Source organism: Tachysurus vachellii, chromosome 12 (assembly GCF_030014155.1).
Source record: "Tachysurus vachellii isolate PV-2020 chromosome 12, HZAU_Pvac_v1, whole genome shotgun sequence".
Lineage (NCBI taxonomy): Eukaryota > Metazoa > Chordata > Actinopteri > Siluriformes > Bagridae > Tachysurus > Tachysurus vachellii.
Genome location: NC_083471.1, coordinates 19,743,233 through 19,803,914, shown reverse-complemented (window position 1 = coordinate 19,803,914; position 60,682 = coordinate 19,743,233). Strand labels below are relative to the sequence as shown.

The window sequence follows — 60,682 nt, the reverse complement described above, 5'->3', positions numbered from 1 at the left end:
TTACATTAAAAAAAAAATTGAAACTCTTTAACACGTTAATAAGTACATGTACGTTACAAATATAATAAATATAAAACATGTTCATAGAATTTGATAAGGGTCTGGTAAGAATTCCCATGAAACCTTTATTTATAATGTATTATAAATGCATTTTGTAACATGTTATATACATTGGCCATAGATCAGAGTGCTTAAAGAGGGCATAAATATATAGAAACATAAATATATGGTTACATGAATAACACAACACATATAAAGCTTGAGTGTGACTTTTATAAGTCAGGATTCATAAAGCTTTATATCACAGGTACTGTGTTATGTGTAATATACTACAAGTAATATCAACTACTACGAGTAATGTCCAACATTAATGTCTATTTTTTTATAATCGTATTATAATGTGTTATGTATGACAGCATGTTTTAGATGTTGAGGTTCTCTTTAGGATTGATGAGGAGGGACAGGATTAGGAGAGATTAGTAGAAGGATGTTGGAAATAGAGTTGCCAGGTAACAGGTCAACAGAAAAGGTTGAGATACAGTATATGGATGTGTGTTTAAAGAGGACATGGAGTTAATTGGTACGAGAGTAGAGGATGCAGAGGATAGAGTTAGGTTGGAACTGAGAAGTAGTAGAAGTAGAAGAAGAATTTTCTCATAATTGTCCTCTTAAAAATATGGATAAGGCTGAGTTTAAAAAAAAAAATACAGACCATTTTCACCCTCAAACAGTCTTTATTTTCATTAGTAAAAGGATTAGAGTGAACATATAAATCACTTCAGCCTGAACCACATGATGACATCATGATTCACTGTTGATTTATTGTGCAGATCATCAGGAACTAAAGACAGAATAACTAATGAATAACAATCCTCTTGATTAACAAATTCAGGAGACTTCTGACTTAAAGAACACGTCATTTTTGTCCCTCAAAGAATCTGGTATTGTTTATATATTTTAGTTCATTTGTAAAGTAAAAGAAGTGGAATTGTTGTATCACTTTAGGATCTGACTGGATCTGAACTTCTTGAAAAAACCAAACAAACAAAAAATCCCCTCAATTTCAGAGATAGATTATTTATTTATTTGTTTGTTTGTTTGTTTGTTTGTTTGTTTATTTATTTATTTATTTATTTATTTATTTATTGTTTTATTTATTTAATTATTGAAATAACTGGACAACAGGAACATAAAAAATACAATTCTGCAAGGTTAGTAGTTTTAGCTTCTCAGTGAGTTCAAGCCTTTCATTCTGTAGCTCATAACTGAATGCAGTAAAGTTCTGTGGGTTTGAAATATCTTCGTAGACAACTCTGACAATGAATGCAACAACAACAACAACAAAATAATAATAATAATAATAATAATAATAATAATAATAATAATAATAATAATAAAATAATTTTATATTTTCTTCTTCTTCTTCTTCTTCTTCTTCTTCTTCTTCTTCTTCTTCTTCTTCTTCTTAATATTAATATTAATACCTATATTTATATAAAAGTGAGTTTTTCAATGATCATCTTTACTTTTCGAATTGATACGATGGCGCCATCTAGTGTTCAACCATCAATCATGCACAACTTCATATTTCACAGCACTAACATCTTGTCACATTACCCAGATCTATATGATCTCCAGGAGACGATGATGTTGTAGAAACAAATCTCATGCAATGAATATGTTTTATTATAAAGAAACTGCAGAAACTGTGAAAGATCAGTTTGCTAAAATTTAAATAATATGGAATTTCACTAACCCTTATGCTTCGTCATAATGCTCAAATATTACCTTAAAACATTTTTTCCTTTTTCTTTAATATATTTTCCTCAACATATTTCTTAAATAACATCCCTAAATCTTGGAGCAGAAAGTTAAAGTACACTGATGTAGTATTTAGTAAGTGATCCCTATCATTATTTTCACATTTGTTTCTTTGCCCTAAATATAATCCTTTAAATGTGAGATTAAAACATGTTAAAGATAAATGACAATTAAATCACCTACAACACTTGAAAAAAATAAAATAAAATAAAAATACAAACACCCCCTTAGAGAAAAGCAAGCAAAATTCCCATAATTAAAAAAATAAAATGCTCAGGTGCACTATTCTATTAAGCTTTATTTGTTTAGATCATAGGGATATTTATTATATAATTCATTATTTATAATTCTTCTCACATATTTACCTAAAAATCTGATATTTAGATAGATATTTTTCAATTATTACTAGCAGAGGCAAAACACTCAAATCTCTTAGTCTGTTTGTGTGTGTATGTGTGTGTGTGTGTGTGTGTGTGGTGGGGTAGAGATCTGAGCTCACATCATAAATCTTGTGGGGGGGATGAAAAAAAAAAGAAAAAAAAAGAGAATAATTAAAGGTTTTTTATTCATGATATGCATTTGATTATGCTCAGGGTCTGTCATGGTTCAAAACCCAGCAGTGAGTGTTCAAGCTGCAGTGACGTCCTCGTACTTAATGATCGCCTCAGTCTGTGAAAGGGAACAAGAAATGTAACATAATCAACAGGACGATGTGGTCTTAGCTATTACCTCTGATCATTTTGGTGGTCTTGACATTTCTATAATTGCTGCTGAAATTATGAGAAGCAGTAGGTGAGCTGATCTCTCATGCAGTGCATTTAATAGCCCTGCTTGGGGAAAATCCTTTAATAGCTATGCTTGGTCACTCTCTAATCTAGTTCCTGGTTTATGGATTAATGAAAGTATCACTTGTGTGTAGTGTAACATCCTCACTTAAATGATTCATGCTGAGTATGTTGCACTCTTTTGCAAAACATTAAAAACTTGATAAAGACAACTTATTTCTTAATCCTTCCTTTATCGGTCACTTGCTCTTTATTAATTATTTGGACAGGATTGTATTCCATCATATGCAGATTTTATTTCAATTCATTCATTCATTCATTCATTCATTCATTCATTCTTTCATTCATTTTCTACCGCTTATCCGAACTACCTCAGGTCATGGGGAGCCTGTGCCTATCTCAGGTGTCATCGGGCATCAAGGCAGGATACACCCTATTTTTTTGCCAACCCATTGCAGGGCACACACACACACTCATTCACTCACGCACTACGGACAATTTTCCAGAGATGCCAATCAACCTACAGTACCATGCATGTTTTTGGACCGGGGAGGAAACCGGAGTACCCAGAGGAAACCCCCGAGGCACGGGGAAAACATGCAAACTCCATACACACAAGGGGGAGGCAGGAATCGAACCCCCAACCCTGGAGGTGTGAGGCACACATGCTAATCACTAAGCCACCGTGCCCCCCTATTTCAATTCATTTCAATTTTATTGGTATAACACCTTTAACATTAGATGTTGTTGCAAAGGACATTTACAGGAATAGCGAAAGTTCTAAATAAAAATTTGTTTTCATTTCAATTTATATTTATCCTTAATGAGCAAGCCAGGGATAACAGTGGCACAGAAAATCTCTCTGAGACGGTCTGAGGAAGAAACCTTGAGAGAAACCAGACTCAAAAGAAAACCTGTACTCATCTGGGTGACACCAGATATAAATAATGCCCTTTCTACAACTGTATATAGTCAAATGCTGTTGTGTAACCAGGACCTTTGAAACAACATCCTAAATAAAATCCTTCCTGCCAAAGCCATCAAATGTTTCTGTCCAGATCAATTATATCTGTTTTTATCTACTTTTTTTATGACTGATTCTTTTTGAGTGATCAAAACCTAATATCATTTGCAAGCTGTTACGTTTTGCATCGAAGACAATTTTTGACTGCTTCTAGTTTCTGTATTTTGTCATCTAGCATCCATATCCACTTCCTGTCTTATGAAACAAAGACGAAGGCTTTAAAGGAGCCTCTGAATAGGGTGAGGGAACAATAACTGGGTCTCCACACTGTCTACACCAAGAGCTAATTAACAGGAGTAATAAAATAAGATCAGTCAAAGAGCACAATCCTATTTAAAGGGGCAGATTAAAGGGGATAATAAAATATCAGCTTCGCGTATCATGCTTCATTTTTTCTAGTAAATAAATATTTAGTGCAACACTTACAGTATACCTAACTTGAAATGCCACCAAATAAATAAAAAAGATCATAGGACAATCTGTGAAACTATAAACGGAGGAAATGTGCGAAAAGTTTTACGAATTTCACTCAGTGAAACAAATCCCATCCAAATTGGGTTATAGAGTATGTCTCTGTCTCATTATCCATGAGTGTTAGAGAACAACAAAGTGCTTACCAGTTTTTGGCACAGCTGTGCAGGAGAATGCTGGAAGCAGCAACTGGTGGTTAGATCTATCCACGCTTGGCTCTTAAGTTCATCTCCCTGGAATTCATGCTGAATCCTGAAACCAATCAAAGGTCACGTAAAACATGTGGATTTCGAGGTATCAAGAGCCATGCTAATCTAGTTGGCTTAAATTAGATTGCAATTACGTTGCTTTCATGCTATTGGAAGGGATTATTTAGAAGTAAAATGTAAAATAACATAAATGCAAGCAGGGACTTTCTATCTAATTCATTTCGCACCTGCAATTAGATTTACAGTCATAAGTCCTAAGCCTGAAATCTATTTTGGCAAGGATGATTGCATGAGCAAATTCATTTGTTCCAAGGACATGTATAACCATTGCAAGATGAAGATAAGACAAAAAATATTTACTAAGTCTTAGCATTAAGAAAGTTCAGATCAGATTATTCCTCTCAAAATGCACAGCCAAGCTGCTACTGTTGGGCCCTTGAGCAAGGCCCTGAACCCTCTCAGCTCCTGGGCCAATGTAGCATGTCTGACCTTGTGCTCTGACCCCAACCTCCAAAAGTTAGGAAATGCGAAGTAAGAATTTCACTGTGCTGTAATGATTATATGACAAAATAAAGACTTGTAAAATTATTTACATTTTTTAAAAATCATGGCACAGATTTTGTATGAGCTCTGCGGTGCACACCTACACTCAGCATTTACACGGAGCCAGTAAAAAGATTCACCTATTTACTTTATCTGTTACATTTTGAAACGTTTGTTTTGCCAGTATATGAGTTTCTCTACCTAAATATTTGACTTCACACCAATGTTTGTACTTATTATCCAGAATCTAAGTCAATTTGGGTCTATTCTGGCTAATACTGGCTTGTTAAAATCCTTACAGCCAGAAAGCGGCTAAAATAATCACGCTGTGACTTTGACGTCAATGGTTTCTCCCAGTTGGAAAGCGCCATTTAGAATTATTCTCATACAAATACTGTGCTATTATCAGCCACATAAGCATTTTTATAGTTGCATTAAAGCAGCCCCAGTCAGCTAACCCTGGTTAGTTAGATCATATGATAAAGTTTGTGCTTACTAACTAAAAACTTGTTTATCTTTAAAAACTTTTTATCCGTTGTAAATGGCTTCTTTTCTAGCACAGGACTTAAAGCCTAATGGTGGGCAGAAACCATATGTTGAATGAAAGTGATATTTGTTTAAAAGGCATTAGAGATTAAAAGTTATAATAGAGGAAATCTGTGGGTGGAAGCAGACTTGTCCATATGCACAGTACACAGAATAAGTTTTTTTAAGTCTCACTTTGTTTTGAATGCAGGCAACTCCAATTTAAAATACTGCAAGCAGAAGTCATCAATCAGGGACACAAGTGCTGCATCTTTCTCCAATTTGCTTTCCTGTGAAAACAAGAAAGTGAAAGAACCGATATTCTTGGGTCAATGTGACAAGCCTGGCTTCTGGTGTGGCAGAAAAACAAAATGCACTCTTCTAATCAGACCTCAGTTTTGAAGAGGTCACAGCTACTACCGTACACTCGGCCATGAATTCTTAAGCCTAAGTGTAGCTTTTTTCTGAAATTAAATAAATAATTAAATAATTGATTTGGGGGAAATGGAGAGAGAGAAAAAAAACAGCATGCTTGGTGAGGTAGGAGCCTAGACATGCTAATCATGCATGTTTACCCTCGGGTACTAAGATTCAGATTTAATTAAATGTGTGTGCTAATGACTCCCAGTGCTGTGCTGTCGCTCCATCTGGCATAAAAGTGCTCATGGACTTAACTGGAGAGATTTCAGGAAGAAAAATGAAGGTGTAATCACAATCAATGTGGTGACATTTCAGAGTCAGAGGTGCAGCCTCAGAGGCTACAGTGCTGCATAACCGAGCCTTAAGCATACTAAACAGACCTGACTGTACATTAGCTGCTAATTTACCGTAACCACTGTTTAAGAGCTTATCGGTGAGGTTGGGAAAGTAAATTAGTGTAAGTGTAAAGGTCGTCACAGAGAACAGCACCAATCAGTACGCAGAATATTAGCAATTAGTGCTGCAATGACTGAACAGGAGGCAATTATAAATGACTGTATGAATCATTGTTTAATAATGCAGTCCTGGTGAAATAGTCCCAATGCATTTATGCAGTCCCAATCATTTATCTTCAGTAACTGCTTGTCAGGATTAAGGTGGATCTGGAGTCTGTCCCAGGAATACTAAGTTTGAGGAAGGAATGCACCCGAGATGGGTATCAATTCATCACATGGTACTTTGCATACACATTGTCATCAAACTCCACACAGACAGGAAGCTGAGTTTAGCTTCGAATCAGGGCCAATACTATCTAAAAATGTACACCATTTTATCAAATTCATATAGTCTCATTAAGTTCTCTAACACTTGATTCACTGGATAATTTCTGCTGTAGATTTGTTCCTAAACATGCAGCTTTATGAACAAAGACAGTCTTGGTGTTACATGTGACTGGTCTGGATAGTACCACTTGGAGACCATGACGGTGACTTTGAACTGCACGCTCGGGTCTTGACTATATACAGTTGTAGAAAGGAAATTATTTATAATTCCACTCTCTGCTGTCACCCAGATGAGGATGGAGTCTCTTTTGAGTCTGGTTTCTCTCAAAGTTCCTTCCTCATATTGTCTCAGCGTCTTTTGCCATTATTGCCACTGGATTGCTCATTAGAGATAAACATAAATGAAAATTGTCAATTTTATCATTTTATTCAGATTTCTTAGATTCCTATAAAGTGCTTGGTGACAATGTACACGGTTAAAAGCAATACAAATAAAATGTAATTAAATTGAATCAAATTGTCCTGCCTTCATCCCATGACTCATTCATAGTCTGCTCATATTTAACTTCCTTTCAAAACACTTCTAGATTGACTTTATTCAATATGGACTAGAAGAGTAATCGTTTATATTCACGAAGAGGACGGGTTCCCGTTGAGTCGGGTTCTTCTCAAGTGCATCTTCAACTCAAGGAGTTATTTCCTTGCCACTGGCTTGTTCATTATATTTCTAAAAATGCTTCTGTATTTCTGTAAAGCTGTTGTTATAGAAAATGCAATGCAAATACCGTTTCCTAGAAATTAATGTGATCACATGAGTTGGGTAGAATGTGTAGAGTCTCCAGAGAAAAATCTTTATCACTATCTCCTGCATGTTAACAGACTTTTGACAATTTTACTTCCTCGGGTTTACCTATTTTATTCTCTAAATCCAAAAAAAAAAAAAAAAAAAAAAAGATCAAATTTAAATTCCAGCACTGTCTTAATGAATTCACTCTGGATTCTGGCTCTGACTCTCAACCAAATGTTTATTTTATTTTATTTTTTTAACATTTTTTTTTTTTATCTGCCTACAGTATTTTTATAAAAATAAAACTAAATGATAGGTTTTACAAAATCTAAAACTAAATGCTAGGTTGATTTAGCCTGCAGGCGTCATATGTAACATGGTTTTTTTCATGTTCCTTTTGATAAAATCCTGCAGAATCCTGATGAACAGCTCTAGTCTCACACAGATGCCAACATTCATATCTACAATCCTCCATCCCTCTAGATCCCCTTCAACAACTCCCCCTTTCATTGTCTTACTAATTTCGTTTTGGCCAGTTTCCACCCACCAGCTAGCACTTCTTGTCATGCGACTACTCCCTACCAGCAACATGTGAAGCCAGCCAACTGAATCATTCTGAACTGCTGCTCATGATGGTGTTGATGAAAACCACCAAATAAAAGCAGAACTCTTAAGTTCTCTAAGTGCCATTTCTGCTCCTGAGACCCATTTCTTAAAAATAGCGTATATAGAGTCACAGCCATGATTCCATAGTTTAATGCACTGAAAGCTTGTGCCACAGAATTCACTTTTTCTCCAGCTCCACCCTCATCCATTAGCCACAGCTCAGATATATATGTTGCATCCCATTTTGTCTTATCATCCTGTCAATCCTATTAGGATTGTAGCCAAATACATATACATTCTTCAAGCTCATTTATTCTAAAATGGACACTAATGCTGATATGAATGAGGCTCGGTATGATTGACATACACGGCCAACTTTGCTCTCATGGGCTCCTGCCTGCTTCTCATCGCAATCTCTATTAAGAAAAGGGTGACACTTTTCTGTTGTGCCACTTGGGAAACTAAATAGTGCACCTTAATACACTAGCTATTTCCTTTTTGGAAGCTATTTCTTGTTTTCATGCTTCCATATCCAGATATTTTTTGATATTTAGTTATTTAGTTTTTGATTGCTGCCTGTGTTGTGGTCTTAGTGCCCATGATAAATGTATACAATCACTGCTGTAGATTGTCTAGACCTATCCTTAAACACGCATCACCATGGTGATTGTCGAGGCCTACCTTTAAACATGCTGTGGTGTCATTAGTGCCTGAGCAGCAGGCTGACACTGTACTTCTCATATGATCCTGAATTGTTGTTAGCACTGGCAATGAAACTGACACATGTTTCACCCCAATCTGGAACAAATATCTGGAAACAGATAAAAAGACATACAGAATACCTCAAGCTTATATTACATATAAACAGTAGGTTTTAGCACCATATCAATGCTTATTGCAGTTTATATATAATCAATTTGAACACAAACTTTCATAGTCAGGTCAGCTATAGCCTTTATTATTCATTCAGACGTGTTTGCTAGTTACAAGCGTTATTATTGCTTATCATGTATCTTTGCCAGGGAGGCAAGGTATGAACAATTTTTTTTTTGCATCCTGTTATGACATTCTAATTCAAAGACTGTTTTATCATGGAAATATCATCTATAAAGAGATGAACACATAATCACAAAATGCATTTTTTTCCCATTTTCAGATCTGAAAGAGTTATATTATAGTTGGTGTTGTGGGAATGGAGTCAGGTGTCACTGTGGTGTAATTTGTTTTTTGACCACAGATTTTCCTACTTATAACATACCCTGCAAAAAATCAATAAATATATTTCCCCAGAATAACAAAGTAAAGCTTCTTTATATTTTATAATGCAATAAGATGTTGTATCAGGTGAACATTTAGCAGTCTCATGTGGTGGTAGAAAAATTTGGCCTGTCTAAAGGTGTCTGCTGTAGCAAAGTGTTTTTTCCCCATACATTCAGTGTAATATTTTTATCAAGTTGTTCTTTTGGTTGCTCCCCCTTCGGGGTCATCACAGTGGATAATCTTGTCCATGTATTTGATTTAGCACAGGTTTTACACTGAATACAATAACTGACACAACCCGGCCATTTTACCCTGGCTTGTGACCGGCACCAGCACTCAGTGGCTGGGTTATCATCCAGCCAAGAAATCAAATATGAGCCGAAGCAATGAGAGCATTGGACCCTGCCACTGGACCACCAGGGGACATCACATATTCATGAAGATTTGAAAAAAAATATTTGTATATGTTTGTGCTGTAGCAAAATGAACATACATTATCAGTTTTATGTTATGGGCTGTCAAAAATATCAGTGATCATCATCATCATCATCATCATCATCATCATAAAAGGGAGCTGATTGTGTGCTTACACACTCTGCACAGATGGCATTGATGTTCTAAAAAGTTTGACAGTCTTCATGAAAGAATAGGAAATTTAGCCAACAAAACAGAAAGCACTGAATTATTCAGTGAACATTTCAGCACCAATGTAGGAGCTGAAAGTGATCATTCATGTGAAAAGATGGTGATGAGGTTTGTATTTGAATGCCATAAATTTGTATAGTGAATAAGTTTGTGAATGTGTGTGTGTGTGTGTGTGTGTGTGTGTGTGCACGTGTGTGTGCATGTGTGTGTATAGTGTCCTGAGATGGAATAGTGTATTGTTGCTTCATACCCAGTGTTCCAAAGATCGCTTACTAAAGATGGTTGAATATAAGAAAGAAAGAGAGAGAGAAAGAAAAAAAGAAAGAAAGAAGCACAGTTAATTGTTGGTACCAAAGAGATAAGATCAAAATGATCTGATTCAATCTTCTCTATTCTCTAATTTGTGAGATTATGGAAATCCTTACAATTCTAACAACAACTTGTTAGATAAAGACAGTTACAATCACACTTCAGTCAATTGCGGTAATTATGAACACTTCCAGGATATAATATTCAAGTTTGTTTCGAAAACAATACAGGCATCTACTGTATATATGCCAAGACAAAATGAAGGGCTCAAGCCGGTCGTGCTTTTCCAGTATAGAAGGTAAGCCATGTAGAGAAGACCATTTAATTACAGTCTTGGATAAATTAATCATGGCCTCACTGGGAAGCTGACAGCCTCAGCATGGACTCTCCCTTTCTTGTCCACCCATGCGTACAAGTTTTTTTTATCAGCTGTGTGCAGCACGTCATAGCCTACTGTGCATAAGCCTACCATGCATTAATGTGTTTGTACTAAACATTATGTGCTAGGATAAGGTGCAAAACTGAGCAGAGAATTTCAAACACAGTCAACATTGAACTGGTCTCAATAAGTATATCCAATGCTGATAAATAACATGAAAGTTAATCCAAAACTTGCATTTTTTACATTTAGAGTCGTTTATGAAATATGAGTGATTTAGATGTGTGATTAAAAATAAACCAAAAAATTATTGGTCAAGAGCGGTGAAATTATCGGTTGAAATACTCTATATACAAAAGTGAAACAAATTCCATCTTGTCCAAATTTTAGATATATTAGGTTTCACCCGGTGTTTGTCATTCATGCATTAACTCAACACATTTTTGAAATCTTTCATAATTGAAGAAATTCATATGCTGCTAATACCATTATAAGGGATGTTAACACTTTACTGTACTTAGCTGACATCTAGATTTGCTGACATCTACGACAGGTCATTAATCTGGTGTCTGTTTTATGTTTGTTTGTAGTTTGTATAGTGAATACTGTTAGTTTTCCGTCTTAGAAAGCAGTTCTGTAGGATCTTTCTGCATGTCTCGCTCAACGTAGATGCTTATTCAGCTGTCAGGAAGAGTGCTGCTGTCAACTGGATGCCAAGGTGACATAACACTTGCACGAATGACAGATTTTTGTTGACATATTGATGTGTTTATTATACTTCCTTTTACAGCAACTTCCATCGATTCTCCTCTATGACGTCTCCTGAATACTAGCTCGGTTCATCATTCTCATTCAGGTCTTCTTTCTAGGGTATATATATCCATACAGAAGTCTCAGGACTTTCTTAAATTCCTGTCAGCCAAACTGTCCAGGAAAGTTAAGCACTGTTATCCGTGACTGACTTATTGACTCTTGGCTTGCTTGCCTTCTTGGCTTTTTTATGTTCTGCTAATGTTTGCTCCCAGCCACTGCCTACCTGTGTATCCTGCATTTTTGGAAAATTATTATAATCATCACACACACGGATACTAATTGTCCCTAAGAGTCAGATGCCTTGTACTTTAATTTAAGTGCCTTGATAACTCATTTTGTAACTGATTGTACAGCTGGTATTACAATATAAAACTATGCACTATAAAAATCCCCTCAGAAAACAGTCACTCATATGTACAATTTATAACCGAAAAATGTTCTTTTTTAAGGCAGGTAATACATTAAAAGAATAACAAAAATAACAGTGATGTGAAAATTATAAATTGGAAATGCTGGAGCTATTGATGATAAATAAGAAATAGAAGTAGCTGAAAATAGTCTATTAATAGTGCTGGGTATAGGGAGCTCATTAAACTTTGAGCAAGATTATTTAATTACGACCATTGAGCAATGTCTTTAACCCTCAAATGTATGAAATTGCAGAAAAATTTGTCGTCTGACATGTTGTGTAGGCTAATAAAAAATTCCGAAGTAGAAATCACAGCATTATCAGGATGCTCGGTGAATTCTGGCACTGAGAGTTCCTCAAGCTCAGCATCATCAGTCGAAATTCATAACTACATCTATGTAGACTCTCAGTGGTGCTATGACCATCTTCCAACCTTAATCCAGACAGCAGAATCCCTCCCCATTTTCAAAAAACAACCAAAGACCCCCACTTAAAAAAAACCTGTGCTCATGGTCCTCTAGCACATGATTAAAAATCTTGTAAAATTCCTTATATTGTCCTCTGTTTCATATATCACTTTTCTTGTATTTCCTTAGTGTGCATTTGTCTCAATGCAAAATTCAAGTCCAACCAGTTGGAAATTCTGAATATGTCCATATGAAGAGAATACTGTATGTTATATGCATATATGAGAGGATTTTTTCTTCTGTAGATGAAACATGCATTTATAATAAATAATAAATGTTAACGTGATCACCTGTCAGTGCGATCTGGATGGGTTTCTTCACAGAGTTGGGATGAGTGGACCTGAGGAACGTCTGAGGATGTGACAGGATATCTTTTTACAGTATCCATGCAGGTGATGGCATCTAGAGGGGCTTTGCTGCAGCATCTTTGCAGTTCCTTAGACTTGTTGCCTCCGTCCTTACAGAGGACCTTTTGAAAGCTGATAAACTACCAAAGATTAGGACAAAATATTACCCTGGTCATACTGTTCCAGGTCATGTGACGTATATACAGTAAATAAATAATGAACACTTCTTATTTGAGGGAATCGTTCATATTTTGTACTTAGCTATTCAATCTCCAAGATTAAAATTTCACCGAATCCCTAACAGGAAAATGGATTAATATTAAATATATAGGCAAAAAGGAGAATAGGAGGGTTAACGGAACTGGGAGTGAGACTGTACGCCTTCTTGTCTTACCTCTTCAATGACACATTGAGGCTGTGGTTGTAAACAGCATTTTGCAAGTGCAGACTGAAACTGCTTTGAAATAGCCAATGCTTCTTCGAATGGTACACTCAGGAAGCTTCCGAAATAGGCAGTCAGTCTAAAATGATAGGACAAGTGACATTTATTTCACAGTTCCAAGTCAATAGCTAATTCCTACCCATCAGAGAAGTCTATCCTTCCATCTGTGAGGACGAGAGCTAAGACGTGCTTCGTCCAAGACATGTGACAAATAAGCCACTGCATCAGAACTGATGAATCAGGAACTGATGCTCTTGTGACGTCATGGAACAGCTGAATACACTAACTGCCTGCTTCTGTGAGCATAAGCACAGAAACGCCCTCAAATTTCCTAGCAGCACTTTAATTGAAAGGAAGGCCATCCGGGACACCCATAGAGTGGGCCAGATGTCCTTTCTTACACTTCCGGTCACAGATGGTATCGCTGGCATTCAGATACGTCACCTCCTGACTAAAGGATGAACACTTATACAAGTGATATTAATGACATTTAGGTTTTTATATGCTACCACATTTGGATACGCATCATATTATTTTAATGTCATAAAGACATCCTCATAAAGAAATGTGGTAGCCTAGTGGTTAAGGGGCTGGATTACCAAATGGAAGGTTGTGAGTTTGATTCCCACATCTACCAAGCTGCTGCTGCTGTGCCTCTGAGCAAGACCCTTAATATTCAGTTGTATAAAATGTAAGTCACTCTGGATAAGGGTATCTGCTAAATGCTGTAAATGTAAAGATTTATGGCTTAGGAAAGTGTTTTTTCTTTTTTCTTTTCTTTTTTTTTTTTTTTTACAAATAAAATAGTCATATAAACCTCCTTATAAATAAATTAAAAACGAGTTTCATTGTGTCTCGTGCCATGTCCAAGATATTATGGCATCATTGTTTGTGCTGGTCAATTGCGTCAATCTATGAGGAATAAAACAAGTAGGCAAACGATGTTATTGAAAAAGAATCAGAAAACTTAACCCTTAACATTTTTTTATTGGACAAATTGAAAAATGTTTAATGTTCATATAAAGTAATATTAAGGTTATATTTGTAGATAAATTATCATTAATATCATAGCCATTATTGATCTTACAGATTAAATGAGCAGAGCAGCAAATGCTCCAGTGGTTCAGTGACTTTTTTGTTATTAAACTGAAAGATGCATTTACCCAGTTTTGTGAGATCTCAGATTCACTTCATTGTTACACATGTTGGAGAGAAACTTCAGAAAAATAGCCAAACTATTCTCTTGATACCTCTGTAAAGAGAAGATGTTTTTCAGTTATTTCTCATCACCAGCATCTTCATTTTAGAACAAAACTCATCATGATAATCATCATCATCATCGGCATGATCATCATCATCATCACTATGTCATGAATTAGCATCAAACGCCATATGCCACAATGCACCAACTACATGAACCCATGGCCTTCTTGGACTACAGTCACACATTGTGCTCAGTGTCACGTTCATGGTCAGCAGATTACTGATTGCACACCTGGACACTATCACTACTCATGTCGCCTACCATACCGATCCTTAAGTCTGATTGCGGTTCAGGGTTTTTATTCTGAATTATTAACCTTGTGATTTTTGTCTTGATCTGTGATTGTTCATCACCTGACATCATGCCTGCCTCTTGACCTTGAAAAGTTTTTAACCCATTTTGATAGTTTTTGCCAGTTTTATAATGAAAAGTTTTCATTACCATGTTCTGTCTGAAGCAGTGTCAATTATCTCATATCTGTAGTAAATAATAGAATCACTGGTTGTGCACTATGTATATTACCATGGCTGTTGTTGCATTGCCTTGTCTTGCTGTAATATTCTCTATGGTAATTTTTTTACTGTAAAGTCTAGAGGCAGGCAGATTATGGACTGTTCTGGTCTGTTTTCAGATTATGGACTGTTGTGGTGTGTTGACAGATTATGGACTGTTCTGGTCTGTTTTCAGATTGTGGACTGTTGTGGTGTGTTGACAGATTATGGACTATTCTGGTCTGTTTTCAGACAAATGTACAGTTGTGGCTGTAAAGGATTCTTATGTCCGTGGTACGACGAAATCAAGGCAGTGGTCTTCACATTCTGTAGAAGTCCCAGGAGAAAAGCGTCCATGCACTAGATTCACAAATGTCCTGCGATGATCACAATCTGCTATGATCATAATCTGTTTTCAGATTATAGACTGTTGTGGTGTGTTGACAGATTATGGACTATTCTGGTCTGTTTTCAGTTTATGGACCGTTGTTGCCTGTTGACAGATTATGGAATGTTCTGGTCTGTTTTAAGATTGGGGCAGTGGTGGCTCAACTGGTTAAGGCTCTGGGTTGTTGATCGGAGGATCTGGGTTCAAGGCCCAGCACAGCCAAGCTGCCACTTGAGCAAGGCCCTCAACCCTCCCTGCTCCAGGGGTGCTGTATCATAGCTGCCCCTGCACTCTGACCCCAACCTCCTTAGTTGGGGTATGTGAAGAAAAGAATTCCACTGTGCTGTAATGTATACTGTATGTGGTGATAATAAAGGCTTCTGTGCCCCGTTCTATTATGGACCATTGTGGTCTGTTGACAGATTATGGAATATTCTGGTCTGTTTTCAGATTATGGACCATTGTGGTCTGTTGACAGATTATGGACTGTCTGCTCACCATAAATATATTAAAAAATCATTTAAAACCAACACGAAGAGACTGACGTTCACATTTTAGTTAACAAGGGCTTCTCTTTGTGGCAAATTGTGGGCAATTATATTCTTTAGGTCTGTATTCCATAAAATTATTATTATTATTTTAATGTTTAACCTAATAGTGTGCCACTTGAGGAAAACCTAAATCATACAAATTATGGGAAACAGGAATAACAAAAAAAAGGGGTCTTCTGCCTTTAACATACATTGACAACTCTATTTCAATAAAACATAAAGAAATGGCACCAATCCGTCATACGGTTTTTGTTTACTTTGAAATCTTTCCTGTAAATAAAGAACTAATATAACAAACATGGCTATAAAAATATTTAGGTTATATACAGACGTATTGTGAATTGCTAACTCTAAGCTAAGTGTGCTTTCCTAATGCTGTCAACAGAAAATATCTAATTATATTAATCAGTGATTATTTCAGCACTGATGAAAGAACAATAATTGTTTGTTTAAAGAGTGTTGAGGAAGTGAAAGTTAACAAAATGCTGTGACTGAAATATCCCTCAGAATAAGAGACTGATGTGAATAATGTTTTATATCTTAATCGATCAATATAATCTTAGATTGTATTTATTATATGTTTAATTAAACACAAATTAATAGAAAAATACTAATTGCTTTTAAAGATTAGGGAAGTTATTTAGAAATATCCAGAGTTGCTAATCATAGATCTTGCTAAATTATGGCTAACATACAGTACACACAATATGGTAACATATTGTATTTCAGTTCAGGAAAATAACTACATAGTTCCCAGATCATATATAGTAGAAATGTCCAAATTTGATCACGTCCAAGGCTGTCAAACAAATATACACTTTTATAAGTAATCATTTAAGTGGAGGACGTGAAGAACAAGCCAACATTCAGATATGCCACTTTCTGTAAGGTGCTCTGGATAAAGGCATCTAGAATGTGTAAAAAAGTGCAAAGGAAAAAGAAATTAGATGGAAATTGAATGTGAATGGAAATGTAAAATTATTAGGATATCCTTGTTCAAACATAGCAGATAGTGATCCGAGACCACGCTGGTATTTTAAAAAACAAATGGGAATGGTAATAAATACAGTCTTTATTATCTTCATTTAGAAAGCAGCGCATGTATCAAATGGAACCAACCTTTTTGTTTCATTATGCAGTGGGAAATGGAATAAATTATTGGTAGCAATATTTCTTTTGCTGTTGCTGTTGGCTACTGCTCTGTCAAAGGGATTTTCTCATTTTACAACACTTGTTCGAGACATAAAATAGTCACAATGGAAAGTTTCTAATATAAAGATAAGCAAGGCAATATGGGAAAAAGCCTGATTATAACACAATACTAGAAGTTATGTTCTTGCGAGTTGGCGGTGAAATGAAATGCCTGAAAGGAGGATTTTGTTTGTGCTCTCTCACAAGTTCTACTGCGCACAAGCTGCAAAACATCACTCCTTGACTAAACTTCTCTATGTGCTATGAGGAAAGCAGGAGCAAGGGTGGCTGGGAGGAGGAGAAGCAAAAGCGAGCCAAACTGTAGTGGACCAATCAGACATTGGTCCAATCAGTGGACCAATCAGACCATCACTGCAACTCCTCACACTCTAGCAGGAGATGGTTAGACAGAATGAGGCTCAATAGAGCAGCAGAGGTAAGAGTGAGTTTCCTGGGCATTAAGTCGACTGACATATGTTCTCTCTCTCTTGTTATAGATTCCAGAGAGGTTCACAATGTCGATGCTCATCATGCCTGCTGAGCCTCACGCCTTGCTCTTAGGCCTGCCTCATCACTGCTTGGCACTGCCTGCTCACCATAATATATATTCCAGCAGATACAAGTCAAGGGCTCCAGTTTATGTTCACTTACATCCAACATCATAATGAATAGTGTAATCTCTGTGCTACTGACACATGATTGGCTGGTGTACAGGTGTCCCTATTTTACTTTCTAGGTAATGTAGGGGAAGTCAAGGCAAGGCAAGGCATAAATGGCTTCCCACTGCTACGGGTGTGTTCACGGTGTGTGTGTGTGCACTTTGGATGGGTTAAACGCAGAGAACAAATTCTGAGTATGGGTCACCATACTTAGCCGTATGTCACGTCACTTTCACTTTCACTAGTAGTCTTTGACCTAGTGGTCAAAAATGGAACTGCAACAAGTGCCACTGAGACAGGAATCACACTGGCACATCCTAGCACTATGAACATTTTCAGTAAACAACGCACATTAAATGACAAGGTTGCCAGATTGGGCTTATGTAGAAACCGAGCCTCCTCTAAGATCTTGTTTATAATAGCAAAAAGTTCTGAAGGACACTTTAGATTTCCAGTGCCTAAAAACTTTTAATTATTTTCTATTCTTTAGTGTGGTTTCTGAGATTTTCTAAAAAAAACAATCTCTAAAACTGCACAGAACAAGCTGTTAGACTTTATTTTGGGTGAGCATGTGTTATCAATTCTCAACTCCCTATTACAGGGTTACCGTAAAAACAAAATCACTTGATTATAGCCTATAGCACAAGTTGTTAATGCTTCTAGCATAAATTAGTTTGTGTTGTCATTAACTGTCATTAATGTCATCACGCTACATAAAAATTCATTACTGGAATCCACTATAACTATGTATTTATGCTTAATCAAGATTCAATTGCTTATAGTCATATGTACAGTAAACAGAGTGTTACAGTACACAATACAATTAAATTCTTACTCTGTGAATCCTCCAGAGACAAAAAGTGTATTGTGTGCAATGTAACATAAACAGATGCATGTCATGTGGAGGTAGAAGGGTCCATGTTACTTATTTGCAATGAGAGGAATGTATGTGTATGTGCAGTGAATGCAGAAACAGTCTGTAGTCTCTGATGTTTATTGCATTCAGGTGTGGGTGTGTATGAAGGATGAGATAGTTGACACCTCTGAGAGTCTGAGAGGGTTTTCTCTGTGTTGCCTTATGGCCTGTCGGTAGAAACTGTTTTTCAGCCTTGATGTTTAGGCTATGACACTAATGTAGCCTCTGTCTGATGGTAAGTGTGTAAAAATGCTTTGCTGAGGCTGACAATTGTCTTTGATGATGTTGGCTTGATGGCTCTGGCATGGTAGCGGCTTTCCAGTGATTTTAATGCTGTTCCAGATTTAGTTTGGGCAACTCTCACCACACGCTGTAGAGCCTTCTGGTCCTGTGTTGTGCAGTTTCCAAACCAAACTGTGATAAATCTATTAAGGAAGCTCTAAATTACATCTCAATGTGTAAAAGCTACTGAGGATTCTGATTGACATACCAAAGGAGCAGAAAAATTAATTTCCACAGAAGCTTGTTTTAGATGCCCTGTTACTCATGCTGGGTGATACACAGAGTAAACAAATTTAACATAAAAAAAAAAGTGTTGAAATATACTTTCATATCCAGGAGCAATTCATTCAAGCTGCACATCCCTCCTGAGAAGTTTCATGGCTTTTCAAACTTCATTAATCCTCTTCAATCGCTAAAGTCACATGCATGAGAATTCAGAAATGTATGCCTATTAATTTGTCAGTGTTTCATGTAGGATTTGTGTCATCATACCGTTATGTCAGACCACCAGAAAGAGCGTGGACATGTTTCATTTGATGCACAACTGATATACAATTATACAAATGTACAGTTATAGGTTTACAGTACTGTACCATCTACATCCAGATTCAGGAAGAGCAAAGTGTAGTGTAAGTGTAGTGGTTGGTTAACTGAGATCATCTATTGAATTAATTTAGCATTATGTGATTTAATATAATAAAACTAAGTTGTTGTTTTTAAGTACAGCAACAATGTACCGTACTTGTTGAAAATAAACAGTAACACAATAAACAATAACAAAAATATGAAAGAAAATCATTCAAAATATCAAAATAAATAAATAAACGATACTATACTATACTGTACTATACTACTAATTGTATAATTATATATAATAACAATAATAATAATAATAATAATAATAATAATAATAATAATAATAATAATAATAATAATAATGTGACATATTTGATAGTTGAGTTTGTATACAGACCAGAGAAAAATGCTCCAATAGCATTATGTTGTTAAGAAAAAAAAAAAAAAAAAAAAAAATATATATATATATATATATATATATATATATATATATATATATATATATATTTATATTATATATTTATTTTGTTTGTATACAGACCAGAGAAAAATGCTCCAATAGCATTATGTTGTTAAGAAAAAATATATATATATTTTTTTTCTTTTGTTTTTTTTCTTATGTTGTTAAGAAAAAAAAAAAAAAAAAATATATATATATATATATATATATATATATATATCTATATATATATATATATTTTTTTTTCTTAACAACATAATGCTATTGGAGCATTTTTCTCTGGTCTGTATACAAACAAAATAAATATATAATATAAATAAATAAATAAATAAATAAATAAATAAATAAATAAATATATATATATATATATATATATATATATATATATATATATATATATATATATATATATATATATTATCAAAATACTGTTATCACCTTCTGTATATTATTCATTCATTCATTCATTCATTCATTCATTCATTCATCTTCTACCGCTTATCCGAACTACCTCGGGTCACGGGGAGCCTGTGCCTATCTCAGGCGTCATTGGGCATCAAGGCAGGATACACCCTGGATGGAGTGCCAACCCATCGCAGGGCACACACACTCATTCACTCACTAGGGACAATTTTTCCAGAGATGCCAATCAACCTACCATGCATGTCTTGGGCCGGGGGAGGAAACCGGAGTACCCAGAGGAAACCCCCGAGGCACGGGGAGAACATGCAAACTCCACACACACAAGGTGGAGGCGGGAATTGAACCCCGACCCTGGAGGTGTGAGGCGAACGTGCTAACCACTAAGCCACCATGCACCCCTCTGTATATTATAACGACTAAAATAGGGTTGTATTTTTAAAAAACAGAATTGCTGCCAACTAGGACCATTTTCTTTTGAGCATTTCATAGAAACTAATGAGGCAAAGAAAATAAAGAGGAAAAGAGTCAAGTTTTACGGTACCTCTCTGAAAAAGCAGGGCTTTGATACAGTGGGCTTACAGCAATTCTCTGCCATCCTCATGTGTCTTTGGGTCACGTTGAGAACAAAACCTGCTGGGATCGTCCTGTGTCTCCGAGAATACTCGTAAACGTACCTAACAAGCAAAAACAGAAAGTGAATAATTTCTATTTAATACAAAGGCAAATGTGTACTGTAGAAACTTCACAAAACAAGAAAACTCAACTGCTGACTGCTTCTCTGTTTAAAAAGAAGTGTTCTCATGGTAAAGGTTGTGTTTTGACACAAAGACAGATTTTCTTAATAATCAGCTATTATTAACTCAATAAATACCAGTGTGCTGTTGATCACAAGTCTATTCTAACAGGTATAAAAAGACTAATTTGTACAGCAAATATCTACCATACGCATCTATTTATATACATATATTTTCACATATATTTTCATATATTTTATATAGTTTATACTTTTTATTTATCTACCTCCTTTTGGTTTTCTTTTTATCCTTAATTCCATTCCCTTTTTTATGCTTGAATACCGGACAGACGTAAAAAGCATTTCACTGCATGTCGTACTCTGTATGTATGTGTATGTGACAAATAAAATCTGAGTTGTATGATTTGATTGTTTCTAGATAATCACTACCAGATAATCACATAATAGGCAAACTATACTATAAAGCAAACTATAAATGTTATATATAAAGTATCCATTATATAATATTATATTATTAAATTATTACATTATATAAAGCATCCATTAAATTCTGGGGATTAATAGAATTGTTCCTGCATCTAATTTACAATCAATCAAATTTCATTGTTAACTTAATTTCTCAACTCATTTGCTTGAATTCCCCACTAACTTCGTGTGCCTGGACAAGTTCTCTGTAGACATGTGCTAATCAGCTAGCTTTTCATAAATCTGACAGATTGCCAGACCAGTAGCTGCTCTACATCTATTATTGCATGAAAATGGGTAATTATATGCTTAAAAATGATTTCCATTATCTCAGTATTCTGTTGGTGAGCTGATAAAACAATGCAGGCTAGACAGGGAAGTCCATGCTGAAATGTTTCTGTAGCAAAAGGACAAAACCCCCACTTTAAATGTTAATGTTTGTGTTTAATGCATCAACATAGATTTGCATTTTTATAAATGTACTGTAGCATGAAAATAAACATTACTCTTTTGTTGAAAAGCTTATAATTTGTTTAAGATACTGTCTGGGGCACAGGCTAATAATACACTTTGGTATAATTATACATATTTACATATAATATGTAATTAAATTACATATTTAATTATAACTCAAACAGCTGCTTCCTTAATCGCTTAAATTATTTTTTATTTGTTGTTTTTGACCGAGTGTTTTAGAAGTTCTTTATTTATAAGTGTTTAAAATGATTAATGTGTGTTTTAAAAAGCTTTGCGCCTTTTTTCTAGTTTGATTCCATTTAAATGTTCAACTTGTGAATTTTACTGTCATATTTTGTAACGTGGGATATTCTGTCCTTGTGCCATTGTGTGAATTGATCTGTTGGATGTGAGAGACACATAACACACATTTGATAAGAATTCAGGGCTCTGTCCCAAAGTGCAAACTACATAATAAAGAGGATGTCACAGCAATCACACCAGAAACAGCCCATGTATCTGAGAATGTAATTAATTGCTTATGGTCATGTCCTCAGTATTGCACTTTTACTAGCTATTATGCACCCCATGTGACTGTAACAGTAACTTATAAACTCAGTGGTAGCTCTAGTGGTTAAAATTTGTGTATTGGAAGACTAGGGTTCAAGCCCCAGCACTGCCAAGTGCCACTTTTGTACCCTGAGCAAGGCCATTAACCCTCTATTCTCAAAGGGCAATGTATCATGGCTGACCCTTCACTCTGACCCCAAATTCCAAAGCTGGGTTATGCAAAGAAAGAATTGTTGTGCTGTATTGTACAGTATATGTGCCAAAAGTAAATGCTGCTTCTTCTTCTTCTTCTTCTTCTTCTTCTTCTTCTTCTTCTTCTTCTTCAAACTCAGTTAGCAAAACACCACTAAATGTTTCATCCATGCAAACAAATAGATTTGATTGGAGTTTTTAAATCAATAGATTAATGAGGAAAGCTGTGGATTAACAAAGAGCTTGATTACTGTAGTCATGGTGAGTGGGTTTCTATATTCTCTGAGGGACTGTGTATGATTCTGAGACAGGTGGCTATTCACTATAACATTAATTCATATTAATTACCTGGCTAATAACCAGCTAAAAGACAAGCTGTGACAACAGGGGAAAAAGTGGATAGTCCGTATTAATCCTGCAGCATAATCTTTTCTAGAACAGGCCTGTGGATTGAACATACTCACTCACTGCAGTCTTTGTGTGGCTCTGTGACCGGTGGTGAGCAAGCTGGTTAATGTTAGTTTTATACCATGCTAAAAGACTTCATGGGGCCCGGCCGGGCTCAGCCCGAAGGAGCGACGTGGGGCCGATCTCCTGTGGGCCCACCACCTGCAGGAGAACCCGTAAGGGCCTTCGGGTCGGGGAGAGGTCTCTCACTGTTATTTGTGCTTACGGGCCAAATGGCAGTGTAGAGTACCCGACCTTCTTGGCGTCTCTGGGAGGGGTGCTGGAAAGTGCTCCGACCGGGGACTCCGTCGTTCTACTGGGGGACTTCAACGCTCACGTGGGCAGCGACAGTGACACCTGGAGGGGCGTGATTGGGAGGAATGGCCCCCCCGACCTGAACCCGAGTGGTGTTCTGTTATTGGACTTCTGTGCTAGTCACAGTTTGTCCATAACGAACACCATGTTCAAGCATAAGGGTGTCCATCAGTACACATGGCATCAGGACACCCTAGGTCGGAGGTCGATGATCGACTTTGTGGTTGTTTCATCTGACATCCGGCCGTATTTCTTGGACACTCAGGTGAAGAGAGGGGCGGAGCTGTCAACTGATCACCACCTGGTGGTGAGTTGGATCCGATGGCCGGGGAGGAAGTTGGACAGACTTGGCAGACCCAAACGTACTGTGAGGGTCCGCTGGGAACGTTTGGCAGAGTCTCCGGTCAGAGAGATCTTCAACTCCCACCTCCGGCAGAGCTTCAACCAGATCCCGAGGGAGGTTGGAGACATTGAGTCTGAGTGGACCATGTTCTCCACCTCCATTGTCGACGTGGCTGCGCGGAGCTGTGGCCGTAAGGTCTCCGGTGCCTGTCGTGGCGGCAATCCCTGAACCCGGTGGTGGACACCGGAAGTAAGGGATGCCGTCAAGCTGAAGAAGGAGTCCTATGGAGCCTGGTTGGCTCGGGGGACTCCGGAGGCAGCTGATAGGTACCGGAGGGCCAAGCGAGCTTCAGCCCGGGTGGTTGCAGAGGCAAAAACTCGGGTCTGGGAGGAGTTCGGTGAGGCCATGGAGAAGGACTATCGGTTGGCCTCGAAGAAATTCTGGCAAACTGTCCGGCGCCTCAGGAAGGGGAAGCAGTGCCCTGCTCACACTGTTTACAGTGAGAGCGGGAATCTGCTGACTTCGACTGGGGACATTCTCGGACGGTGGAAGGAGTACTTCGAGGATCTCCTCAACCCCACCGTCATGTCTTCCACTGAGGAAGCAGAGGCAGAGGGCTCAGTTGAGGACTCATCGATCCCCCAAGCTGAGGTCACTGAGGTGGTTGGCAAGGCACCGGGGGTGGATGAGATCCGCCCTGAGTACCTCAAGTCTCTGGATGTTGTGGGGCTGTTGCCTCTGCAACATCGCGTGGCGGCTGGGGACAGTGCCTCTGGACTGGCAGACTGGGGTGGTGGTCCCTCTGTTTAAGAAGGGGGACCGGAGGGTGTGTTCCAACTATAAGGCAGTAAGTCAGACTTGTTCCCGGTGCATGTTGGACTCCAGCAGGGCTGCCCTTTGTTACCGGTCCTGTTCATTATTTATATGGACAGGATTTCTAGGCGCAGTCGGGGGCCGGAGGGAGTCCGGTTTGGGGACCACGGGATTTCGTCTCTGCTTTTTGCAGATGATGTTGTCCTGTTGGCTTCTTCAAATCAGGACCTTCAGCGTGCACTGGGACGGTTTGCAGCCGAGTGTGAAGCGGCAGGGATGAGAATCAGCACCTCCAAGTCCGAGGCCATGGTTCTCAGCCGGAAAAGGGTGGCTTGTCCCCTTCAGGTTGGTGGAAAGCTCCTGCCTCAAGTGGAGGAGTTTAAGTATCTTGGGGTCTTGTTCACGAGTGAGGGAAGGATGGAGCGGGAGATCGACAGGCGGATTGGTGTATCTTCTGCAGTGATGCGGTCGATATACCGGTCTGTTGTGGTGAAGAAAGAGCTGAGCCATAAGGCGAAGCTCTCTATTTACCAGTCGATCTACGTTCCTACCCTCACCTATGGTCATGAGCTTTGGGTCATGACCGAAAGGACAAGATCCCGGATACAGGCGGCCGAAATGAGTTTCCTCCGCAGGGTGGCTGGGCGCTCCCTTAGAGATAGGGTGAGGAGCTCGGTCACTCGGGAGGAGCTCAGAGTAGAGCCGCTGCTCCTCCACATCGAGAGGAGTCAGCTGAGGTGGCTCGGGCATCTGTTCCAGGTGCCTCCTGGACGCCTCCCTGCGGAGGTGTTCCGGGCATGTCCAACCGGGAGGAGGCCCCGGGGAAGACCTAGGACACGCTGGAGGGACTATGTCTCTCGGCTGGCCTGGGAACGCCTCGGTATTCCCCCGGAGGAGCTGGAGGAAGTGTCTGGGGAGGGGGAAGTCTGGGTGTCCCTGCTCAGACTGCTGCCCCCGCGACCCGGCCCCGGATAAGTGGTAGAAGATGGATGGATGGATGGATGGATGGATGGATAAAAGACTTCATGGGAACATGAGAACTTGGAAAATTGTCAGGATCCCCCCGAACTTTTTACCTGTCGGAACATTAGGGGCGTTCCGACAGTTGTCTCTTGTCCCATGTGTTTTTGTGTAGGTTTTGTGTTCACCTGTCTGCCCCGCCCTTGTCTAATTCCTTCCCACCTCAGCACTTCTATTCCTCGTGTGTCTAATTGTCCTTGTGTGTTATCTTTGTGGTCTCTGTTTCATGTCTCTTCCTTTTCATTTTGTGTTTGTTTTGTGTTTTTATGTAATAAATCATGTTTTTTTTAGCTATCCCTGTGTTTAGGTCTGAATTTTATCCATGAAGACACCCAAGTGTTTTGACAGAAACAAGCTTCATACTTCTGTGATCTGGTAACTTAGTGGTGAAGGTGTTGGACTAATAATAGGAAGGTTGTGAGTTTGAATCCCAGGTCCTACAGCTATCACAGCAAGGCCCTTACCCCTCAAGTGTAAAAAAAGAAGAGTTTCCTTAGTTGTATAAAATGAGATCAAATCGCTCTGGAAAAGTTTGTCTGCCAAATACCATAAATGTAGAGTAACACTTGCTTACAGCTACAGTATCTGTGTTAAACTGTAATAGAAATGTGCCAAAGGATCTCTTACTGAATATTCTTTCAGGATAAGCTTTTATATGCTTTTATGGCTTAAAACCCTTCTAAATCAAGCCTTTCTTTCTTTCTTTTTTATTTCTTCTTCATAGGTAAAAGAGAGAACCTGATATCTGGTGAAACCACTCTAACTGTGGAGTGTTCATTGTTCAATGTACAATAAATATTACTGTAAAAACACACTTATATTCCTGTGTGCTTTCTACTGTATTGGTTTATAAATACAATTGTTCAGTGATATTTAGTAAGCACATTGGGTTTTGTGGATAGAGTCAAGCATATCTCAGTTATATAATGCCTGTGTGTAATATGAATTTTGGTAGGCGTAAACAGATATCTGGCATGCATGTACACACACACACACACACACACACACACACACACACACACGAAACGCATGAAAATGAGTTACAGGTCAGATCAGATCAATTTAAAGAATATATGAGGACCTACATGTTCATCGGTCTTACAAAACCTACAACATTGTATAGCCCTAAAAGCAAGCATGACTCACACCCATGTAATTCAAGCCCTCATAAACACAATGAGGGAAAGTGCAGCTTTTTATTTTTCTTGCAAACATTTTAGTACATGATGTTCCATTATATAGTACTTTATGTAATTTGACATTATTAAGGATAATTGAGAAAACCCATCTTTCTTCTCCACAGTTCAGCTCCATTATTTCACTAAGCACTTTATACTGTGCAAAGTGGACTTGCAGCTAATCCTCCGAACACAGTGTGCAAAGCAGGAGCGCACACACTCACATCCACACCCACATACACACCCCTGTTGCATGCTTCCCTGTTCCCACTTTTTTTTAGCAACCCCAATATCCCCTACTGACTCACGCAATTCTCCAATTATCCATTCATAATGCAGCAGTGCAATACATAACACATTATCATTAAGGTATATGAGGCAAGAGCTTTAGAATGGGGAAATAACGTGATTGCAGTGACTTTATCTGTTGCATGATTGTTAAAGCCAGACAGGGTGCTTTGAGTATGTCAGAAATTGCTGACCTCCTGGGATGTTCACTCACAATGGCTTACAGAGTTCATAAAAAAATGTGTGAAAAAGAAAAAAGCCAGTGAGCATCAATTCTAAAGTAGGAAATGTCTAGCTTCTCTGACCTTTGTAAGAGGTCAGGTAAGAAAGCACTGGCTGAGTTTGAGTTGAGGGTAACTTATTACGTGATGAGCAGAAAATCAGTCCAGAAAGCATAGCATTGGATATGAGTTCAAGGCCACATTGCTTTTCACTCATGTTGATCAAGAACAGAAAAGGAGGATGTAGTGGGCACAGGCTCACCAAAACAACTGAAGATGAATCTCAAATTTTACTACAACATGCAGATGGTATAGTGTCTAGCAACATGCAGATGGTAGGGTAGGGCATCAACAACACGTACACTCATCCTGCCCAATGTCAACAGTTCAGCCTGCGGCAGCTGGTAGCATCAGGGTTTGGGGAATGTTTTCTTGTTTGCTTTACCTTTGTATTGATTCATAATTGAAAGGTAGTCAGCATGGCAGTAATTAGGTAAGTGAGTAAGTGTGAGTGAGTAAGTATGTGTGAAAGTGAATAAGTGAGTGAGTCAATTTATGTGTCCAAAAAGCAATTAAACACTTTCTGAACAATGCAGTAACTTGTTATTTTCCATGTATTCTCCAATGTAACATTCACTAAAAAGATGCCCAGCAACTCTGAATAACACATCTGATTGGGATCTTACATGTTATAAGAGAGCCCCAGATGCAATTTTCACTCATACCTGCTTTTTGAATAGCCATCACTTTTCGGAAAAAATGAATGTCTGGTATTGTAAGGATTTTTTTAATCAGATCAATATTAAACAGCAGAATGGTAAGAAAATATTAGAAGTAAACTGTAAATAAAAAACGTGAAAGTTTAATTTTCAAAGTAAACCTCAATCTTTTTTCACTGAACCTTTATTTAGACACCCTTGAAGCTACAATAAAATCTTTTAATAATGGCCATTTCAAATTTGGCTTTTTGCTGCAGATAATGAAGAATGTAATTTTTCAATTTAATTAGTTTTACAGTTATTGTTGTTTTTGTATAAAATGTTTGCCTGTTAACTGAAGTGAATTTAAACATGCTGCTCAACTCTAAAATATTTTATGCTTAAATCTTTTGCTTCAACTATGGAAAAGACAACCAGTCGACGATCATAAACCTTGTTCGTTATAAGACTGAGAGAGATGAAGTGCATAAAGAATACACTGGAGTGGAGAAATGAAAAAAAAATTTAAATTAAAATTAAAAAACCCAAACAGACAACAACAACAACTACAAAAAACATTCAGATCTTCAGACAGAACAAAGGCAAAAAATATGAAAAAACAAAATCTGGTACAAAGATATGAAATGATTGTTTGAAGAAATTGAACTAAACAATTTCAAACTTACATTTTATCTCATTTATACAACTGAGTAATTGAGGGTTGAAAGCGTTGCTCAGGGCCAGAGAAACTGAATGAAATGCACTGAATGTATTTAACCAGAGAAACTGAATGAAATGCACACAATCACAGTGGAATATATATATACACAATATAGTTTAGGATTGATCAGGAAGGCTGGAATTATGAGGCAGCAGTGCTACTGCAATATTCAGTATACATACTCTTTATTTAGATGGCAATGCTACATGTAATGCATAAGAAATTTCTTTTTGGTTTATTCAGGTGCAGATTGAAATTTGAATTAGAAAATATATACATTACCTGTAGATAACCAGAGAAGAATCAAAGCACATTGCGTAAACAACAGTGACCATCATACATATGTATTCAGTAACCAGCAGCATTCCAGTGCAACGTGGATGATATGGATCCGAATTCATGATCCGCTATAATACAGGGAGATAAATTACACGTGCGATCTGATAAATTGTGTTCAGGTGTGTTGCGAAAGAGTTACACTGAGTAATTGTAAATGATGTGTGTATAAATGAGTGTGTGGGAGGTGGGGGATATATTAAATGAAGCTTTTAGTTCTCATGTAGAATATATTTCAAAATAGAATGTTATATTATGAATATTTGTTCATAGAACTTAACAAGTCAAGACCATGTAGCATTTAACGGTTCCATTAAAAGGCTTTATCTGCTCTTCCTCTGACTTCAATATAATTCAAATATCAAGAGAACCCATAATGCAGTGAATAGCTATTCATGGATGGTACAGCAAAAACAAAACACGATCATTTGCATCTGGCACTCAGGATACATCCCTGAATATATTACTGTCAAATAAAAAGGATTTGTGATATTTTATGATTCGTTGGAATTATACTGATCCATCACTGCACATGACACTGAACACGTGTGACAGGCTTCACAGCATTTTCATTTAAAAGAGCTTGAAATGTTAGATACGTCTTATGCTCATGGGCCTACATGGTTTAAAGGAGTGATGGGACTGTACAGGTTGAACATTTCTGGGATGGATGATGGACATCTGTGTAAAGGGGACATTCAAATTCCATCAGTAAATAAATCGTATTCAAACAAGGTAATGTTATTCAGAGGTACTTTATATGCACAGGTACCCTGTAACTACATCAGATCAAATTAATGGCGTGATTTACCAGTAATCTTAACCAAAAATTCAAACAATGAAGGCAAACTATTTTCTTCTCTGCACTCAAGTGTCCCTGTAAGATTCATTTGTTTCTCTTATGCTTATCCTGTACAAGAACTAGGGAATCTCAGGGGACTTGGGGCACATGGTGGGGACTGCCTGGGGCTGGATGGGTTGCCAACCCTTTAAAGAGCACAGTTTCACACACACACACTAGATAATATAGAGATTCCAATCAGCCTATAACACAGTCTTTGGACTGAGGGAGAAAACTGGAGAACCAGGCGGAACCCCCAAAGCACATATGCCCCCTTTCCACTAGAAAGAACCGGGTGCTGGTTCAGAGCTAGTGCTGGTTTGAAGTTGGTTCCACTGGCGAGCCTTCTAAGAACCGGTTTGCCTTTTCAAAAGCCATCACAGAGCCAAGTCTTACGTCACTGTATACGTCTCATCTTTCCCAGCAACGTTAGCACAGCAGCGGCAAACACAAACACAACATCAACAATGGCGGATGTTGCTTTACTGTTAATGCTCATGGCTTTGCGAACCTACACTGGCATCCAACGCGGCGAATCCTGATTTAAAATTATTTAAAAATGGCGGTAACAACGTTCTCTTTTGTCTTGTTGGTCACAGTAGCCCCACCCCCAGCCCCTGACACAAGCGGATATAAAGTCTAGACCAGCAATGTTTTGGTGCTATTTAAGAAAAACTTTTCCTGGTTCAGATGGCTTTGGGTGTCAAAAAAGAAAGAACTGGTTTTAAATTAGGCTCTGGATTCGAACCAGCACTCAAACTGCCTTGGTGGAAAAGAACATACAAACTCCACACAGGAAGGAATGAAACTCCCATCCCATTTTGTTTTGCATTCATAAATAATATGCTGTGGGCGGTGAAGCTAGGAAATATAAGATGAACACCCAAAGAAGACACACCAATATCAGTATATCAAACTATTTTCTGTTGAGGTGGCAGATTCTGTGACTCATAATTCTCACACTGCACATCCATCCCAAACTGCTAGGTTTTGCCCACTATTATTTTTAGCCGAGAAAACTAAACCGAAATATAGACAGGATGAAAGGTCTTCACTGAGTGCCTTGGTTATTAAAAAAAGTTATGTTCTGACTTAAATGTGTAGAAGCAGGCTGAATGGAAATAGAACATTTTATTTAATGTGATGAAAGCTTCAGAATAAGCAATCTTGGCACACATGTAAAAGAAAGTCTTCACACCTCTGATGATGAATCACATTAAACAAGTTTACAAATGACACAAGATTGGTGGGCATTATCATTACACATCATTTCATGATGAGTCAGCATACTGAGAAGAGAAGAAGCTTGGGGACTGGTGTAAAAGCTACAATCTGCATGTTAAAATGGAGAAAATAAAAGATCCCTGATGAACTTTAATGACACAGTGAAGACAAGTTAGTGGGCCTAGAGGTGTGACACAGTGCCAATATCTGTATCGGTACTCAGATATAAATTAAGTGTGTCAACCCAAAAGGTTTATTATTAATATTAGTTATAAACTCTACAAGTATGCCCCAGGATATACTGAAAAAACACAGAATTAGTAATGCCAGCTCTGTCAAAGTCTGTAAATTTTGGCTTAGTTCTTCAGCCCCAGCTCCATATCAGATTTAGTCACAACTAGCTTGTTTACTTACAGACGTTTGGCACTTCATACCTGTCCAAGACATTTTTGAAGAAATTCATTAGGTTATATGTAGCATCCTGTAACATCCTATTATTTATACCACCATATATGACAAAGTATTTATTAAGAATCAGTAAAGGAACGCTGTAAATGCATAGTGCATGGGTCTTTGTTTGTCCCATATAATAAATTTTCAATGGGTTTCAGGCCAGGGCTTTGTGATGGCCACCCCAAAACATGACCACTCCAAAACTTTCATATTCTTTTGTTTAAGTCATTTTGTTTCTTTCAGATGTATGCTAAGGATCATTGTTCTGCTGGACAACCCAGTTACAAACCATGTTTTTAACTTACCATGGCTCTAAACATCTAGCTTCAATATTTCAAGATAATCCTCCTTCCTTCTGATGTTGTTTAATGACGTGCACCAGTCCCTTTTCCATCACAACATGATGCTAACACCCCAAAGATATGCCCCATGGATGGTGATTTCTGAATTAAACTCTTCATCATTTTTGCTTCGTACATAATGTGTGACCATTATAGTAGTTATTATAACAGCTCAGTGTTTGTCCTCTAGAAGGGAGGCACAAATGATCTCCCAGGGATAAAGGAAATTTCAGACACAAATGAGCGATTTGGAAGTCCTGTGTATAGTATAAGATTTATATCTGAAGGAACTATCTAGAAAAATACAATTAAATAAAGTACTTTGATAATTATTTGATGAAAGGGAATTATCTTTCAGTGTGAAATGTCTTAGCAGACTTTCTTATCCAGAGCAACTTGCCTTTATCTCACTTATACAACTGAGAAGTTGAGGATGAGAAAATCAGTGTCAGAACATATATAATGGAAGGGTATTAAGCTAACTGCGGGGGCACAAGCTACCCTTAGAGAACTCCAGCTATGATTGATTAATATGAGTTTGCCATCAACAACCAACACACAAACTCTGACGTATCTCCAATCTAAAAACATAAAAGTGTACAAGGTCTCCCTCTCTTTCTCTCTTTAACACACACACACTGCACTGTGCATATCATTAGAGCATTGTTGAGAATACACTATGGACTAAATACTGTATAAATTCAGACACCCCAAGATCATTCAATATTTTCTATAATGGTTATGAAAACTAGGGATGGAATTAAAGTAAAATGTCCAGTTGCATTTTTATGTTAAGTTCTTCTCCGACCAGTAAGCGGTCTTCTCAGATATATGTGATGCTTTGAGAGGAAGTGCTTTATAATCCAATTCCAGTTGCCTGAACTCTACTGTATGCCCTTGTAACCCACCCTGTATGATATGTTTAAATTTTTTCTATTTGGGATGATGTTTTTTTGTGATTGCTGTTACTATAATCTGCGTTTATCTTTTGACATTCTCTCTTTGATTCATATTTAACAAGATTTTTAAAAAATTGGAAAAAAAACAAAACAAAACAAAACAAAACCCTTCCAAAAATCTTTCCATCCTACATTCCACTTATCCTACACAGGGTCACAGGGCACAAGGCAGGGGACATCCTGAACAGGGACGCAGTCTATAAAAACTCACACACATTTACACACTACAAACAATTTAGAGATGCCCATAACAAATGTCTTTGAACTACTGGAGGAACCCAGAGTACCTGGAGGAAACCCTCGAAATCGCACGGAAAACACACACACAAATCAAACCAAACCCGCACCCTCAGAGGTGTGAGACAAATGTGTTTACCACTAAGCCACCAATGGGAAAAGTATTTTTGCATTGGTTCACATCTTATTACTTTTGCTTTTACTGACAATATAGAAACTGGTTTAATAGTTTGGTTAATCTCAAAATAAGAGCATTGCTTTATCTTTCTATTTTTATGATTTAAAATGTTAAATGAATAAACAAATGCTTCCCAAACCAATGCTACCTCACTCAGATTGCTCTGCATATAAATCACAGTCTACCTCTGATTATCTTTCATTAACTGTTTCATCATAACCTTGCTTTGAGACATGAGCCTTTATTAATAAAAGTTATTAAAAATGTTCTCCTGACGTCCATAACCATTTATACAGATTTTATTCTCCGGGCTTTTAAAACTGGTACCAGGTATAGCTGTTTATCTCACTCTGTCTGTTACTGATGAAAAAGCTATCATCTGTAAATTTTAGTGCTCCTCTGATGTTCAGCATTTTTCTGTGGAGCCTCGGTCACCATTTCCTATCTGTTACAAAGTCAGTAATACACAGACAGAGAAAGTTCACTAGATAGCAGCTTGTAGCAGCTGTGAGATGTCATATATATCAAAGAAATGTGAACAAATAAAATCCTGAAAGATTTCATGATTTGAAACATGACCAGGCCAATGGCTGTCAAAAATGCAGACACATATTGGCATCCTCAATCATGATGGCTTTGTAGTAAACAACTTTCTGGAGATCTTTGGTTGCAGTACATGGAAGAAACTCACATGGACATGGGGAAAAAATGTAAAACTCCACACAGACAATATCCTGAGCTACGAATTGAACTGAGGACCCTGGAGCAACACAAAAATAATCATGAAAACTCATTAAGCCATAAGTTAGGATTTCAGCATATTATACACATGGTGAATATTTGTGGAGTAAATATTTCCAAACCTACCCTATCAACCATGAAAAAAACATTTGTTTCCAGGCATGCACAGCTACTGAAAAGATGATGTTCTATGATGTTCTTTTGAAATTGGTGAAGTAGAATTTAATTTCCATCAGGCCTTCTTCAGAATCATGTGGAACACTTATAGTTGCAGTTAAGGTGCAAACATTACAAAGAATAAGTGCAGATGCATCACTCTCCATGTGTATGAATAGCTCTTTTGTAAAAGCTCTCCAGGCCAATAACTATGAAGTGATTTCAAGGGCTAGTCAAGGACTTTCTCCACATTCCTAACAACATATGCTTTCTCAGTGTGCTTGTCACACAGAATGATTCACGGTTAATACAATTATGTCTGCATGTTGATTTGTATCACCAAGTCAAGAAGTCTTCCTTGTTGGTTTCTTGATTAGTTCTTCCAGGCTTTTAGGGATACTTATGGATGGATCCGTAACTCACAGGCAGGAAGGATGCAGTTGATAAGAGTTGCCGGCCACAACACATGAACTCCCGTTATCATCATCATCATCATCATCATCATCATCATCATCATCATCATCGTTATCGTCATCTTCATCATCATCCATGCCCCATAAAGGTCTTTGTGTACTTTTTCATCATGCTGTACTCAGCTCCATGTACAGTATACTGTCCAAATCTGCTGTCACATTTGCTAACAATGACCTGCTGTATAACCAATGATAGAAAATGGGCCTACTTGTAGAAGGTACTGTATAAAGACAAGTGCTGAGAATGGTGTCTGGATAACATTTTATTGAATGTCAGTGAGATAAAGGACCTGCTTTTAAGGAGCCAGAACAGAGCACAAGGCACTATTAAATTAAAGTCATTGCTTGAATGAGAGTTACTGTAGCCACTTGGAACATCTGGTGGCTAACATTTTAGTGGACACACTGTCTCTTCATATGAGTACAGAAATGCTACTAGTGCACTTTCTAGTGCAGAAATGTGCAATAGTTCTCATGTTTTATAAAGAACCTGGTGGAAAAGATGTTTTAAGTAGGCCGGGTTGACAACAGAATGTAGAAGTAAACAGTAATTAAACAGTGTAGCATAGCTACACACCATTTCATTCTACATCACATTGCACATCAAGCTTAAACATGCGATAAATTATTTTTCCTGCTAACAAATTGCTCAGAGTTACACAAAAGGTTAAATACATATTCAAAGAGCTGTAGTTTTGCAGTATATGATGATAACATATGTTTACTGAATACAATACAACCCACACACGTTACTAAAGGGGATAGATATTTTCAGCTGTGGTGATCTTGCACCCCAGTCTGGCTAGTTTCTGTTCTCATCTTTGTACCTAATAACCTAAGTATTTCTGTCATTCATTAAAATTTTCTTCAAAAATCCCACTTTATGAAATAAAGTCTCTTCTGTTCACTCTTGTGTTTGCAGAGTCTCTACTTTTTGTGGGGGAAGTTGTGTCCTAAAGGTTAGAGAGTCTGGCTCCTAAACCTAAGGTTGTGGGTTCGAGTCTCGGGCCGGCCACGACTGAGGTGCCCTTGAGCAAGGCACCGAACCTACCCCCCAGCCCCCCAACCGCTCCCCAAGCGCCGCAACATAAATGGCTGCCCAATGCTCCAGTTGTGTGTTCACGGTGTGTGTGTGTGTGTGTTCACTGCTGTGTGTGTGCACTTTAGATGGGTTAAACCCAGAGAACAAATTCGAGTATGGGTCACCATACTTAGCCATATGTCACATTGTCACATTGTCACATTGTTACTCAAACGATATGCTTCCTTAACAAATGTATTTCATGACATTTACATAATTGAAAATATACAATGTATTTGACATAATCCAACAGCACGCTTTTAACCAAATTTACCATTGTTTTAACCCCATGTATGTACTGATAGGATAAAATGCTACTGCTACAGTATGTCTAAGATGCTATGCAGCTGTCAATAATGTCATTAAAGGACTCGAGCCATTTATGTCTGTGTTATGGAACAAACGTTATTATGATGTGATGATGTAATACTATGACGTGACAGATGATGTCCAGTGATAGACAGTGTTATTTTTCCCAGTGGATAACTGGACCTATATAGTGTATTACTGCATGTCCAACCATATCAACCTTATCATTACATTCAGTAATTTTGTAGTCTTACAGTCTTTCTTTTGAACTTTCTTATGTAAGCAAGCAGTAAACATTCTGTCACAATATAAGTGATTAAATCACCTATTTAGCTATAATATGAATAAATTACACCTATTATATTTATTTTAGTTTCAGTTAGCAACATCATCTCTTCATTATCTATTTTTCTATGGAGGCAAACTGTGTGCAATACCCACTGGGCTCTGCCTATAAATACTAAACCTCTGTGTAGTAAACATATTACTAAAGAAGAACAACCCAGTTAATAAGAAGAGTACACCTGGTACCTTTGTCATTTTAATGCAAATTAATGCAGTACTTTGCCTTGGTATTAACTCCTTAACCTTCCCACATTATAATCTGGACCTAAAATGGAATTCACTTTGAATAGATCTCTGAACAGAGTGAATTTATTATATAACCTGCACTCAGTATAAATAAACCCATTCACTGAAGGCCCCAGAGTTTGTCTAAACAAACCTGAAAACCAAGGAGCTAGCCAAACAATATGGGGAAATTAGCGATGGGTTTTTATGTAAGGGATATGAGCTATTTGAAATCTGTTGTTTATTATTATTATTATTATTATTATTATTATTATTATTATTATTATTATTATTATTGTGGCAGGATAGTTTATTGTTGTGACGTCAGGTAGTAATAGCCTATCGGAGAGCACCGGTGCGTATAAGGGAGGGTGTCCGGTTTATGGTGATTGAACGCGCGTCATTTTGAGGTGCTCTTCCGGTTTCCGGTTCCGTGCTTCAACAGAGGCCGCTGGGTGTTAATGGTGCGGGCTAGCTGCACGGCGGTTTTGCTTTGTTCCAGTTACTTTCAGTCGTCTGGGAGTGTTTCGCAATGGGAAGAAAAGGGTCAAAAACAAACTTTGTTGTGACAGATTGTCTACCCTCAGTCAGCGTTATTTCGTCACCTGATGTTCATCCGTATCCGATTTATTACCGAACCAGTACTGTATCTGTGATTTGGTGTGGCGGACGGCTGTATTTCTCCGGTTCCTGGGAATTTCTGCTGTATGTGCAGTTGATGCTGCACATTGTTCCCGGGACAACGTTGCTGTTTTGTTCCGTGCTAATTTTTATGTTCTGTGTTAAATTGCTTTGCTCCTCGCTAAATTGCTTTCTCTTGTAATTGTTTATTTTTGGTTTCAGATTTGTTTCTTGATTTATAGCAACACTGTTACCTTCTCTCTCTGACACTGTTACTGTGCTTTAAGTCCTACCTTGAGGTAGGAAGCCTTTTGCTGAAGTCAGTGTAGTAATTAGTTATTCTTCTTTTTTACTTCATTTAATTGCTCTGTCCTGAAATCTAATTTATATATTTTCTTGGATTGGTTTATACTTTCTCCTGGGTTTTGTAAACCTTTACTCTTTTTGTTTTGCTAATTTGGTTTTCTTGGTTTGAGCATTGTCAATTTTAACATGTATTGTTTTTTTTTTTGTTTTGTGTACTCTCTGCAGGAGCTGTAGGTCAAAAGGCCGAGAGGCCTGACTTTCCCTCTTTTCGAGTGTGTTTCTGTGCACCGTGTGCTGTGTGACCACCGACAGAAATTTCACTGAGCACTGAGTGAGTGTGTTGTGATTGAGCACATGCATGGTGTGGATATTTAAACCTACTTCTGTTTCAGCCTGTCTTGTGCCGATCAGCTGCAGCCCTGCATGAGCTTTTGATTTTCCTTTTTTTGTTCATCCTGAAACTTTATTTTACGGGTTGTCAATAAATTAAATTCTATTTTTGTACCCACGTCTCCTGCTCATTTATTAATTGGTAGAACGAATTTGTGCTCCTTATAGTATTGTGAGGTGATTCATATTTCCCTGGGTGAAAGTCCCAGGGTGGCGTAGTCTGTCATTTACATATTTAGGTTTGCATATTGTGCTTTCCTTCCATTTACCACTCCGTCACATTCTGGCGTAGTTGGCAGGATCTACTTTTGAGCAGGGACGTGGGTTTGTTTAGAATTGAGTTTCATTTTGTGGTGTTTTGTGGTTTGTTTTTTTTCCCTCTTTTTTTTTGCCATCTTTAGGAACAAAACAGCAGTGTATATCCCTTGAGGAATTTGTCTTTCGTCTCTCCCTTGAGTGGGCTTGGTGTCCTCCCCTGGCCTATTTTTCTACTTGGTCTAGCAGCAAGTGTTATATATATTTAACCAGCTATGGATGAAGATGTGCAGGAGCTTAGGGAGCTTGTAGCCCAATTGAGGGCCGATAACGAAAGACTTAGACAAGAACAGGCCCCTGTTACCCCAGGTCCCAGTACAGCCCCTCTTATGGCTACTACGACACCTTCAGCTACACATCAACCTGTTGGTCCTGGTGCATTGGTAACTGAGAGATTCGTTTTTGTGCCCAGAGATAGGAAATGTCCGAAATTTAGTGGCCGGTCAGGCATTGCTATTAGCGAATGGGTTGAGGAGGCCCAAGCATGTATGCGTGCTCGTCATTTGTCTACGGCTGATAAAGCCTTTTTGACCATCTAGAGGGGGAGGCACGGGATGAGATTCGGTACCGTTCTGATGCAGAACGTGGAGACCCAGACAAGATAATTCAGGTTTTGAGAGAGTTGTATGGGTGCTCTTTGTCCTATGTAACTCTGCAGCAGGCCTTTTTCTCTAGGGGGCAGCAGGAGGGGGAGACCCTATTGGAATTCTCCCTCGCCCCGATGGGCCTCCTAGAGAAAGTGAAGCAGCAGGCGCCTCATGCCATACCAAATGCAGACGTTTTGTTACGTGATCAGTTTGTCGAGCATGTTCTTGATATTAGTCTTCGTCGCGAGCTTAAACAGTTAGTCCGTCGTCAGCCTACTTCTACACTTTTGGAGGTTCGCAGTGAGGCCATTCGGTGGGAACGGGAGGGAATGCCCGGGGGTGCAAGGGGGCGTAGTCAATCTGTTCCATTAGCTTATGGGATTCAATATGCCGTGCAGAGTGAGTCACGGGTAGGTGTGACCAGCTCTCCTTCTAAATCTGAGTTAGCTGAATTGAGGGAGATGTTAAAGCTACAGCAGGAGCAGCTAAATCAGCTTACCCAAGGTTTTGCTCGTTTACAAGCCCCTCATTCACGTAGTCGATCCCCACATTATGGCCCTGTAGTTTGTAGAAGATGTCAACAGCCTGGTCATTTTGCTCGGGAGTGCGATGGGGAACGAGTCCCTCCTCCCTCACATTTGTCCACCATTCCATCTTCAACTGGGGGTAGGCAGCCTCGTCCTACACAGCCGTCGGAAAACTAGTCCCCACCGAGCTGCAGAACCACAGCTCGGTTGGGGAGCCTTTCGGCTCAGATATCGTACGCAGCCCTAGTTCAGTGTCTCGTTTAGTGTCCTCTTGTCCTCATCTTAATGTTCTGATCGGGGGGGTCAAAGTGCCCTGCTTGATAGATACTGGGTCTATGGTGTCTACCATTACTGAGAGTTGTTTCCTTGAACATTTTGAATCATGGGGGCATGAGCGACTTAAGTCTTGTCAGTGGTTGCGACTAACTGCTGCTAATGGTCTCGCGATTCCCTATATTGGTTACATGGAACTCGATGTGGAGCTCTGTGGCAAATTGGTGTCAAATTGCGGGGTGCTTGTTGTCCGGGATGTTCCTGATAGGGCGGGTGCACATGCCCCTGGTGTTTTAGGGATTGCTACCAGGAACTTACCGGGCAGCATGGGGCGGCTCTTTTTGATTCACCTGCCGTGTTGCAGGCTCCTAGTTTTGTTATACAGGCATTACAGCATTGTCGTCAAGTTAACACCCAGTCCTCTGTTGATCGCGTGGGTCAGGTGCGGGTGCGGGGGCATGGGGTTTGTCGCGTTTCTGGTGGAACAATGAAGCTCGTAGCAGCCACCTGTTCAGAAAGCTACTCTGATGGTACATTATTGTTTGAACCCCCCCGAATCGGGCCTACCTGCAGGCTTATTGGCTTCCCCTGCCCTCGTTCAAGTGACCCGGGGCACTGTGTATATACCGGTGGTGAATGTAGGAACTACTGATGTTGTACTGTATCCTAAGACATCTTTAGGCACCCTAAATAGTGTGTTTGTTATCAGCTTGCCAGAAGGTATTTCTGAAGTGAGATCAATGACAGCTACTGTTAGTTCCCATGCTTCTTTGACAGGTTCTACAGTTCAGGAGCAGATTAGCGCTATCGATCTGTCAGTTCTGTTGGGGGAAGATCAAGCTCGGGTTCGGGCCCTGCTTCATTTGGGGTGTACTAATCTCCTGTCACATGACATTCTCCTCCTAGATAATGCCCCTGTCCGACAACGTTATCAGCGGATACCTCCTTCAGAGTATGAGGTGGTAAAGGCGCATATTAACCAACTGCTGGAGGCGCAAGTAATCAGGGAGAGTTGCAGCCCTTATGCCTCTCCCATTGTTTTGGTTAAGAAGACAGACGGTAGTCTACGAATGTGTGTAGACTATCGTCAATTGAACTCTAAAACTAGGAAGGATGCTTTCCCTTTGCCTCGCATTGATGAGTCGTTGGATGCCTTGGCAGGGGCCCGCTGGTTTTCCACTATGGATTTGGCCAGTGGGTACAATCAGGTCCCTGTTGCAGAGGTTGACCGGCCTAAGACTGCTTTTTGTACCCCTTTTGGCTTATTCGACTGGAATCAAATGCCGTTTAGACTTTGTAATGCTCCTAGCACCTTTCAGCGGTTGATGGAGAGGTTGTTTGGTGACCAACAATGCCAGTCTCTACTCCTGTATTTAGATGACATTGTGGTGTTTTCTTCCTCAGTGGACCAACATTTGGAGCGGTTGGAAGTGGTTTTGAGCCGGCTAGGTAATGAGGGCCTCAAGGCAAAATTAGGAAAGTGTGCATTCTTTCAACCTGAGGTAACTTGAGGCAGTGGCACAGTGGCGAACTCCAACTAGTGTTTCCGAGGTGCGGTCTTTTCTTGGCTTTGCCAGTTACCACCGCCGGTTTGTACAGGGGTTTGCTAAGTTGGCAGCCCCTCTGCATAAGCTGGTGGCTGGATTGGCAGGTAATAGATCTAGGAAACGAGGGGAGCAGTGTTTTGTTAATGCCTGGACTGAACCTTGCCAGCGTAGTTTTGAGGCATTAAAAAGTAAATTGACCACTGCCCTGTTCTTGCCTATGCCGATTTTTCCCTGCCTTTTGTTCTGGAGGTGGATGCCAGCTATAGTGGGTTAGGGGCAGTTCTTTCCCAAGAACAAGGAGGTAAGGTGCGGCCTATCGCCTATGCTAGCCGCAGTCTTAGGCCCACTGAGCACAATATGTCTAATTATAGCTCGATGAAATTAGAGTTTCTGGCGCTCAAGTGGGCCATGACTGAGAAATTTCGGGAGTATTTGTTGGGACAAATGCGTGGTCTTTACTGACAACAACCCTCTTAGCCACTTGAAGACAGCAAAACTTGGGGCAACTGAGCAACTTGCTGCTTTTGATTTTGAGATGAAATATCGCTCAGGCAGAAGTAACAGAAATGCAGATGCCCTGTCGAGGCGGCACCCAACAGACCATAGTGTGGTGGAAGGTTTGCTTACAGGTACTGAAATTCCCCTCTCTGTTAAGCAAACTGGGGGGTGGAGTCCATCTTTCAAGCGGCGCAAGCAGTGGTCACTGTTTTGCCGAGTCACTCTGCAATGGATTTAGGTACGCTGCAAACAGCAGACCCAGTTATTGAGGAGGTTTGGTCATGTTGGAAGAAAAAGTCATATCTTGGAGTGGAGGAACGTAGACGGTTGTCCAAGCCCAGTTTAATCTTGCTTCGTCAGTGGGATCGGTTGGTAGAGAGGGATGGGTTGCTCTACCACCGTGTGTTCCGCCCTGATGGGGGTGAGGAGGTCCTCCAGTTGGTTTTGCCTGCTGTTTTAAAATCTGAGGTTCTGACACAGCTTCATCAGGAGCATGGGCATCAGGGTATTGAGCGCACCACAGAGCTGGTATGCCAGCGATGTTACTGGCCTGGTATGTCCAATGAGATAATGCAGTGGTGCCAGGAGTGCGAAAGGTGTCAGTCCGCTAAAACCATACAGCCCATGGCACGGAGTTTTATGGGCCATTTAATGGCCTCAAGGCCAAATGAAATACTGGTAATTGATTTTACTGTGCTTGAGCCTTCTCGTGCAGGGTTGGAAAATATTCTGGTCATGACTGATTTTTTTACCAAATATACTCTGGCTATTCCTACTCGGGACCAACGGGCTGAGACAGTGGCACAGGTGCTTGTTGTGGAGATTCATTCCGATCAGGGTCGCAATTTTGAGTCCTCCCTTATTCAGCAGCTCTGTAAACTGTACAAGGTTGAAAAGTCCCGCACTACTCCGTATCATCCAGCTGGCAATGGCCAGTGTGAGCGTTTTAATAGAACTCTGCATAACCTTCTGTTCCATGCTCCATGTTGCGTTTGAGGGTGCACATGAGAGGTTGAAGACTGCTGCAGAACAACGTAAGTTCCATCATGATCAGCACGTTCGGTCTACACCACTGGAGGAGGGGCAGTTGGTTTACCTCCGGGAGCTTGGCACGAGGGGTCACCATAAGATCCAGGACCTGTGGAGTCCCGTGGTGTACCAAGTGCTGAAGGCTCCTAAAGAGGGTGGTGCTGTTTATACGACTGCCCCACTTGATGAACTGAGTAAGGTCAAGCATGTACATCGTTCTCTGTTAAAAACCAGGATCCGTAGGGATGCTCCAGTCCATGCTCCCCTCGATGACCTCCCACCTGAAAAAGCGTTGCCTCTGGAAGAGGAGGAGAGTTCTGGGTGGTAGTGCCCGAAACCCTCCAAGTTCCGCCTAGATCTGTTCCTAGAGATTCAGTCTCTGTTTTGCTGGTCTCTCAGGTTACATATGTACCTTCCCGCACAGGGTCTAGGGCTCCAGAAGCCCCGAGTCAGTCATGTTCAGTGGGGACAAGACTTCCATCTAGTTCAGTGTCCCCGACTCGGTCCGATGGTAATGGGACAGCACTTCGAAGAACCAGGAGAGCTACAGCGGGTCAGCACTCCAATGTTCATCATCTCCCACGGGCAGTAGGGGAAGTAAGTAGTGGGGTGGTGGCCCCACAGGAATCTATTTCGAATGGGATATTTGTGCTCTTTAGACCATGGGATTAATTACATTCTTAAAGTATGTAGTTTATCGTCGGGGCGACGATACAAAGTAGGGAGTAGATTGTGGCAGGATAGTTTATTGTTGTGACGTCAGGTAGTAATAGCCTATCGGAGAGCACCGATAGATATAAGGGAGGGTGTCCGGTTCATGGTGATTGAACGCGCGTCATTTTGAGGTGCTCTTCCGGTTTCCGGTTCCGTGATTCAACAGAGGCCGCTGGGTGTTAATGGTGCGGCTAGCTGCACGGTGGTTCTGCTTTGTTCCAGTTACTTTCAGTCGCCTGGAAGTGTTTCGCAATGGAAAGAAAAGGGTCAAAAACAAACTTTGTTGTGACAGATTGTCTACCCTCAGTCAGCGTTATTTCGTCACCCGATGTTCATCCGTATCCGGTTTATTACCGAACCAGTACTGTATCGGTGATTTGGTGTAGCGGACGGCTCTTTTTCTCCGGTTCCGGGGAATTTCTGCTGTATGTGCAGTTGATGCTGCACATTGTTCCCGGGACAACGTTGCTGTTTTGTTCCGTGCTAATTTTTATGTTCTGTGTTAAATTGCTTTGCTCCTCGCTAAATTGCTTTCTCTTGTAATTGTTTATTTTTGGTTTCAGATTTGTTTCTTGATTTATAGCCACACTGTTACCTTCTCTCTCTGACACTGTTACTGTGCTTTAAGTCCTACCTTGAGGTAGGAAGCCTTTTGCTGAAGTCAGTGTGGTAATTAGTTATTCTTCTTTTTTACTTCATTTAATTGCTCTGTCCTGAAATCTAATTTAGATATTTATATGTTTTGCTTATTTGGTTTTCTTGGTTTGAGCATTGTCAATTTTAACATGTATTGTTTTTTTTTTTTGTTTTGTGTACTCTCTGCAGGAGCTGTAGGCCAAAAGGCCGAGAGGCCTGACTTTCCCTCTTTTCGAGTGTGTTTCTGTGCACCGTGTGCTGTGTGACCACCGACAGAAATTTCACTGAGCACTGAGTGAGTGTGTTGTGATTGAGCACATGCATGGTGTGGATATTTAAACCTACTTCTGTTTCAGCCTGTCTTGTGCCGATCAGCTGCAGCCCTGCATGAGCTTTTGATTTTCCTTTTTTTGTTCATCCTGAAACTTTATTTTACGGGTTGTCAATAAATTAAATTCTATTTTTGTACCCACGTCTCCTGCTCATTTATTAATTGGTAGAACGAATTTGTGCTCCTTATAGTATTGTGAGGTGATTCATATTTCCCTGGGTGAAAGTCCCAGGGTGGCGTAGTCTGTCATTTACATATTTAGGTTTGCATATTGTGCTTTCCGTCCATTTACCACTCTGTCACATTATTATTATTATTATTATTATTATTATTATTATTATTATTATTATTATTATTATTATTATGTAAGAAACATATGCCATTTGAAATCAATTTATGATGCTAAATATTATTTTTATTTCTTTATTTTATTTTATTTTTATTTCTTTATTTATTTATACAAAAAAACATGTTGGAGACTCAGCAAAAGTAATTGTAAACCAAAATTGACCACTGTAAAGCAAAATAAACTTCTGAAATCTTCAGATCATGCTTAGAATACTATCCTCTCAATGACATATTAATGAGATAAAGAAAGTACACTATCAGTCAATTTTATGTTTTTATTTATCAGAGCCTTAATAGCAGTTGTGCAGTCCTCAGAAATTTCTATAAACAAACCAATAACCCCTAAAATATAATATTTAATATTTTTTCCACAAAGAGTAAATCATGATTCAGAAACCAGGTGGGAAAAAATACCCTTCAACAATCATTAAGAGAGTACTTAGACGCAGGTATTATTAAAGAATTGCACAAGAACAATTAATCATTAAGAATTTTTAGATCTCTTTAAAAGCACATATGTTAGCAGTTTGGTTTTGTGCAGTGCCCAGATGTGTGTCTGCATCATGTCAAGTAAAAAAAGACATCAGCCATGTTATCAAAGTAGCAGTTGCTGCTTCTGATCAATCTTGGGAAAGGTTATAAAGCCTTCAACAGAGTTTCAAATCTTCCAGAAACCAGCAAATACAATACAAGCTCAGATTGTTTAATGATCAGAGACATAAAGAATAACCCAGGAGCTGCATCATGTGACCTAAAGGATAAAGCCCTTCTTTCCAAAAAGAATAAAACAGCATTTGTAAAATTACACATTAACAAACCACAAATGCTATATTATATACGGTATAGTTATAACAAGGATATTAATATTAGCCATTAGACTGTTGAATCCAAGGTTGATGTGTCTGGACATCCAGAACAACATCATTTTGGTAGAAAAACAAGCACAGCATATTTCCACAAACACCCCATACCATCTGTCAAGCATGGTGGAGGATGCATGATGATTTAGGCTTTTTTCTGCAGCCACAAAATATTTTATACCAGAATACTGTTGAGAGATATGTGAGGCCATCTGTCCAGCAGCTTAAGCTGGGCTGAAATTGCATCATACATCTGGACGCTGATCCCAACAAACTGACGTGAAAGGCAAAAGAAAATAATGACTAATAACTAGGCGAGATTAAGATGGTTTGGACATGTTCAGAGGAGGGAGAGTGAGTATATTGGTAGGAGAATGTTGGACATGGAGCTGCCAGGCAGGAGGCAAAGAGGAAGGCCAAAGAGGAGGTATATGGATGTAATTAATGAGGATTTGAAGCTAGTGGGTGCAAGTGTTGAGGATGCAGAAGATAGGGTTAGGTGGAGAGAGATGATTCGCTGTGGTGACCCCTGAAGGGAAAAGCCGAAAGAAGAAGAAGAAGAAGAACTACTACAGAAAATGTCTACTTCAGGTTATTCTTACTAATGGTCGTTAATGAATTATAGATTGTACTTGTTTTTCCCACCTGGTTTCTGAATATTGAATTACTTTTTGGAAAAACAACTACACAGTGAGTCTGAATTAAATGGGTTTTTTTTTTTTTTTGGATTTCTGTACTTTCTGTTTCCATGACTGTATGGGTGTAGAATCTTTTTCAAGGTTACCCTTGAACTCTTGGTTGCTTCTAGTTGGACTAGTCTCCTAAAATCCATTTCAACTGTAGGTTGTAATACTAAAAAATACTGGAAAAGTTTAACAGGGTCAATATTTATTCAAGCTCCTGGAGTTTGTCGAACCCTTGAACAAATAAATTGCAACATCACTTGTTCAGTAAATTGTTCTATTGTATTAGCCTTCTCACTTATTTTAATATACACATTATTATGGTTATAGATTTTAGTCAGCCTGTAGCTAGTAATTATGTTGGCTTTGTAGAAGCCAACATTCTGTTTTCCTATTTAAGCTTAGACAAAAATTTATCAAGAGTAACTCCTCCTAGGGCTTTCGAGCCACATGCACCAAATTCGGATATGTTGTAGAACCTGGTCTGAAGTTTGTTGCTACTACTTTTCTAAGCGATCCGAGTACCGGTACTTCCGGTACCGGGTCTCAAAGTGGCCTTTTTTCCCATAGACTCCCATTATAAATTTTGGAGCTTTATAACTCGGTAAGCATTCGAACTATCTACACCAAACTTGGCCAGCTCCTTTAGGGTGATACTCTGAACAGAGTTTTAAATTGGTGTACCAACTGGCCTTTCGGTTGTGCCGCAGCCCCGCCCCCCAAAATATGCAAAATGAAAAAAATTTGCACAACATGGGCATGTGACATATCAAAACACTCAGCACAATAAGGGGAACTGCCTCGCAGGTATTCTGATGACGTCACATGCTCGTCTCCACTTGCCTCCAAATGTTTTGGCACCCTAGCGCTCCACTAGATTTCACAAGTTTTATGTCCACTTGCCTCCAAAAGTAACACTGACCCTTATGTCCAATTGCCTCCAAAAAGCACCAGCCTTTGCGAATACTTGCCTCGTCAAAGCCAACATCAAAGTTTGTTGCGACGAACTTTATAAATCTAATTACAAATGATTCTTAAGGGAGAATAATTTTGTGACCTGACTATTTTGCTATAGTGGTGTTATGATTGTGATATTTATGTTGGAACTAAACAGTTATTTATGCCACAGTGTATGACCTTTTGACATCCTACCTCAGAGCATAGCTGCTGGGGTCCTTCGTATACTGAGTACAGATCTCTTCAGGTGTGTTCTCCAGCAGAGATGGGAGTTCATCTGCTGAATAACGCAGCATGGCCAAACACAGTTTCCTCTCCTCTCCATGGATAGTGCAACACTGCTCAATACCCGGATGCTTGGGAAATGGTGAATCCTTCCTACAAGACTTGTCTGAAATTTCAGTGGCCTTAAAGAGATGGACATATTTAATATTAGTTTCCTCTAACTTTGGATTATGACTGTTCTAACATTTAAATATCTGTGCCTGTTATATATCAAAATTGACTACATTTCTAGATTGAAATTCTATTTGTCACATACACATGTCTATGTCATTATAAATAAAAGTGTAGCATAAACAATAGAATAGGATATAATATATAAAAAATAGTTAGGATGCAAATAGAAATAGAATTACCTGTACAAGAAAAGGGAAATATTGTATATACTGTATATATATATATATATATATATATATATATATATATATATATATATATATATATATGTGTGTATATATATATATATATGTGTGTATATATATATATATATATATATATATATATATATATATATATATATATATATATATATGGTTTGGTGGTAGAACAGCATAACTGTTGTGAATAAAGTATGTAGATATGTAATAAAGAATAAAGATGTGTGCAACCGTGCGCAATGCAACGTGATCTGTGCAAAAGTTTACAAAAGACAAAAATCTATCCTAGTTTTTGTGTGTTACAGGAAAGTGAGCAGCCACAAGCAGTATGTACTGAGGTGCCAAATTGCATTATAGCCATGTTATACAGTACGTTATCTGTCTATTTTCCCAAACTTTTAATGTGTTTGATTACTACATAAAAAGCCACCATGAATCACAGTTCTTCATGCTTTATGTATTATAATAGCTGAGACTGGTTTTGAACTAGATGAATTTGTTCTCAACCTCCTGTGCACTGCTGACATGTAATCCTACGGGAAGCAGCTGTGCAGCAGAGTGAGTCCAAAAGTTTTTAAAACGATTTACCTCATGTGGTTTGATGACAGCGTGGAGCGGAGAATGCAAGTAAAATAAAAGTAGAAATGTATGACATCAGAAATTGTTTGCTACAATCTCTACTTTATATTGTGGTTGCACAGCTTGATTTTAATCTTTTATTGTCTATCTCCAGAACCACAGTGAGGTAAATTATTTAGTGCTAATTATTGAGTTGCTACCTCAACAAACAAACTGTAGTGGGAAAGGATCACAGATTTTGCATAATAAATACATATTCTTTATTGCACAGAAAAAAAATTCATCGTATTCCACATATGCAACTGAAATCATTTCTCTGTATTGGGTTCGATGCTGCATACACTTACATTACTTGATGCTTCTTTCTAAAAGGGAAACTACTGAAACTGAGAATTTTATTACAGATATTACAGAAGAATTTCATCATATTACAGTTTAATTTTTGATAATAATTAACTAGTGTAATATCTCCCTCCGTTAGAAATCTTTCTGTCAATATGTTGCTGGTTGATTTATTTACCAAATGCTCACACATTAACTGCTTAGTATTTTCTCTAACATTAACATTAACAGCCTCAGTCCTGTCACATATGCGACTACAGACTCACATTGGTGCTACAATGTGATGAACCTCTGCATGTTCCATTAAACGATAGACTTAGTCCTTTTTAAACTGTGTTTGTGACAATCTGCTTCTTTGCTCGAGTGGTGTCTGTAACTTTGTTTTTGCTGGCAACTTAAAAAAAGGTTTTTAGATTCTACAGAGAACTGCTTAACTCTGTAGCGAATATGAAAGTGTTGAACATTGCATCTCAAATCTTCCATGGCATAAGGTTGTATCAGAACAGGGTTTGACAGAAGGGTGGTAAAAAACAAATGCAACTTTATGTAAACTATCACTGAGCTGTAATGCATGGTGAAATGAGGTTGTATAAACTTGTATGATTTTTATTGGGGAATCCATATACACTGATAAAAACTTAGCCTTAGTCTTAATGTCATATATGATAGACTTAATAGCAAAGAAACAGAAAGGATTTTCTGTTAGGCAAAGCATTAATGGTTTCAGATCAGGTGCACACATTTTTAAAACAAACCAATGACAACACTAGGGACTGAGACGAAACCAAAACATGGTCTGAAAGGGAATCTAAGGAATCTTATGGAATGAATTGCTTGTTTATTCTAAGCAAATAACATTTCCACTAAACTCAATTAAAACCTCTTCCTAATGCTATATATTAATTAATTAATATTGAATCCATTAAAACACAATTAAAGAGCCATGTTTTGTACTATAGAGTTGGTCATACAGTAGGTCCTACATCATGACTTTTGACAGTACATGAACTCATTTAGTGGCTGAAATACAGTTTTAGTAACATTTTTTTTACTTTTCTACTCCATCCAACTTTTAATACATCCATAAATTCATAAATCTATCCAACCAACCATCCATCCATTTATCCATCCATCCTTCCATAAATCAATGAATCAATCAACCAATCCATTAATCAATCCATCCATCCATTCATCCATCCATCCATCCATCCATCCATCCATCAATCAATCAATCAATAAACCAACCAATCAATCAATCAATCAATCAATCATTCCATCTATCCATCCATCCATCCATCCAAGTGATCTAAACAAGGGAAAGTAGTAGTTCAGTGGTTAAGGTGTTGGACTACTGATCAGTAGATTGTGAGTTTGAATCCCAGGTCCACCAAACTGCCACTCCTAGGCCCCTGAGCAAGGCCTTTAATCCTAAATTGCTCAGTTTTATAAATAAGATAAATGTAAGTCGTTCTGGTAAAGACAGCTGCCAAATGCTGTTAACATACTCAATTAAAGTTGATAGACCTTTGATTTGCTACTTACCAATCCACATAAATTTGTTCCGGGAATTGCTGATAATTTATATTTAAGGATAGATAAATTATCTATATTTAAGGCACGTTAAGATGGTATTAGGTCATATTTTTATCACTTTAATCGTAACATGTCCCCTGTGGATATATGAAATATTTGACATAGATGACTATGTTGAAAATTTCAAGTGGTAGCATTTATTATAGTGTTTATACACAGCATACGACAAAACATAGACACACACAGAGCAACACATAATGCTGCATCCTGTTATTGTCTTGCTAACAATGAACAATTATGTTTCACAGTGGCATATTAATTGGTGTAATTAAATGTGAAACGGGTGAATTCAAAATTAAGCCTCAACATCTGACATCTCATGTTGAGAGTATGAGAGGGTCACCATTCACACTGACATTTGAGATTAGATTACGGTTGGATTACACTTGGAAAGCACATGAACGGTTTATCTCAAAGTAGCTGTTAGAATAAATGCAAGAGAATTATGGCGGCAGAGTCATTTATGAATTGTATGCCATGGAATGACAGGAGTATGGAAAGCTGATGAAAGTAGTTTGAGGTTACATTCCTTTAAGTACGTCTCACTTTTTCTCCTGCTAGCTTTCAAATGGAAATCAGTGTCTTCAGCAGAATGATTGGATTTTATAGAAAAAAAAACAGGATAGTTACTACATATCAAAATAACTGTTGCCTTACCCCTTTGTCATAACAGTCCAGACTTGCATCATCTTGACAGCAGCGTTCTGCTAGTTTACCCATTTCATCAGCCACACAGTTCACTTCCTCAAAGGTTCCATTTGGAAATTTCTGACTGTATACAGCTGTCACTCTGAAACATAACAAAATACTTTTAGATAATGAAAATGCATAAAACCCATGGTACATTTTGAGTAGTAATTTAAGTGTATTACAGCTGAAACCTTCACATTTGAAATAAGAAAGGGACACACACTGCCAAGTAAATGATTTGCTAAGATAGTATTATTGTTGTAAATTATTATTCATTCATTTTATTTAATTAATAATATTGCTTATGGGGGCACGGTGGCTTAGTGGTTAGCACGTTCGCCTCACACCTCCAGGGTCGGGGTTCGATTCCCGCCTCCGCCTTGTGTGTGTGGAGTTTGCATGTTCTCCCTGTGCCTAGGGGGTTTCCTCCGGGTTTTCCGGTTTCCTTCCCGGTCCAAAGTCATGCATGGTAGGTTCATTAGCATCTCTGGAAAATTGTCCCTAGTGCGTGAGTGAATGAATGAGTGTGTGTGTGCCCTGTGATGGGTTGGCACTCCGTCCAGGGTGTATCCTGCCCTGATGCCCGATGACTGTAACAATTACTGCTTTTGAAATGTTTTTTTAAAAGACCTAATCTTACACTCAATGTTTTGAAATTGAATCTCTATGTTCTACTGGCTTCTTAGTTTTATTTTGTTTCTGTTAGTTCTCTGATCCCAGTAGATTTAGTAATTCTCTGGCATTGAACTTTTCTCTTCCTTATAACATTTTGGGTGAAGGAATTTTCCTCTCTGAAAGAGATTTTAAAATAAGATTTTCCTTTAGCAATTTGCAGAGAAACACATGTCGGCCTCTTATTTCCGAGTCCCTTTTCCTTTTAATCTCATTACTGTTCACTTCTTGCAAACATAGTTATAAATTGCATCAGCAACAACTCTCTGGCACAACAAAACCAATTCTGTCACTCTGTGCCCAGTCACATTACGAAGCTTTTTACAGTGCTTCTTTATCTTCAGTGAAGAGAAAATGATCAGATTGTTTCTATCAGGCAGAAGCGAGCGATCAATATCACTTTTCCTCTGTGTGGTTTAGACAAGATATTAAATTCAAGATATCAAGATATTAAATTACCGTTTTGAGGAAAGTTTGTTTTTGATACAGGTTTGGGTGAACAAACTTTTTAGCATGAATCACTGAACAGTAATGTTTTATTCAAAAAGGAAATGATTAGCACTTTGCCATTTCGTCAAAGATTATTGAATAATAGATACTGAAAATTCTATCAGATATTGAAAATGTATCTATCTATCACCTGTCTATATTATACAGTATAATGAAACTGAAACCACAATTATTTATTAGGATGGTGTAGGGCCTCCTACACCAGCCTGCTGCAGCACTATTTCTTCTTGGGAATGACAGATACAAGACCTGAATAGTGGCCAGATTGTTTTTGCATCATTCCTTGAAGGACAGTGGAGAAGCCACTACGTGATGCGGGGGACAAAAACGTTTACAGACTTGCTTCTTCAAAACACCCCAAAGTGGCAGAATAATATTCATATCTGGTGAAAGTGCAGGTGAAGGAAGATGTTCACCTTCCAAACCACTCTACCAGTCTTCTTGTGTGTATTGGCACGTCACCACCTAGGATACAATGTACACATGCACCCATGGCCCGCCAGAATGGTTCAGTAGTCCTAGAGACACATCGATCTAGCACAAGTAGTGCTTCACTATGGCCACACAACAGTGGTAAGGCTCTTTGGAGATTCTCCACACTGTAACTGCGCTTTCTTAAGTGTCACAATGCAACAAGTACGATACGATCTGTCCAAGGTTTTGTGTAAAGTTTATACAAAGAGAAACACTACACATGTGAAAACCTACTATTTAAATGTTAATAACAGAACACTGTATAAAAAAACTTTCTAGATATAAAACTAATTACAAGGTAAAATATGACATTTTACATTTACATACACTGTTTTGAAGTTATTTGATCCAATGAGTCGGAGCTCTTCACACACTTTTTCTTTTGCATACTGAATTCCTGTGAAGATAAAAGAGAGAAACAGTTATGCTTGAAAACCCATACTTACTTTTAAATGCAAGCTTACTTTTATCTATTAAAAATTTAATTTTCAACAAAACTTTCAACAGTTTCAAATTATCTTTCTGTACACTGGATTAACAGGAAGTTTTTATTTGTCATTTCAACCATATATAGCTGTTGCAGCACACAGCGAAATGAGACAATGTTTCTCCAGGACCAGGGTACATACTGTACTGTATATACATACATACTGTAAAAACAAAGACAGAGCTACGGACTTAAGTATGTGCATCTGTGCAACCTGGTGCAAACAATGCAGGACAATGGATATGGATTATTATCCCAGCTGTGAGAGTACTTGGCAATTCTTCATGCATACAATCCCAGGCTATTATGCAATAATGTGTAAAAAGTAAATGGGTTGTTCCGTCACTATCGTCTCTTTTGTTTCCCTGATGTTAATTAGACAAAACGCAGCTTGTTGTCTTACTGAGAAACCAGAATAAGTAAACTCAGTCCCTGTTCCACAGACTTTACCACAACATGAATGATTTTTTGATGGTTTTTCTATGTTAAATAATTGCATGCTGATTAATCCATTTTTATTAGCCATGATTTATGTTGTGCATCTACTATACATGTCCCTGAGAATCAGCTGTAACAGGAGAATAAGCTGTAACAGGAATGATAACATAGTAGTATGAGTGCATTAATATAAACCTTATTATTAATAGAATCCTTGAATGAGAGTGTGTGTGTGCCCTGCGATGGGTTGGCACTCCGTCCAGGGTGTATCCTGCATTGATGCCCGATGACGCCTGAGATAGGCACAGGCTCCCCGTGACCCGAGGTAGTTCGGATAAGCGGTAGAAAATGAGTGAGTGAGAGTGATAGAATCCTCTTATCATTATACAGTCTAACCCTCCTAGGTTTAGTACTTTATTTCTATAAAAGAGTACGTTATATATTTTACAGAATGGCTGTAAATATACTGCAGTTTTCTTTTTTCATCAGTAATACTATATCATACTGTAGAAAGATGGGATTTATTTTTTTTTCCTGCAGCCATTTCATGTTCTAGAAGTATTCCTAGGCCTAAAAAATTCATTTTAAGTTCTCTCCAGGGTTTAATAATATGATGATGGGAACAGACATTTGTGCCGTTACTGACCTGTAGTTAAACTTAATTTGTTCGTGACTTTAAGGAACAAGACCTAGAAATAATTATTTGTGTTAATAAGATAAGCAAGTGTTGTGTGATTTTTTTTAAGTGTTATTTTGCCTGTAAGTGCAGGATAAATGGACAACACGCCAAGACAGAGAAATAATTTTTCATTAGAATAATATAACGTTTGTGGCTGTGACAGTGATAAATGGCCTTTAAAGTGTGAGTAGACAGATAAATAATTGCTTGTCTGCAGAAATATTGCTTTAATAGAGCTTTTCATGTTTTTCGAATTTGTTTCCACAAAGCGTCTGACCTTAGAACGGTAAACTGTTTTCTGTTCAAACGGTTCGCTCTGTTCTCAACATTTTCACTTAATTTGCTCTAAAGTTACAACAAAAAGTTTTAAACTGCAGCTGAAAATAATGTCATATTAACATAAATTGATTTTCATACAGTATGTCAGTGAAAGGCAATTAAAAAAAAATAATTTCCATACCTTGGTCAGCTGTCCCACTTGAATAAACAGTGGCAAAAATTAAAATAATAATTAGTTCTTTATTCATCATTATTCTAATTTTTGTGCTCCAACTGTGTTTTTGAATTCAGTCAGTGAACTGCTAGTGTACTGCCAGGCACGAAAGGTACACACAGATTGTTAAGAATTAACCCAAGCCAAAGCTTATAGTTCAACAAACGTTTCAATGCAAACTGAACTCTGGGATAGGCAAATATATGCAGATCTAGTGTTTAATATTTTCCTTTCTGAATTCTAATTTAAAAACCAGAAATATTTCTAGAGTTGTTCATGAATAACTCCTAGCCCAATAGTTTTTGCTTGCTGTCTGCACTAATGTGTCTCGAATAATCATATTTGGATGAAATTTCCAAACTAAGCTACGGCTCTATTGAAACTGAACATGCACCTGTGCTGAGGTTGAAATGTGAAATTTATAACCAGGTGTTTTCTGCTTCTATAAATGTTACACAGCTATTATTTCATTTAGGCACTGATTTGTTATGATGAAACAGAAACTGACTTGTGTCTGACATTTGCATCTTACTGTTTAACCAAGTATGGTCACTCAATTGTTCATTCAGCTTAAATAACTGATTTATACTGAACAAGGTCACTGTGGATCTGGTGTGGATTCTGAGAATAAGGTAGAAATACGACATGGATCTAGTGCAGTTTCGTTACAAGTTACTCATGCACGCAGACATTTATTCACACACTCACTCTCACTCACTCATTTTCTACCGCTTACCCGAACTACGGCAGGAATCGAACCCCCAACCCTGGAGGTGTGAGGTGAAAGTGCTAACCACTAAGCCACCGTGCCCCCCTTATTCACACACATTCACACCTAAAGATAATTTAGCATAGCCAATCAACTTGCTGGTTTGAGATGACTTTTTTGTTGAGGAACCCACAAAGAAATATCACAAGACAGTAATCAGACCATCGGAATGAAATGAGAACACTGAAGCTGTGATCCATGCGTTTATGATGTAATTAAACCAATCACAATATGTCATATAGTACATGAGACCAATATCGTATAAATTGTGTTAGACTATATACAGTAAGAGCAGTAAAGAAACTCATAGCCATCTATTGTTTCAGATATGGTGGAGCACTTTGATTGTTTTTACACATTTTTACAAATCTGCCTTTATACATGATGTCACTTTCAGAGACATGTAATGTAGATTTATTTATTTATTCAAAATAAGGTTGGGTGATTACACTGACTTGTGTCACGTATAGTTACAGTCAACGTGAAACAAACTTGCACATGTTGCCTGTCACTGGAGTTAATTTTAGAATAATGAGTTGTATTTTCCAGCCCAAAACTATATTTTATAGCTGCTTTTTTGTAGAACTGCAGATTAACCAGCCTGCACAGTACAAAATAAAGATAAGAAACAGCTTTGTGGTGAGTTACTGTACATCTTGTGGTGAGTTACTGTACATCTTGTGGTGAGTTAAGCCTTGAGGAAGGCTGTCATTTACAACTTCTGTTCCATTCCAAAGACTTTTTGGAGGAAATGAGTGCCCTTTAGTACTTGTGGGTTGTTTGGTTTTCTGTTAAAAATAGGATATGTTTGTTTAGAGCCATTGACCTTCATCTGAGTCAGTGAAAATAGAACTACAAATAATTTGTGTTTGCTCACCAGATGAAGCGCAGACAGCTGAAATAAAACATGCATGTGGTTTCAAGAAAGCTGCTATGAGAGCTGTTTGTGAAGTTTTTAGATCACGACCACGATTTTTGACTAAACATTTCCGTCTGAAATATACTGTTCTTTTTTAATAAAAGACACTGTGGCTCAGTAGGCTTTTAATTGTCACATATCAGGACACTTTAGAAAAATAACCTGCACTGACACGACATATGAAAATATATATAACAAAAACATTAAACCACTGGGAGGGATATAATAGGATCTGTCATATTTGGCAGCAAGTGAGTTCTCAAAGTTGATGTTTTGAAAGCCGGAAAAATGGGCAAGCATAAGGTTCTGAGTGACTTTGAGAGCATCTATAAAACAGCAGGCCTTGTTGGGTGTACCGGGGATGCAGTGATTAGTACCTATTAAAAGTAGTCCAAGGTCAGACCATCAGTGAACTGGAGACAGGGTTATGGGCACCCAAGCTTACTGATGCACATGGGGAGTGAAGGCTATACAGACTGGTCCAAACCCCACACAAGCACCTCTATATTGGAAACTGCAAAAAATGTCATGCTGGCTATGAAAAAAAGTATAGAGCTGTGCAGCCGCAGAACTGCCAGAGTACCCATGCTGACCCTGTCCACTACTGACAGTACCTACAATGTGTATGTGACTCTCATAACTAGACCTTGAAGCATTAGAAGAAGGTGGCCTGGTCTGCATTACATGGCTTTTATCATGTAGATGGCCAGGTGTGTGTGTATGTGAGTTATCTGGGGAAGAGATGGCACCAGGATGCACTATGGGAAGAAGGCAAGCTGTTCCAGGGAAGTGTGGTGCTTTTGGCAATGTTCTGCTGGAAAACCTTGGATTTTGCTTTTAATGTCTTGGTGCCAGATACCAAAGCACACCCTCAGCGGTCCTGTGGCATCCATGCCTTAGTGGGTCAAAGGTGTTTTGGCATCAAACGGGTTATTATCAGCACATGTATATTTTCTCTCATTTTTGCCTCTAACATTAGGGATGTAATAGCAGTGAAAATAATGATGGGTTCATCTCTTGCCTCTGACAGTCCAAGTAGTTAGGCAATACAATAAATAGTAGTAGCAACAATTCAAATGCTCCAGTTTTGGTAATTTTTGGTATTCTTGGCTGCGGATATGGTGGAGTTGCTTTATATCTTTTCATCATATTTAGCATTTGCTGTAAACTGAATCAATAAGAAGCCCTATTACAAAAGACACAATGACTGTCAGATAAATAAAGGTATCTACACTTTTCTCAACAAAATGGAATGATCATGTGAAATAGTCTCTTCAATTTCATCTAAATCACTCTTAAATGTATCCGTGCTCCTTGACCATTGAAGTTCATTTCTACAAAATGATGGAGATTTTTGATCTCAGCATGGTATAAGCTAAATCTTCAAAAATAATCAAAATGGTCATTTTCTAGTGCTTTAAAAAGAGACACCTTCAGATAGGTTTTGTTCATAAATTGAATTGAATCATTTATTGGCACCAAAAGCGAAAGAATTTTTATAATGAAAGGTAAAGATGTTTTCACCTGTGAGTTCACCCTGGTTCAAACATGGATGAGGCTGTCTGTTATCCATGTTTGAAGTGGCTTATTTTAGGGAAAAAGGTAATATATATATATATATATATATATATATATATATATATATATATATATATATATATATATATATATATGTATATATATGGTGTGTGAAATTGAATGAGTCCATTATGTTGTCATTTCTGACTGTCCTTGGCTTCTGACTGTCAAGCCATTTCATAGACTTTTTAACGTTTAACAACTGACCCTCAGCTATTGAAAGCAAAAACAATTTCCAGAGAGGACCTGCTGCTAAAAACTAATCTAAAAGTTTTTAGTATTGCTAAAGTACTGTCACTTACTATATATGTAATTTGATGTGTTCACTGGCAGCCATTGCAACAAAAAAGAAAGCCTGAAAGTGTCTGAAATGACCAAAGCTATAACTTACAAGACAAATATAATAGTGTTAAACCTCCAGTATCTCACTTTGAACAATATTATTTTGTTAATGTGACCATGTTTTCAGGCTGATTGATGAGAAAGCAAAAAAATTATTTTCCATTATTAGAGCATCATCATTATGTAATCTGACATGTAGAACACAGTCAGTTGTAGAATCAGATAAGGTTTTATTAGGATCATCTCATACAACGTTTATGACAATCAATAACCTTAAAAGACTGCTGAAACTGTATAGTTTAATACCAAGAGTTAGTTTACACAGTGTTCGGGATTCAAGGACTGAATTAATAATAAATATTATTGTCATGCTTTTTTTTCTACAGCCAAAGAAATGATTTGTGAGCTAAAAACATCTCTTACATTGACTCCCTCCAGTGCCTGCAGGCAAAGCTGGAGGCCAGAAATGGAATACACCCCAAAATCCTCCCATAAATCATGTTCAGGTCCAAGTATTGTCATGCCAGTGTGGTTTCTGACACAGTATGACAGTGATGTCTATATAAATGCACAATGTTCTATCTAAAATACAGATGTTATAGTATTCATAAACAACAATATTTATGGCTGTATCCACAGAGTTGAAGATGGACTTGTACAACAAGCTAGAAAAAAATATTCTATATGATTCAATGATTATTTGGAAATCAAATAGTAAATACGGACTTTTTTGGTATTTTGTATGTATTGAAGACTCAGCTGCATGTACAGCTGCAAGACTAGATTTGAACCTTGCCATGATTTATAAGTCAACCTGTACTTGACTGGAGTGTCAGATCGATATGACGCAGCACTAGATGGTGTTGAGGTGAGATATGTGTCTAGCATGTGGCTTTAAAGGAAATTGTTATTGGTAAGAACGGTTTAACAGTTATCAGGTTGAATCTGGCTTTATGTCCTCAGCGGCAGCTTTATGTTGGTTTTAGACAAGCGTTTAAAGATGCCACAGTAAACATGTATATACAGTACACATAGGTCTCCCTCTCTTTTTTATTACATACACACACCTACATATACACATACATGTAAATAGTATATTTAGAAATATATTCAGGCAATTCAAAAAAAAAAAACATTGTGATAAAATGTGACAGAAGATTTATGAAGTACAGGAGCTCAGGTGTGTATTTCTAATTTCTGCATGTGCGCTCATTATTTTTCATTCAGAACAGCAGTTGGAGCTCATTTAAAAACACAGTGACAGCAGAAAACCCTTGGAATTGCAATACAAAGACTTAATGGCGTTAGGTTGTTTATTCAGTACATATTTTGTGGTTTGTTTGTAAGGTACATTTTAACAGTTTGGGTTTCTTTTGAACATTTCTATAATGTACCTGCTTTCATGTTAAATAAGCTCTCTAACTTTTAATAATTAATTATATTATATAGTGTCTGACCTTCACCCATGCACATATTCAGTATAACCTAACTTACTCATGCAGTATTTCTTAATTGTAAGACATAGTAAGCGAATCAGCTACTACATTAGTCTTATTATAGATGATTTAGAGTTTAAAAGCACAAACTATTAAAGACCATTGCATCAGGTGTGTCAGGCGTACACATAATACAGCCCATAATATTGTGCTCTATTACATCAGACCAAATGTACATTATCATCTAGTACTTGCTAATATTACGAACAGCAGCTACGTTAATCCCTCTCCACTGTTTCTCTCTTTCCACCCATCCCAAGGCATCCGCTGCTTCTCTCTTTCCACCCATCCCGAGGCATCCACTGCTTCTCTCTTTCCACCTATCCCGAGGCATCCACTGCTTCTCTCTTTCTACCCATCCCGAGGCATCCAGAAATTGTACCAGCTCCGATTGTCTTCCGTGCAATGAAGATTTTGGATCTCCACTGAGATGAGGCTGACTCTGAGAATCCTGAGGCATCTAGAGATCTACCAGCTCCAGTTAGACTCTGCTATACTAAAGAAGAGATGTGAACTCCATGTGATGTTTTGCATCAATACTTTTGCATCAATATTTATAATCACACCCTCCAGTGTCACCCACATGAGGATAAGGTTCCCCTTTGAGTCTGGTTCCTCTCATGGTTTCTTCCTTTACCATCTAAGGGAGATTTTCCTTGCCACTGCTGCCTGTCACCTCAGACTTGCTCATTGGGGATAAATACAAACACATATA

The 60,682-nt window shown here is 38.3% G+C and overlaps 1 protein-coding gene across 1 annotated transcript; it reads right to left on the bottom strand.

Annotated features, from left to right (window-relative positions):
- Positions 1-2,369: 2,369 nt before the first annotated feature.
- gc (GC vitamin D binding protein) lies at positions 2,370-54,996 on the bottom strand. The gene is made up of 12 exons (XM_060882727.1): positions 54,831-54,996; positions 53,094-53,163; positions 51,078-51,210; positions 47,443-47,654; positions 20,787-20,919; positions 14,208-14,296; positions 12,997-13,123; positions 12,546-12,742; positions 8,655-8,784; positions 5,574-5,668; positions 4,248-4,353; positions 2,370-2,490 (listed from the first exon to the last, which is right to left on the bottom strand). Exons 1-12 carry the CDS (start codon positions 54,898-54,900, stop codon positions 2,449-2,451), a joined length of 1,404 nt encoding a protein of 467 aa, XP_060738710.1. The 5' UTR covers positions 54,901-54,996; the 3' UTR covers positions 2,370-2,448.
- Positions 54,997-60,682: the final 5,686 nt, after the last annotated feature.

Coding starts and splice junctions, on each gene's coding strand:
- gc (XM_060882727.1), bottom strand. CDS start 54,900: ATGATGAATAAAGAACTAATTATTATTTTAATTTTTGCCACTGTTTAT. Junction 12,743..12,996: donor CTCAATGTGTCATTGAAGAG/GTAAGACAAGAA, acceptor AATCTTTGGTAG/TTTATCAGCTTTCAAAAGGT. Junction 4,354..5,573: donor TTGCCTGCATTCAAAACAAA/GTGAGACTTAAA, acceptor GATTGGTTTCAG/GATTCAGCATGAATTCCAGG.